The 72,089-nt window shown below is 42.5% G+C and overlaps 1 protein-coding gene, 1 long non-coding RNA gene and 1 pseudogene across 2 annotated transcripts; all 3 read right to left on the bottom strand.

The window, feature by feature from the left end:
* LOC139372276 (steryl-sulfatase-like) overlaps positions 1 to 4,842 on the bottom strand; it is a 6,752-nt pseudogene extending 1,910 nt beyond the window's left edge.
* Positions 4,843 to 37,262: 32,420 nt separating this feature from the next.
* On the bottom strand, positions 37,263 to 56,273 carry LOC139373232 (anosmin-1-like). Its single transcript, XM_071113509.1, has 14 exons — positions 55,996 to 56,273; positions 52,358 to 52,405; positions 47,316 to 47,375; positions 46,765 to 46,987; positions 46,264 to 46,448; positions 45,939 to 46,068; positions 45,175 to 45,386; positions 44,409 to 44,541; positions 40,907 to 41,032; positions 40,195 to 40,283; positions 39,886 to 40,057; positions 39,404 to 39,630; positions 38,819 to 38,960; positions 37,263 to 37,942 (listed from the first exon to the last, which is right to left on the bottom strand). Exons 1-14 carry the CDS (start codon positions 56,191 to 56,193, stop codon positions 37,890 to 37,892), a joined length of 1,998 nt encoding a protein of 665 aa, XP_070969610.1. The 5' UTR covers positions 56,194 to 56,273; the 3' UTR covers positions 37,263 to 37,889.
* Positions 56,274 to 70,842: 14,569 nt separating this feature from the next.
* Positions 70,843 to 71,742, bottom strand: LOC139372535 (uncharacterized). The gene is made up of 3 exons (XR_011627463.1): positions 71,526 to 71,742; positions 71,207 to 71,317; positions 70,843 to 70,963 (listed from the first exon to the last, which is right to left on the bottom strand). It is a non-coding gene; the product is annotated as an uncharacterized lncRNA (long non-coding RNA).
* Between the last annotated feature and the right edge of the window lie 347 nt (positions 71,743 to 72,089).

Below are 72,089 nucleotides of genomic sequence, written 5' to 3'. Positions count from 1 at the left end.
CTCTTTGGCTGGAAAAATGGCTGTGTTTTTCTGTGGCTTGGTGGTGACCGAACATAATCATTTGTGGTGCTTTCGCTGTAAATCCCTTTTGAAATCAGACACTGTGGCTGGATTAACGAGAATTTTATCTTTAAAATGGTGTAAAATACTTGTATGCTTGAGGAATTTTAATTATGAGATTTTTGTTGTTTTGAATTTGGCGCCCTGCACTTTCACTGGCTGTTGCGGGGGGGTTCCGCTAACCCTAACCCCAGTCCTAGACAGGTTAACTTGCTTACAAAAAAACCTTGGAATTCTTAATCATAATTAGCAGCACTGTTACAGTAATTAAATTGCATTCTTAAAACTATTACATTGGAAATGTGGACTTACTGTTGGGAGGCTGCCACCTGACAATGTTGAGGTAGGCGTTACAGTAATGGAAGAGAAACTCGTGCTTTGATCTCTCAACTTTCCCCTGCAGCAGGGGTATGAGGTCATGACCGTATAGCACTCTAGGAAGAGAAGACACACACAAACACACACCCAATAAATTATCTCTGAGACACAGAAATGGAGCATGCTGTAGGAATGATCCTTTGCGTAGGCAGAGACCTCAAAGGCCCTTGAAAACCTTTGATCAAAGGTTTAGATCAGCCTGATCCGTTTTTTCATTAGCTGAGATTTTTTCTAGCAGGTCCCTTTTGACACCTATTGTGAATATAATGTCTCTAGTTAGGGGGTGATTCAGAGCACTGAGAGTGCATATAATATCTATGGTGACCTAGATTCCAAACGCTGTAGTTTTGACTGACAGACGGGGCTGCTAGAAAACCCTTCTAGTGCTTTGGACTTAACCATAGGAATAGATAGAAGTACTTGAACAAACAATGCCCCTCAGACCTCAGCAATTTCACAGCACTCACCTGTCCCCCAGTGCCGTCCCTCCGGCTAGCTTCACCACAGTAGGGAAGATGTCCATGTTGCTGGTGGGTTCATCAATGTCTTTCCCTGCAGGTAACATCCCAGTCCAATGGAGCAGTCCTGGAACTTGGATCCCTCCCCTCCCAGTTGGTGGATTTCCCTACTGCTCAGAGACAGATCGAAGCACTTTCTGAGGACTGAGAATATGGGAAGTCCTTTATCACTCGACTGAAATATAAGGCTTACCAGAACCTTTCATGGAAACGCCTCGTCTCTTATGCATGAGGACATTTAGATAACCTGAGCAATTTATCTAGTAATCTACTATTCTATTCTATACGTTGACTGGTTCTGACTTCCCATTTACATTCCTATAAATATACCCTACTAAACCACCGCAGATGCAAACAAAAGCCTCTCTGCACCTGCACTTTTTAGGTTGAGTATTTTTACTCCTATAAAAAAAAAAGTAACCTATTAACAAAAAATATTGTTTTAACCGAAAATGTGACATCTGGCTGTTCGGCCTCTGTTGACCTGTTCTTTTGAAGCTGTTACAGACTGTACCTTTCTATATGCCATTCCAGCCTCTGTGCACCTCCCCCCGGACTGTGATCTCCTCAAGGTGCGCCAACTGGTCTGAGGTCAGGTAAACCAGTGTGTTCTCCCTCAGGTTCAACCGGTCCAGAGTCTGCATGAGCTGACCTACGAACAGATGTTATGAAACAGGACATAATAGGTCAAATCCAATCAAATCGTCCAACTTTTAAATATAATTAGTGTGGACATTTCAAATCTTGCAACCTTATAACTTATTGGACATAAAAAAAGAAAGCCATACAGCAATATAGAGTAAATATCAAGTCTTACCTACACTCCAGTCTACTTCCTGGATTGCGTTTCCATAGATACCGTGCTGACTGGTCCCCTGAAAGGCTGGCGATGCAAACATGGCCGTGTGCACTTGGATGAAGGAGAAGAACAACAGGAAGGGTAGTGCAGAGTTCCTGTCAAAATAGTAAACACACACGGTGTAAATGGAAGAAAATAATTGTATGACAACAATGGAAACTCCCGTGTACAGTATGCTTTCATTTTACAGACAGTCACCTAGGTCACCAACCCTTTACACACACTTTCCTTACATGCCCTTTAGAGTTTCTTCCCACACACAAGACATAAATAAACAATAATCAAACACACTCACGAACACACAAACACTTGATTTGGCTTCTATTCTGTCTCAATCTATCATGTAGTAGGGGAAATATAAATTTAAACACCTTTCTCAAAAGTTCTGTGCTTCATCTGTCATTCTCTGGGTCAGGTTCTCTGAGACATACGGCTGCTCGTCCACCTCCCGGTTCCTCATCACAAAAGCAGCTGAAGTCGGGGAAGTTGGCAACGAACGTACCATAGATGGCCGCCACGGCGCCCACCAACGCCACCACCTTCAGCACCAGCTTCCTCCACACGGTGACCACGCCCCGCGCATGCAGGAAGGTCACGGTAGCCACACCCACTCCCAGGGTCTTGTAGGGTAGAGTTGAGAATGTGTGCTATCCTATATCCCTGAGGGACAACTTTCTTTGTTAGCTAAAAGGTCAAACAAACTACATACAACAAACAACATTAAAACTAGTCTGGCTACCAGTCTGTTTATGCCATCATGCCAACTCCTTATCACTTTGTTTGGCTTGACAATGACAGCAATGGAGTTGGCAAGAGCAGAAACAGATCCGTGACCGCATGCTACACCAGGACACATAAATAAAAGTTCAAATACTCAACGCAACACTGTAGTCAAAAGCATGAGCTGAAGCACACCCCAAAACGGCCGTAGAGGTGCTGACTAATGGAGAGTAAACTGCAGACAAATCTAATGTATTTAGAAATACCTTTTTATATCAGCAGATGTCACAAAGTGCTATTACAGAAACCCAGCCTGTAACCCCAAACAGCAAGCAATGCAGATGGAGAAGACACTCTACACACGCTCCCAACCATTTTAAAAGGTTCAACCAAAACAGTGTACCTCCTCGACATGTATTGTACACTGCACATCACCTTGAAGGGTGTGTGTGCTTGGACATTGGTAAAGATGGAGCCGCGGCCGGGCTGACAGTCACGCAGGTTGGTCAGGGTTATACCGTAGAAGTGGTCGAAGCCGTGAGCACCGGGGTGGTGACAGTAGTCGTCGTTCCTCTCACAGTTAAGACCACAGTGCCATTTTCCTACAGTGGAGAGAAGGGGCAGGTGATGGACCATATAAACCGGCAACTTTTAAGGCATCTTCAAAGAACAACGACCTTGAAAGACAACACATAACGTGTTTTCAGTTGTGGAGGAAAAAGGCTGATGATGAAAAGGATTACATTTAATAATATGTCAAGACGGGTTACTGAAAAGCCTGTGAGGCATGTTGCACATCAAAGACGTTGAATGTCAACTCACATGTAAATGTACTTTGTCTGTACAACCATTGAGAAGCCAATAACGAGTACGAAAGCTATTATTCAGTTCAAATCAATCATGTAGCTGATACAGACAGAATTGAAAAAAAACCTTCAAACCTACAAAACAGACACATCGCTGCAACCAATCAAATTAACTGCCACTGCTTCTGCGTGTTCCCTATTCCCAAAGTGTATTGATACATACTCATGACGATAATAAATGGGTTATATTGTAGAGTTTTTCATGGACCTAAAGACGCTTGAATAGTAACAATGGAGAGAACTTTGGCTCACCTATGAGAGCAGTCTCGTAGCCCTGCCGTTTGGCGACCTTGGCAAAGGTGACTTCTTCTTTGGGAAGACTGCCAGATGCAGCAGAGATGATATACACCCCCTAACTGTCCAAGACAAAAATAGGATCAAAAACTGATGTGAAATCACAAAGTGGGGAGAGTAACAAAGTATAAAATTATACAGTGGAATGATGATGTACTTTTCATCCTGCTGCATTGTGGTCAACGTGCTAGTTATCCTGTCCTATGAACTGCTCTCTCCACATAGCCTAACTAATGCATCCCTAACACCACATAATACTAGTTAGGCCTATCAATACTAGCTAGTGATCTGTTAAGTGATCCAATTATAGTACTAGGCAAAGCTTTGTGTCAAACCCCAGGAGGATAGGCTACACATTGAGCTCTTGTTGTTGTGTATATTGTATTGCTATTGTGTTACTATTTTACAGTAAAGTCTACGCCCGTTCGGCGCATGTGACTTATAACATTTGATTTGTTGTTTATGACTCGCCTCACCGGATCGTATCGGGTATCGGCCCGTCAGGAAGGCTGCCCTGCTGGGCGTACAGAGGGGGGGGGGCGCAGCGATGTGCTGCGTCAGCCTCACCCCCTCCTGAGGCAGCATGTCGATGTTGGGGGTCCTGCAGGCACAACAACACAACACCACCCAGCTGGGCTCATCATCTGGAAAGATACGTTTTAGTCGTGTTTTAAAAAGGTGAGCACAGAGCACAGCAAGAATTGGAAGTCAGAATAAAAAAAGAATAGAATCGAATGTTGTCTTCCGAGAATGTACATTTTTGTTTGGAATTACAACTACAAATGAGAAGTATATATGTAATGCAGGAAAGCCATGCTTAGAAACATGGGAAAGAACATAAAAAAGCCTGTTGCAGTTTATATCACTGTAACTTACCGCAAGGTTGTGTTCCCACTGTCTACAATCGCCAAGTCATCGAACATAATCAGGACAAAATGCGGCCTTTTGTCATCATTCAAGGCATAGCACACGTCAAACAACAACAGTAGATCTAGACAGCATGGGATCCATGGGGACCTCAATTTTCAAGGTAACACTGGAGAAGCAAAGACAGAGGCAACACGAGAAGATTGGATAGGGTCAAACGCTTTAAGTTCCTTGGCATGTACATCACTGAGGACCTGAAATGGTCTCGGCACACCGACATCGTGGTGGCTGAAGAAATTCTGCAGGGCCCCTAAGACCCTCACAAACTTCTACAGATGCACCATTGTGAGCATTCTGTTGGTCTGCATCACCACCTGGTAGGGTAACTGCTCTGCCCTCAACTGCATTATGGCTCTCCAGAAGGTAGTGCGGGCAGTCCAACGCATTACCAGGGGCACGCTGCTTGCCCTCCAGGACATCTAAGGCACCCGGTGTCAAAGTAAAGGCCAATAAGATCATTAAGGACCTTAGCCATCCGAGCCACGAACTGTTCTGTCGGCTCCCGTCCGACAGTACAGGGGCATCAAAGCTAAGACAGAGACTCTAAAAAACTGCTTCTATTACTAGGCTGTTACTAGACTGTTGAACAGCCATCACTAGCCGTCTACCAGGTGATGCACACACACACACACACACACAGAACCACTGGTCACTTCCCATTTCACACTGTCTATTTAAATACTTTATCACCGACGTAGCACATCATAATATTACATTTCTCCTACTGTACATTGTATTTCAGTGACACTGTTTATACACAAAGCATATTTATTTATACACTGGATTCTTGACAGAGCTTACTCATATTCCATTCGGAAAGTATCCAGACCCCTTATTCTAAAATTGTTTAAATATATTTTATTTCTGATCAATCTGCACACAATAATGCACATGTTTTTTTAATATATATATTTTTTTACAAATGTATAAAAAATAAAATACAAAAATATCACATAAGTATTCAGACCTTTTACTTAGTACTTTGTTGAAGCACCTTTGTCAGCGATTACAGCCTTGAGACTTATTGGGTATGACGCTACAAGCTTGGGACACCTGTATTTAGTGAGTTTCTCCCATTCTTCTCGGCAGATCCTCTCAACCTCTGTCAAGTTGGACGGGGAGCGTCACTGCTCAGCTATTTTCAGGTCTCTCCAGAGATGTTTGAACAGGTTCAAGTCCGGGCTCTGGCTGGGCCACTCAAGGACATTCAAGACTTGTCCCGAAGCCACTCCTGCATTGTCTTGGCTATGTGCTTAGGATTGCTGTCCTGTTGGAAGGTGAGGTCCTGAGAGCAGGTTTTCATCAAGGATCTCTCTGTACTTTGCTCCATAATCCCTCAATCCTAACTAAACTCTCAGTCCCTGCTGCTGAAAAACATCCCCACAGCATGATGCTGTCACCACCATGCTTCACCGTAGGGATGGTGCCAGGTTTCCTTGTTTCTCATGGTCTGATAGTCTTTAGGTGCCTTTTGGCAAACTCCAAGCTGGCTGTCATGTGCCTTTTACTGGGGAGTGGCTTCCATCTGGCCACTCTACCATAAAGACCTGATTGGTGGATTGCTGCAGAAATGGTTGTCCCTTTGGAAGATTCTCCCATCTCCACAGAGGAACTCCGGAGCTCTGTTAGAGTGACCATTGGGTTCTTGGTCACCTCCTTGACCAAGGCCCTTCTACCCCGATTGCTCAGTTTGGTCGGCGGCCAGCTTTAGGAAGAGTCTTGGTGGTTCCAAACTTCTTCCATTTAAGAATGATGGAGGCCACTGTGTTCTTGGGGACCTTCAATACTGCAGAAATGTTTTGGTACCTTTCCCCAGAATTGTGCCTCGACACAATCCTGTCTTGGAGCTCTACGGACAATTACTTTGCCCTCATGGCTTGTTTTTTTCTCTGACATGCACTGTCAACTGTGGGACCTTACAGGTGTGTACTTTTCCAAATCATGTCCAATCAATTGAATTTTCCAAAGGTGGATTCTAATCAAGTTGTAGAAACATCTCAAGGAAGATCAATGGAAACAGGATGCACCTGAGCTACATTTCGAGTCTCATAGCAAAGGGTTGACCTGTAAATCAGGTGTACATATGTATAGATTTCACGTGTTTGCTGCTACAGGACTATTTGGCTTGCTAATCAGATTTGCCTTGTCTTTTTTTGTCTCCTTACATTTTAATTGTTCGAAATTTTACTGCATTTTTAAGAGCTAGTACCATAAGCATTTCGCTGCACCCGCTAATCTGTGTACGCGACCAATAAACTTTGCTTTGAAGAGAGCTAGAGTAAATTGTACTAAGGTTTGAGACCCAAATGGCACCCTATACCCTATATAGTGTAGTACTTTTGAACAGGGCAAATAGCCATTTTAGAGTCCTACTGGAGTGTCTCTAGAGCGCCTGCGAAATCATAGACCGCTAACGTTACAGTTTAGGCCAGGGTTCTCCAAATAGCGGAACGCGGGTGATTTTATTTGGACATAAAATACTTTATAAAAAAAACGTTTTAATTTTGGAAATCTGCTCCGAAGTACAGTATTCCCACCCATAAGAGATATGCATGTGATTGTATACAATTGTAAGCAAGGTTTGAAAGTATTGTGTTTTAGACAAATGTTATATCTGTTTGGGCTTCTTGTTATCAATCTACAGTATACAAATTATCTAGCAAGCAAGTCGCAGCAATGAAGAACGCGAATGGGGAGGGAATTCTGACCAGGGGGAGATTTTCGACACAACACCGGCAACCTGACCATCCACTCAAGAAAAAAGAATCGTCTGAATCTAGTTGATGATCCCTGGTGTAAACTATATTGTTGCCAAGTCGTTCAAATCCTACCTTTGTGGATATGCATGACTCGAAATGTTTTCGCTAGAAACAAGAAGTACGTTTTTTTTGTCAACTGTCATGTGACTAAGAATGAAGCAGTCTCATTGGATTATGGTTTATCCAAATATTTTAGGTGACCTGTTTGCTGCCTAAATGTAGTGCAATCAAGACTAAAATTATGTAGATTTCAACCCTCTATAGTGCAATCCTACAAACCAATGTGCAGCCTTAATCCCTGCCAATCTTTATTTAACATGTTTAGATACCCCTTGTGTCAGGAACATAAGGAAGACCACACTAGTGGATCATATTAATAAGGTAAAAAAAATCTATAATTCTATTTCACTAGTTAAAATGACAAATTCACAGGCTGGTATATTACAGATTGCACCTTTACAAATGTTTTGTGTGTAAATGTACTCTGGCATAGGCCTACAGTAGAACACTGCAAAAAAAGAGGTTCCATCATAGCTCTATTAGTAGGCCTACAATTTGTCTATTTAACTAGGCAAGTCAGTTAAGAACAAATTCTTATTTACAATGACATCCTACCTCAGCTGACGCTGGGCCAATTGTGCACCACCGGATGGGACTCAATCCCAGCCAGATGTGATACAGCCTGGATTTGATCCAGGGATTGTAGTGATGGCACTTGCACAGAGGAGCAGTGCCTTAGACCACTGTCCCTGCCTTGAATGCAAAGTTCCCGGTCATATGTTCTTGATGCTCTTGACTTGACCCTCTCTACCCCTCTAGCAGAATAGGACATAACTGTTTCATACATCAATAGGAGGCACAGAATAGGAATGCCCTAGATATGCTGTAGAACCAGATGATGTTATGTGTCTGTGGTTGGATGTCTGTGGTTGGATGAACTGAACTGGTCTACAGGCATTGACCAGTTATCTTTTAGATACTGTCGAAAAAGGAAACTGTGATGGTACAGTCGGTCAAGTCTGGTTCACACACTGGTCAGAGGATTGACCATAGAATTAGAATGACTTCTAAATTCTATTACTTCTAGAATGACTTCCCATTCTAATTATATGTGGTTGACTCTCAGAACAGACTCTTTGATCACACTGTGATATGAGTAATGATGAATATTCACACTTGTGCTGTTTTTGTCTGTCAAATATACATTTTTCACACTGTAAATCCCTCAGAAAAGTGGTTAACTAGTATGCATGGTTGCAGATGAGTGTCCCTGAAGTCTAAATACTCATGACAAAATGTAGAGCTTTCGGGTGAGATTTTTGTATTGATGCTGGCAAGCTGATTAGTCTTTTGATGTTGAGCTGCATTTCCACAGGAGAAGCACATGACTGACTGAAAAGAAGAGAGAGGTGAAATCCTACAAACACATCAATTGCTTTTCATGGAAATATTCCAACCATGTGAAATAGGCAATTGAGGAAATGGTAATACAATATTTCCATTGGAATATATACCCTTATGAAAAGCTAGCTGAGATTCAGATGATGGGGATGGTGGGGGGTGTTTGTTTGTTACACGGCTTTTCATTTCTTACAGACGTTTGTAATACAAATCTGTTAAAGGGATTTTCCATTTATCCCTTAATTTTCTCTGTATTTCTGCAACCTATTCCTAGGAGAGAACCGTCTCGGTTTCGCCTCTCTCCCAGGTCTGGTCTCCTATGGATGAATACTGTCATCTGTTGTCTAAGCCATATATTGCAGAACAGGGGGCCCAGAGTCGGGTTCTATATGCGTGATAGGCATGTTTACACTAGATGAAGTTAGAATCTATCAACTGATCATTCAATAGGCCTGTCCTACCCACTACTCAGTAAAACCCTACAGTGTTGTGTCTCTTCTGAATGTGTGTCCATTGTATGTTGTTCACAGAATGTGCATCCCATAGAGATGAAACCAGTTCTATCTATGGTGTATCCATTGTACTATAATTCACAGAATCACAGGCCTGATGGTGACAAGACAGCACCACGGGGAATCGAGTTCCAGCTCAGAAAAAGTGTCTGTAATTAGGCTGATTATACACCAGCTGTCTGACAACACAGTAAATCAGGAGAGTGATGAACCTGAACAGTCATTCCACATTCAGTACAACATCACTTTGATGCTGTGCTAATTAGTGATTGGAGCATTTGTATTGGTTCTTATTGAGTTTGTGTGAACAACAGTAGTATCGATTATATTATTATTATTTTTTAAATTGGTGGTTATTAAAAAATGCACATTGTGCGCTTTGCACTGTAGTCTTTTATTTTGATATTCAACGTGGTATGGATATGTCTCCAGCAGGGAGCAGCATTGCACAGCGGATCTTCCAGTTCAAGACATCTTACAATGAGAGCAGTGTAAAAACAACTTCACCACAGTATGCAGTGATTTATTTAGTGTTTGCCATTGAGTCAGCTTATGTCTTCTAATGGAGCTCTGTCGGCTTCACCAGCCTCTTTCAAAGACAAACTCTCCTCGACGTGCTTCTACATCTGCATTGCTTGCTGTTTGGGGTTTTAGGCTGGGTTTCTGTATAGCACTTTGTGACATCTGCGGGAAAAGGGCTTTATAAATAAATGTGATTGATTGATACTCAAAGACAAACTCTTCATAATGTGGCTTGTAGACATTCCCCTCCCCCCAATATCCTCCCAATATGCAGCTCAATTTCTTTGGGTCTGGGACACATTCACTCATCACCCTGTGAGGTCCAGGGCTTCCCCCAGGCCTCCCCTATCAGCCTGGGCCAGATTTCGTTTGATCTGTGATATGTGAATGGTTCATGACTGGTTCTCAGTGACAACAGATGACCTGTAAGAGTGTCCATATCCCCTGAGGGCCCCTCCTCCTGGCTCTGGGGTCCTTCCTGCCCACCCAGAAGGATAACAGACCAAGGGGATGGTTAGGGTCGTGCATCTCTCGCTTGGTCTCTTTTTTTCTCTCTCTCTCTCTCTCTCTCTCTCTCCCCCATCGAGATCTTATCATACTGGTCATTGACAGCACACCTGGATAGGGACAGCTCAGGCATCCCTCACTCATGGTGGTGACAGACTGAGAGGTGAGGTAGAGTGTTTGTGGTCATCTCATACAGTACACCTCTATGACTAAGAAACATTTGCAGGAATCCTCATTGTTGGCATCCTCACATGTTGCCATATTGAAAACATACAATATTTTCATGCATGCTCTCTCTTTGATCACAAATAGAGAAAGCAGAAGCAATATGCAAGGATCTCTTTCAAATTGTCCCTCGTGTCAGGAGAGGAAAAAATAACTAATAGGGTGGAGTAATTTCTAAAAACTAAATTTAATGATTTATATCTGATTATATTTCTATAATGATCCTTCATTTATGTTGCCTGCAATTCCACTGACTATACTGTTCCACTGACCGTCATTTCCATACTTCTGTGGCATACTGGGGCATTCATACTGGAGCTATCAAAATAAATTGGGTATCCGATGCTCTTAAGTTTCTCTGCCTTTGGTTGACCCTGAAGCAATAACAAGACTATAATGTTTTTGAGGGTTTATCATACATTTTCCAAAGTGGATTGCAACTGAAAACAATTGTCTTTCTGTTTACATGTACATGACTATAAGAATAAAAGTCAGGGACAAACTGTTCAAGTGGTTTCACAGCGCAGTCAAAAGGGTCTGTTTCACTTGATGTTCAAGCCAGCGAAAAGCTTTTGACTTGATGCCTTCATTTGTCTGCAGCCCTCCGGTCATGCCGCAACCACAACAGATGGTTAGAGTGTTTGATTTAGTTCACAGTTATGCCGTATTTGAACTGGAATCAGACAGCCTCTATAAAAATCTAATTGGAATTATGAGTACTTACATCCCTATAAAGAACAAAAGCATTTTAAAAAATGTAAACGCATGATTGGGTGCGAGCAGATACAAAATGTAAAAGCATGATTGGGTACGAGCAGATACAAAATGCAAGATATGTGGACAGCAAACAACTATCGATGTGCCATTTGAAGTCATTTGCTGTGCTGTCAAGTCAAATATCTGAGAGTGTTTTGTGGTTTTCCCAGTGGGGTGGCTAAACCTCATCGCTCACAAGCAGGGTTTAGGTCGAAGTCGGGAAAGACACACAAGGCCTTAAGCTGTTTGTCAGAGCTGTGTGTGTGTGTGATAGACTGTCAACAAAATTAGCACTGAAGCACAGACCAGGCTTGTGCATGATGATCACAGCAGTACTACATACAATCACACACACACACACACACACACACACACACACACACACGCAATGCATGCACAACTGTTAAATATTGAACATTGTAACAGTTTGGTGGTTTAACATTAAGTACCTCAACAACAAAGTCAACAAAATACTCCCTCGATTGGCAGCAGTTAGAACGTTGGACCAGTAAACAAAAGGTTTTGATTTTGAATCTCTGAAATGACAAGTTGTAAAAACAAAAATCAGTCGATCTATCCTTAAGCAAGGCACTTAGCCCGAGGGTCGCAGTCAATAATGGCTGATCCCTGGCAATGACCCCACTCTCCGAGGGTGTCTCAGGGGAAGTTGGGATATGCAAAAATACACATTTCCATTTCACACCTCACACCCGTACAGGTTACCCACTTGCACATGCAGTGAAGCAGGACAAATATAAGCACACCCTATTTGACCTTTGGCACACAGAGCCTTAACTAACCACTGAACGCGAGGACTGATTTCACAGTTTTACTTCCATTTGAAAACAAGTAGTTTGATTTCCATCTCCAATACCTCAATAGCCTGCACACTGTAAAAAATATTTTTTAAATCCCACAAATCTACAGTGCCTTGCGAAAGTATTCGGCCCCCTTGAACTTTGCGACCTTTTGCCACATTTCAGGCTTCAAACATAAAGATATAAAACTGTATTTTTTTGTGAAGAATCAACAACAAGTGGGACACAATCATGAAGTTTTTGATTTGTTAAAAAAGTTTGAAATATCCAATAAATGTCGTTCCACTTCATGATTGTGTCCCACTTGTAGTTGATTCTTCACAAAAAAATACAGTTTTATATCTTTATGTTTGAAGCCTGAAATGTGTCAAAAGGTCGCAAAGTTCAAGGGGGCCAAATACTTTCGCAAGGCACTGTAATAGTTTCAACTAAGTATTATTAAGTAAATGGTTCCACAGCCTTTTTTTGGTTACCTGAAGAAAAACAAAGGTCGGCCCAAACTTATAGTGCCTTCAGAAAGTATTCAAATCCCCTTTTCCACATTTTGTTGTGCTACAGAGTGGGATTAAAATGGATTTAATTGTCATTTTTTTGGTCAACGATCTACATAAAACACTCTGTAATGTCAAAGTGGAAGAAAAAATATAATGTCTGTTGGAAAGCAGTTTGAACCAGGTTTTCCTCTAGGACATTGCCTGTGCTTAGCTCTATTTCATGTATTTTTATCCTAAAAAAACTCCCTAGTTCTTTCCGATGACAAGCATACCCATAACATGATGCAGCCACCACCATGCTTGAAAATATGAAGAGTGGTACTCAGTGATGTGTTGTCTTGGATTTTCTCCAAACATAATGCTTTGTATTGAGGATTTCTTTGCCAAATGCTTTGCAGTTTTACTTTAGTGCCTTGTTGCAATCAGGATGCATGTTTTGGAGTATTTTTGTTGTTTTGTACAGGTTTCCTATTTGTAATTTAGGTTAGTATTGTGAAGTAACTACAATGTTGTTGATCCATCCTCAGTTTTCTCCTATCACAGCCATTTAACTCTGTAACTGGTTTAAAATCACCAATGGCCTCATGCTGAAATCCCTGAGCGGTTTCCTTCCTCTCTGTCTACTGAGTTAGGAAGGACGCCTGTATCTTTGTAGTGACTGGGTGTATACCCCATCCAAAGTGTAATTAATTAGTAACTTAACCATGCTCTAAGGGATATTCAATGTATGCTTTAAAAATGTTTTAACCATCTACCAATAGGTGCCCTTATTTGCGAGGCGTTGGAAAATCTCCCTGTTCGTTGTTGTTGAATCTATACTTGAAATTCACTGCTTGACCGAGGAACCTGACAGATAATTGTATGTGTGGTGTACAGAGATGGGGTAGTCATTTAAAAATCATGTTAAACACCATTATTGCACACAGAGTGAGTCCATGCAACGTATTATCTGACTTGTTAAGCAAATCTTTACTCCTGAAGTTATTTAAGCTTACCATAACAACAGGGTTGAATACTTATTGACTAAAGACATTAAAGGAGGCTGCCTTAATCAACTTCATCAGCATCCAGGGAGCAGTTGTTGTTGAAGGTTAACAACCTTGCTCAAGGACATAATAGCAGGTTTTTCCCAACTTAGCAGCTCAGGGATTTGAACCAGCAATCTTTTGGTTAGTGGCCCAATGTTCTTAAGCACTAGGCTACCTGCTACCCATAAATGGGGTGTTGTGTGCAGATCACTGACACCAAATCTAAATGTTGTAACACATAAAAACTTGGAAATAGCCAAGAGGTGTGAATACTTTTTGAAAGCACTGTAGCTCTCCTTAATCACCATGATGAATAAAATAGTTTTTCTTGGGTGTACTTTTAACAGAACGGATATTTACTTTGAAGTGCAAAGTGTAGCAATACAGGTGAAATCAGTCATTGACACAGACATGGTGGCATAGCAGGACGCTTGGTGTGCTGTGAAACAAGAGGATGGGAATACAAATCCCAGCTGAGGACATGTTGAATATAAATGACTCTAAATGAATGTGCCCCAGGTAATCATGTGGTTAAAACATTTAAGTTGGAAACATTGTTATTACCACTGTTGTGTGTAACAAATTCCACAGCCTTTTTTCTGGTCAGATGCCCAAATAATAATTTCTAGTTGAATTAACATATGAGACAATTTGAGCAAACACATCATTTTAAGTTTTTGCCTATAGTTTTCTCATGTTGGAGCTAAGTTTGCGCCAACTAAAAATGTTACGTTCGGGTAACACTTTGACTGAAAAGTTGCGTAAACAAAAAAAGGCTGTGGAACCAAGTTACTTAATCATATTTCATTGAAACAACTAGATTTTTTTTACACTGTGGTCTGCAGTCCAAGTACTTAAATTTCACACAAATGCAGGACTTTACTAAAACTGCAGGCAGACACATTTCTGATCTTCCTCTCCACCTAGAACAATCTGTTTGACACAGCTCGTCACTCTGTGGAATCCTGAAACAGTGTTCTCATGTTATAGTATGTTCTCAAAATGCACCACCTTTGTCTGAAAGACCCTGTGGGCTGCCCACTTTCCTAGATTAACCAACATAAATGTTTATTAGACCACTGCATGCTGAACTAAAACTAACAGCAGCACTCTACTGTTAGTAGGTTAATAATTAATTATAACTGTGACTAACTATGACTTTGTCATCCATTCGTCATTTACTGAGCTGGCCAGGCTTCAGATCCCTGACAGCACATCATGTAGAAATCGATGAACACACACGCCTCCGGTGCTGACGTATAGCCAGTGGTGCTTGACATATCTGTCAATAACTCATAATTAACTGTATTTAGGACCGTCTAACAACAGTGATATTATTACTGTAAAACAAAGCTTTTGAGCAGTGACAAAGTGAACAATTATAAAAACATCTGTCAAATCTAGCTAACGTAGTTCTCGGCATGTATAGTAGGATGCATTTTATTTTTGGCAGTGAAACGAGGCTACTCAGGCGAGAAAAAAACTCACCCAAATGTATAGCCCAGTTGGAAAATATAAATTAACTGTTTGAAAACAATTCATAAAATAATGTAAAACACATTTATTAAATGTGAATCACATTTTTATTTGGCGTACCCCCGACGGCATTGGTATGAGTACACCAGTTTGGGAATACCTGATCTAGAGTAAAGTACAGGGGCTCGCGAAAGTATTCACCCCCCTTGGCATTTTTCCTATTTCATTGCCTTACAACCTGGAATTAAAATTGATTTGGGGGGGGGGGGGGTTGTATCATTTGATTTACACAACACTTTGAAGATGCACTTTTTTTTAAATTGTGAAATAAGACCAAAAAACTGAAAACTTGAGCATGCATAACTACAGTTGCTATAGTTACTATAGTTACGCATAGTTGCGCAAAGTAGCCTCGTTTCACTGCCAAAAATAAAATGCATCCTACAGTACATACTGTACATGCCGAGAACTACATGTTAGCTAGATTTCACAGATGTATTTATTTTTTGTCTATTTTTATAATTGTTCACTTTGTCACTGCTCAAAAGCTTTGTCCCTGACCTGTTTGGAGAGCTCCTTGGTCTTCATGGTGCCGCTTGCTTGGTGGTGCCCCTTGCTTCGTGGTGTTGCAGACTCTGGGGCCTTTCAGAACAGGTGTGAATATACTGAGATCATGTGACACTTAGATTGCACACAGGTGGACTTTATTTAACTAATAATGCGACTTCTGAAGCTATTTGGTTGCACCAGATATTATTTAGGGGCTTCATAGCAAAGGGGGTGAATATATATATGCACACACCACTTTTCAGTTTTTTATTGTTTTGAATTTTTTGAAACATGTTATTTCACTTCACCAATATGGACTATTTTGTGTATGTCCATTACATGAAATCCAAATAAAAATCTATTTAAATTACAGGTTGTAATGCAAAAAAATAGGAAAAACGCCAAGAGGGATGAATACTTTTGCAAGGCTCTGTAGCCTAGTGTTTAATAAGGTAACTGGCAGTGGATCACAAGCTTCGTCCAAATCCGATGTGTATGACCACATCATTAGCGTTATATGAAGGAGAGGGGAGAGAAACCAGGTACCCAGCTCTTTCATCATTCATCTCTACTGAGGACAGCACTGACTCTATTCCACTACGCTTACAAACAACTCCATTTGTTTCCTTATTGATGTGAATGCTCGTCATGGCACGTAAACAACGACCATTGAGGCCATGGCAGAGACTCAAGTTTGTCATTATATTGTCAATACCGTAACAGGTCCCGGTTTGTTTCTATGAAAGTAATGAATGATTCTCTGAAGATGCCATCAGATAGGAGGCAGAGGGAGTTGGATTCATAATTCATAACAATCAGCAACTAATTCAGTGATTATTACAGAGGGAGTTGGATTCATAATTCATAACAATCAGCAACTAATTCAGTGATTATTACACGTGTGAAGTGTCTCTGCCAATTTTGTTTCAATACCTACCATATTATAAGCACCTACACGTTGATCGGCGTAATGGAAATGCAGAGGAGAGGCCAGAGATCATGCAATACTATGTGATATTAAAGTCTATCAATATCTGTGGGTCAGGCTGCCTACTCTTCGGAAACCTACTCTGCTGAGGCTCCATCCCAAATGGCACCCTATTTCCTATAGAGTGCAGTACTTTTAACCAGGAGTGCCATTTGGGAGGCAGCTTGAATCCATCAGCGTTAGAAGCAGCTCTTCCAATGGGAATATCCTCTGCTAGGCCTCTTCCTGACTGTTGGAAGCGTCCAAGTAATAGATCCCTGAAGATCACATGCAGTAGATCTGCCATGAAGCACAAATCAGAATTATGAAACCGCCATATTCTCTTTTCAAAGAGACTGTGGATATTCTGAGGGGAGTTGGTGCGCGCAATCGTGTGTGTGTGTGTGTGTGTGTGAGTGTGGGTGAGAGCCTGTATGCGTGCAAGTGAGTCTGAACTTTGATATCACTTCAACACTCAAGCTGATGTTTTCTCAGTCCTACTGCTATAGCACTTTTAATAGTTCACTAATGAGGAAGGTGGAAAATACGGTATAGAATGTCATGCTCTTTGATTCATCTCCTCCTTGGTTAGGGTATAGTAACAGGGTCTGTGTTGATGGAAGCCCTAAGTCAGGTCATACTTTCATTCTCAAGTATTCATTTTCCACATCAAATACTCTTATCTTCTCAGAAATGCAGTCACAGGCTCACAGCCACAGAATTATTCACATTTCTATGGTCTATTCTCTAATTCTACAGTCACAGTGAGTACGCTTCACACATACTGTGCTGACACTTTCTCAAAGACATGTTAATCCCCATAAACATGACAATTGGAGCTCAGATACCCCTTATGTGCAACAGATCCTATCAATCAATATCCATGTTTATTTAATGAGTTGGTCAGTTAGAACATTGATGTGCAGCGTTGTTGGCTTGTTGCTAAGTGAATAGGAATGCGGATCAATGCGGCCAAGGTTGTGTGGTTGGACCCCGGCACTGTAGACTTCTGTAGTGGTGACCTAGCTCTCACTGTCACCGTCACAATGACATTTATGACTGGCTTAATACACATAGCAGACCAAAGAGAGTGAGGAAATTTGGTTTAATAAGCTAGTCTCGCGATGCCATCCTTCCAAGTCTCATTGTTGATGAAACCTGGGAATCAAGGCTAGGTTTAATCGTGCAGAGTATACATACTTCTACATACATATTTGTATTATTTAGTTGTTTGGCGTCTTGCATTGTAAGATGAACCATCCCTATGTGATATTGATGTATTGTTCCAATGTACTTTTCTCTATTTTTGCATACATTTTTCCCTTTGTTACACACCTGTGTTAAACCCTGCTTTTGGCATAGCAGCTCGGGAAGAATGTCCATTTGTAATGTATTACCTTGACTCCTCATCACTTCTAACTGCTGCTGCCAGCCCCTCTGGTTTAGATTAAGTGTCAATGCGTGCTTTATCAACCTATCAGAGCTGCCATCACCCCCCCCACACACACACACACTTGCACTCTCTCTCTCTCTCTCTCTCTCTCTCTCTCTCTCTCTCTGTCCCTCTCTCTCTCGCTTTCTATCCCTCTCTCTCTCAATCTGTCTTTCTCAAGCCATCTCTCTCTATTCCTCTCTCTTTCTCTCTCTCTCTCTCTATCCCTCTCTCTCAATCTTCTCTCTCTCTCTTTCTTTCTGAGGTAATTAATCTCTCTCATTCTCTCTCTTTTGGCTGATCGCAGTGCCCATTTGTTCGAAAAGAAGAAAACCCTGTCAGGATGGAAGATACAGCACAAGTGAGTTGAGTGAGTTGATGACCTTCAACACAGCGTTTTCGAAACAATGGGAGACAGAGAATGCCCTCGAGGTGAAGTCTGCTGTTTCATTGTCTTGCAGGTCCAATGAAGAATGAAGGTGACGTATTTTACTCCCAGCCCACTTAATCAACCCAGCCAGGGTTTACAGAAAGCACAGCATCTCCAACACCAACAACTGTTGTACAGGGTGTTGCCATTGCCCTGTAGTTCCTAACCGCATACATATTCCATAACAACACAGCACATAAACCTCTTCAAGCTACTATTCATTCTACAGGTAATAAATGCAGTTACCATGCTGAGCTTGTAAAAATGTGATCATAGAAAATGGTTTAAACCCTATACGTTATGCAGGAGTGCACACCAGTACTTTTAAAAAAAAGTGCTTCTCCTGCATGTACAATACATCATTGTTGCCCTATTGCTGAGTTTAAAAACAATTAGCTATAAACCATGCCATAAATTACACACAATGCATTTCTCATCCATTAACCACCTCCCTGACATAACCCACAGTATCATCTCTGCTTTTATTAGAGGGATATTCTGTCTGGACCTTGGACTGTCCCCCTTACTGACAGGCTGTGTCTCTAGATTAGAATTTCCAGCATCTCGATATTGTGCACACATCACGACAGATCATGCATGTCCTCTAAGAGAGAGGGAGAGAGCAAGAAAGAGGAGAGCGAGAGAGAAGGGGGGAGAGAAAGAGAGAAAGGGAGAGACAGACAGAGGGAGACAGAGAGAGGTCCCCCCTTTACAATCCAGAGCACATCATATTAGGTTACATTGGAAATCACACTTCCATTTCAATGACTTTTTATTAATTAGAATTAACAGGAACATTCCTAATTAAATCTGCTAGTCCTGCTTGACCTTGTACATTTTGCTGCTCACTACTCAACAAGCAAGGCACTCATTCACTCACTCACAAACCACTTGGATAGCATACTTGCTGTCTATATGTGTTGTGCGATCAATATTGCACACTATATGATTTGTAGTTACATGAAAGGTTCTAGTGTATAGTGTATTGGATCAAATATAACCAATATACACACTACAGCAAGTATACAAGCAAAAACAAAAACAGGAAGTACCAGTAACTCGCTCAATACGAAAGTGTTCAGATGATGCAGATGTTAAGCTACAGGACTGTTTTCCTATCACAGACTGGAATATGTTCCGGGATTCTTCCGATGGCATTGAGGAGTACACCACATCAGTCACTGGCTTCATCGATGACATTGTCCCCACAGTGACCGTACGTACATACCCCAACCAGAAGCCGCTTTCATTTCAAGGAGCGGGACTCTTATTTTTATTTAACCTTTATTTAACTAGGCAAGTCAGTTAAGAACATTAAGAACAAATTCTTATTTACAATGACGGCCTACCCTTGCCAAACCCTAACCAGGACAACGCCAAACCCTAACCAGGACAACGCTGGGCCAATTGTGCACCACCCTATGGGACTCACAATCACAGCCGTTTGTGATACAGCCTGGAATTGAACCAGGGTCTGTAGTGATGCCTTTAGCACTGAGATGCAGTGCCTTAAACCTCTGCGCCACTCACTCTAACCCGGATGCTTATAAGAAATCCTGCTGTGCCCTCCGACGAACCATCAAACAGGCAAAGCGTCAATACAGGACTAAGATTCAACCCTACTACACCAGCTCCGATGCTCGTCGGATGTGGCAGGGTTTGCAAACTATTACGGAAGCACAGTTGCAAGCTGTCCAGTGACACGAGCATAGCAGACAAGCTAAATAACTTCTATGCACGCTTTGAAGCAAGCAACACTGAAGCATGCATGAGAGCATCAGCTGTTTCAGATGACTGTGTGATCACGCTCTCCGTAGCCGATGTGAGTAAGATCTTTAAATAGGTCAACATTCACAAGGCCGCAGGGCCAGACGGATTACCAGGACGTGTACTCTGTGCATGCGCTGACCAATTGGCAAGTGTCTTCACTGACATTTTCAACCTCTCCCTGTCCGAGTCTTTAATACCAACATGTTTCAAGCAGACCGTCATAGTCCCTGTGCCCAAAAACACCAAGGTAACCTGCCTAAATGACTACCGACCCGTAGCACTCACGTCTGTAGCCATGCTGGCTCACATCAACACCATTATCCCAGAAACCCTAGACCCACTCCAATTTGTATACCGCCCCAACAGATCCACAGATGGCGCACTCCACACTGCCCTTACCCACCTGGACAAAAGGAACACCTACGTGAGAATATTATTGGTTGGGAGGTTCTGCCTGTCACTTGTTCTCAACAGGCAGTCTCGGAAGGGGGACTTGAAGAGGGAGACTGCGAAGTCCAAGCACTGCTGCTCTCTTTGCTCTCTTTGCAGTGCTAGTGGTTTTTAGTTCATCTGTGTATTTTACATATTATATGCCCAGTATGATACGGCTAGCAAACTTTATTAGCAGATAATGACAACATGACAATGACAGTAGCTTTAGACAATGTAATGAGATGAAGGAGGGGATGGGATGAGTGGTCAGATTGTTGGGCAATCAGAATTTCATCTGGAGGGAGAGGAGAGAAAGAGTTAAAGGATGAGGAGAGAGGAAAGAGGCAGAATCAAGAGATGTTCGATCAGGTGCTGTGGCTAGTTCTTCCTGTCACTTGTTCCCAACAGGCAGACAGTCTCAGTCAGGGGTTCAATAACATGGGCCTGGTTTAGTTGGAAGCCCTCTCACCACATCAAGGTACAGGCCAAGAGAAGGATTTTCTTTTTAATTAAGGCCTTTAACCCCCTACTCTATCTTTGTAGTATTTGACCTGATGGGGCTTGGATAGGTGTAGTAATATGGTGATGACTCAATCCTGCTGTGTAATGGACTCCGGGAGACTTCTACAAGATTACATACACAAATCTAGAGCCTCCGGATATGCAAACACTAACTAGAAACCCATGTACAATTCCATGCCAACCCTGGCCTAAAACTTGATTTGGAATTGGACACAAAAGATTAATAGTTAGGGAGAAGAGGTTAAGGACCAGTAAGGAACTAGGCAACTGAACTGTCAATTGTGAGAGAAACTCTGGGATGGTGTTATGACCACTGGAGTCATACACCTTAACAGCGCCTACCTCTCAGCGAAGGTTACTTACCGTGACCCAGTAGTTAGCCTTGAGATTGACTATCTGGACAAACCCCTGGGCCAGTGTTGGTACTGCTGACAGCATGGCGATGCCGCCCACCGCGAGGAGGCCTCCTACTTCTGAATGCTGCACCTGCAGAAGAGCTTGAGCATGATCAATTGTAAAATTGTCTAACTAGGAGTGTGACGGAATAGTTGGAAGTGTCCAACTGCTCCAACTGGAGAAGATTGTTGGCTTCCACCGAGGTAACCATTATGAAGACATATAGATAAAAATGTCACTGTTAGGAAAACTAAAACTAGCTTCAGGTTATTTTGTGTGCAAATAGTTATTATCTGAGATTTTGTTATATTTACATAACCCTAACGGATGATGACCCAGCTAGGAGCGAAAGAGGAGCGAGGTTTCCCAGGTCTCGCCTTCATCCTTCTTCCAAACCAAGTAATTCGCCCGTATGTCGAAGCACTTGGTCCCCTTCTTGATTTTCCTCTGGTAGCTCTCCTTCTGCTTATCCTGCACCTTGTTGATGTTCAGTCTCACCTTGATTGATAACAGAAATAAATGCAAATATATTTCATATTAAATGTCCAACATGCATCTCTGTCAGCACGTCCTCCTTCTCCTCCTTAGTGAAAATCACCCTCCTGTGTTGCTGGCCATCCTTCCCCAGTAGGTGCACATGCTTGCCTAACAAGTTGGAAGACAAGAGTTGTTGTAATACTAAAGTCAAAGTAAAATTGCACTGCTCTTTTTCTCTTTCTGTTTCTCTCACTCTCCATCTCTCTGTCTTTCACTCTCTTTCCACCACTTTCTCTCTCTTTCTTTCTCACTTTCTTCCTCCCTCTTTTTCTGTATGGGTCTCTCTCTGTCATCTAGTGACACCTAGTTAAGGGCAGTTGGAGTTACCATAATTGTTTACACCTATCCATTTGATTGATCAGGGTTAACTTATAGCTAGATACCTCAATGTGACAGACATACAGTATAACTAAATGTATGGCTAGCGACATGCAGATGACCAACTAACGTTAGCTAGATGAAAAATGGTTGTTAAATGGTTGTACATAAATCCTTCCAGTTATCTAACAGTAACAGTAATATAAATTAACAGCTTAATGTTAACGTTAACCTGAATTGTGAATTTCTCTGCCCCACTTTGAATGTTGCGCCTCTAGTCGAGATCAGTGCTGCCTTCATAGTACTTTGCCTGGTTGGAAAGATAAAAGAAAATCTCCTCGAGAGATGCCATTAAAGTGCAAACTACATACAAACAGAAAGCAGCTACAATAAGTTAGCTAGCTAGATAAACAGAAAGCAGCAATAACAGTTAGCAAGCTAACTTAGATAAAGTTAGCTACATAAAACTGTGTCGCTGAGGTAAATAAGTACCTAGCAATGTCAATATAAAATCAATCTAAAAACAGCTTAAATAATTTATTCCTATTTAACAATGTTTTCCTATTTAAAGACAAATATATGAGAAAGAAATAGTGTTTTCCTTCCAGTCTTTTGGGCCTCTGAAGCAGCAGGTAGTCAGAAGGTTGTCACTGTCAAAAACACAGTCTTTGGAGAGCAATTCTGAGGTAATAATTTTGCACGGATTGAGGGAGCACTTCTGAGGTGAAATACAACTAGAACTGCCAGTGTCCTCCTTCCTTCACGACCACTACAAGGTAACCAGGCAACCAGCATAGCATCGGACACTTTGGTTCATTACGTAATCCGGTCAGAATGTTGCAAGTTCTAGCAACAACCCTAGCAACAGAAGTTAGAACTCATCAAATCCCATTGTGACGTAGAGGGGGACATTATTTGTCATGACAGGCCCCTCAGGGGTGCATGCTCAGTCCCCTCCTGTACTCCCTGTTCACTCATGACTGCATGGCCAAGCATGACTGCAACACCATCATTAAGTTTGCCGATGACCCAACAGTGGTAGGCCTGATCACTGACAACGATGAGACAGCCTAAAGGGAGGAGGTCAGAGACTTGGCAGTGTGGTGCCAGGATAACAACACCTCTCTCAACGTGATCAAGACAAGGGAGATGATTGTGGACTACAGGAAAAGGAGGGCCAAGCACGCCCCCATTTGAGACCCCCAGAGTGTCAAATTGCCAAAGACTCCAGTCACCCTAGTCATAGACTGTTCTCTCCGCTACCACACGGCAAGCTGTACCGGAGTGCCAAGTCTAGGTCCAAAAGGCTACTTAATAGCTTCTACCCCCAAGCCATGAGACTTGAGGGTACTATTTAATGAAGCTGCCAGTTGAGGACTTGTGAGACATCTGTTTCTCAATGTAGACACTCTAATGTACTTGTTCTCTTGCTCAGTTGTGCACCGGGGTTTCCCACTCCTCTTTCTATTCTGGTTAGAGACAGTTTGTGCTGTTCTGTGAAGGGAGTAGTACACAGCGCTGTACCAGATCTTAAGTTTCTTGGCAATTTCTCGCATGGAATAGCCTTCATTTCTCAGAACAAGAATAGACTGACAAGTTTCAGAAGAAAGGTCTTTGTTTCTTGCCCATGTTGCCATGAGCCTGTAATCGAAACCACAAATGCTGATGCTCCAGATACTCAACTAGTCTAAAAAAAGCCAGTTATATTGCTTCTTTAATCAGGACAACAGTTTTCAGCTGTGCTAACATAATTGCAAAAGGGTTTTCTAATGATCAATTAGCCTTTTAAAATGATAAACTTGGAATAGCTAACACAACATGCCATTGGAACACAAGAGTGATGGCTGCTGAAAATGGGCCTCTGTACGCCTATGTAGATATTCCATTAAAAATCATCAGTTTCCAGCTACAATAGTCATTTACAACATTAACCATGTCTACACTGTATTTCTGATCAATTGTATGTTATTTTAATGGACAAAAATTGTGCTTTTCTTTAAAAAATAAGGACATTTCTAAGTGACCCCAAACTTTTGAACGGTAGTGTACATATTATCTACATTTCCTCAACTAACCGGTGCCCCCTCACATTGACTTTGTACCGGTAGCCCCTGTATATACTGTAGCCTCGTTACTGTTATTTTATTGTTGTTCTTTAATTAGTAGTTATTTTTCTATTTTCAAATTGTTTTTCTTTTCTTTTTTACATCAGTTTATTTAGACTTGTAAGTAAGCATTTCACTGTAAGGGCTACACCTCTTGTATTCGGCACTTGTGACAAATACAATTTGATTCAATTATTTGTATACTGTTGTCAACTGTATTGTGCCACAATCAATCTGCCTCAATGAGTTCATTTGTAAACCCTTATGTTATGCTATGTGGTGTTATGTTACCCCATAATATAATGTTATCCAAACCAGCCAACATATGCAATGGTAGAGGACCATGCTGATGCCCTGAACAAGGGAGGAGAGAGGCAGCATCCGTCCTCCTCCTCTCCTCTCACACTTCAGGCCTAGTGAGTCCCTAACAGATGTTGCGTTCTCTCAAAAGAGCCATTTTTTATAATGAAAGGAATGAATGACTCTCTCTGTAACAAACATAACGGGAACATAAAGCATTCCTCTCTGGGCACCATGCTGCTTTCAGCCAACGCTAATCCCACAGCTCAGTATGGTGTCAGATCATTAATTTATACATACATTTCACATGGGCCATTTAAAAAAAGACATACAAGAGCTGCTTTGAAGGTGACTCTGAGGAGTTGGTTTGAATAAATTCCTCTAAACCACACAAGATTTTGTGTTTGTGACAACAGCCTCCGTTAACACGGACATGTAACTGCCAAAATAAAGGAAACACCAACATAAAGTGTCTTAAAAGGGCATTGGGCCACCACAAGCCAGTCAGTATAGCTTCACTGCACCTTGGTATAGATTCTACAATTGTATGGCACTCTATGAGGGATGCGACATCATTCTTCCACGTGAAGTTCCATCATTTGGTGTTTTCTTGATGGGTTGTAAAACACTGTCTAAGGCGCCGCTCCAGAATCTCCCATAAGTTTTCAATTGGATGGAGATCTGGTGACTTAGACAGCCATGGCATTTGGTTTACGTTGCTTACATGCTCATCAAACCATTTAGTGACCACTCGTTCCCTGTGGATGGGGGCATAGCCATGGTACCCAAAATAATTGCAAACATAATGGCCTGCCCAGCATTTTTTTACATGACCCCAAGTATGATGGCATGTTAATTGCTTACTTAACTCAGGAACTACACCTGTGTGAAAGCACCTGCTTTCAATAGGCTTTGTAGCCCTCGTTTACTCACATGTTTCCATTATTTTGGCAGTTACCAGTATAACACTAATATATACAGTAACATAAGCTTGACATATCAACATTGGATATTTCCTCAGTCACAAAGATGACCTTGTAGAATGATTTAGAATGATTTTTCCCCAATGAGGATACAGGTTTGTGTCATGGTGGTAAAAACAGAGGACAAAGGTGGAGGTATCAGGTGAAGGATAAGGCCAATGTTAAAAATAAATATTTCGAAGTTAGTTTGTTGCTCGGTTATCATTTTGAAGTTAGTTGCTAGGTGCTAAAATAGTTAAAGAAATATGTGAAATATCTTTTAATATTTTTAATTTGCCGTCTAAACTTTCATATACAGTTGAAGTCGGAAGTTTACATACACTTAGGTTGGAGTCATTAAAACTCGATTTTCAACCACTCCACAAATTTCTTGTTAACAAACTATAGTTTTGACAAATCAGTTAGGACATCTACTAATTTTTCCTACAATTGTTTACAGACAGATTATTTCACTCATAATATACTGTATCACAATTCCATTGGGTCAGAAGTTGACTGTGCTGTACACTAAGTTGACTGAGCCTTTAAACAGCTTGGAAAATTCCAGAAAATTATGTCATGGCTTTAGAAGCTTCTGATAGGCTTATTGATATAATTGATGCACCTGTGGATGTATTTCAAGGCCTACCTTCAAACTCAGTGCCTCTTTACTTGACATCATGGGAAAATCAAAAGAAAAATTGTAGACCTCCACAAGTCTGGTTCATCCTTGGGATCAATTTCCAAATGCCTGAAGGTACCACGTTCATCTGTACAAACAATAGTACACAAGTATAAACACCATGGGACCATGCAGCCGTCATACTGCTCAGGAAGTTTACGCGTTCTGTCTCCTAGAGATGAACGTACTTTGCTGCAAAAAGTGAAAAATCAATCCCAGAACAACAGCAAATGACCTTGTGAAGATCCTGGAGGAAACAGGTACAATATTATCTATATCCATAGTAAAACGAGTCCTATATCGACATAACCTGAAAGGCCACTCAGACAGGAAGAAGCCACTGCTCCAAAACCACCATAAAAAAGCCAGACTACAGTTTGCAACTGCACATGGGGACAAGGATCGTACCTTTTGGAGAAATGTCCTTTGGTCTGATGAAACAAATATAGAACTGTTTGGCCATAATGACCATCGTTATGTTTGGAGGAAAAGGGGGGATGCTTGCAAGCCGAAGAACACCATCCCGACTGTGAAGCACAGGGCAGCATCATGGCAGCATCATGTTGTGGGGGTGCTTTGCTGCAGGAGGGACTAGTGCACTTCACAAAATAGATGGCATCATGAGAAAGAAAAATGATGTGGATATATTGAAGCAACATCTCAAGACATCATTCAGAAAGTTAAAGCTTGGTCGCAAATGGGTCTTCCAAATGGACAATGACCCCAAGCACACTTCCAAAGTTGTGGCAAAATGGCTTAAGGACAACAAATTCAAGCTATTGGAATGGCCATCACAAAGCCCTGACCTCAATCCTATAGAACATTTATGGGCAGAACTGAAAAAGTGTGTGTGAGCAACGAGGCCTACAAACCTGACTCAGTTACACCAGCTCTGTCAGGAGGAATGGGCCAAAATTGACCTAACTTATTGTGGGAAGCTTGTGGAAGGCTACCCGAAACGTTTGACCCAAGTTAAACAATTTAAAGGCAATGCTACCAAATACTAATTGAGTGTATGTAAGCTTCTGACCCACTGGGAATGTGATGAAATAAATAAAAGCTGAAATAAATAATTCTCTCTACTATTATTCTGACATTTCACATTCTTAAAATAAAGTGGTGATCCTAACTGACCTAAGACAGGGAATTTTTACGAGGATTAAATATCAAGAATTGTTAAACACTTTAGCCAAATACCTTTAAAATCAGTTTATGTAAACTTCTGACTTCAACTGTACATCCCATGTTTTCCCATTTTCCTTCCTTCCTTCCTTCCTTCCTTCCTTCCTTCCTTCCTTCCTTCCTTCCTTCCTTCCTTCCTTCCTTCCTTCCTTCCTCTCATTTGCCATCGCTCCCTCTATGTTTCTGCCTTAGCTCTCTTGCTCTCACTCTGTCTCTCTAGGGAAGGTCATAAATGTGTTTGGGGCATAGAGGGACCACAGTCTTAAAACACAGTCATTAATCCTGAACCAGGATGGAGCTGGATAGAGTTGGTTATGTTCACAGCAAGGCCATTCATTCCTTATACTAAATAGACTCCCAGTACAGTGTTTACCAGAGTGTTCAGCTGTTTACTGTTCATACAAGTGTTTTACACCGTTACATAACACAGACAGAAAATGATATCTGCATTAGCATAAAGAGCAGCAAGGATGGCTTTCTTCAATCTGTGAACCAACAACTCCCTCATAGGATAAAAAATTAAAAGGTAAAGGACCCCAAAGACATAAAATAGAGAGGGATAGCACGAGAGAGAGAGATACCATAGCAGTCATATTCAGATGCCTGTGCACACATACAGTAGTTAGACAGGCAGAAACATAGAGACCCAGTTAGTTGGGTTGAATGGGGATAAGTGTGACGCCGTTGCCGGGTGGTGTGTTTGTATTTCCACACATCCCCAGGAGACCTGTGTTTCACTAGCTAACCTTTTGTTTGCACACCAAACAAGCCATCATGTCAATAGAAACACAATGGTCGTTCATTTTCTCTGGTTTATAACTATGGACTTTTGAACCATACAGTATATAAGATACATTATGCACAGACAGGACGCTTCTTGACATGGAATTTATTTTCACTTAAAACATCTCTATACAGAGTATGTCAGTTTTCTAAAGGGTGAATTGGAAAGAACAAAGACAGTAATACATACAAATAAACCACTGTAGACACATTTTTGACAAAATGTATGTACAGCATTTACAGTACCTGAGAGTTGGGACACAATATCTTCAGCCTATTAAAACGTAAAATAATATCACTTTTTTAATATTTTTTTAAATGAATTAACACTTACAAGTCATTGTCTATTTGTCGGAGAGAGGGAGATAGTAATACAAATAATTTCATGCCAGAAACACTAAGATTTTACATGCAAAGCCAAGGTCTCTATGGAATCTTAATCTACTGTATAACGACTCATATCCACATGCAAAATTCAGAAGCATTCCCTCATTGAAGGGTTGGGTGAACTGTTTATCGGTGGGCTACTTGTTAGCAATTTCTGTAATTGGTAGAGTGTACATACAACAGTAGAGGCATGACTGAGTAGTGTTTGAAAGAGAACACTTCTCTCTTCTGTTGGTGGCTGTTCTCCAGTGTCCTGGGTCTGGGAGGTTAGTCCTGTGCAGTCTGGTCATCTCTGGTCAGTGCCTCTCTATGTTGGGCTGGTGCTGGTGATGGTTCCTGAGTCTTGGTCCTGAATGGTTACATTGAGATAGGCCAAACAAGTCAACAGTAAGGGCAAGGTTAGTATCGCAAACCTACTAGTAATTTACCAAAATTACGCCATTTTAGGTAATAATGGTAATTACCAGGTAATCTATGGCAATGTATGGTAACTTTGGTCATTTATACTTAAAAAAACAATATTCATATACAGTGGGGAGAACAAGTATTTGATACACTGACGATTTTGCAGGTTTTCCAACTTACAAAGCATGTAGAGAGAGGTCTGTCATTTTTATCATAGATTCACTTCAACTGTGAGAGACGGAATCTAAAACAAAAATCCAGAAAATCACATTGTATGATTTTTAAGTAATTCATTTGCATTTCATTTTTTTAAAGGGGGTGCGTGTTGGTGGCAGGGAAGTCAGGCGCAGGAGAACGAACTTGGTATAAACGGAGTCGTTTAATAAGTGCTCACAAACTCCAAAAACCTAAATATACAAAAATAATAAAAGTGGGTACTAAACCTGTCACGCACCAACACATAACTAGCACAAACATACAATCACTGACAAGGACATGAGGGGAAACAGAGGGTTAAATACACAATATGTAATTGATGGGATTGGAACCAGGTGTGATGGAAGACCAGACAAAACCAATGGAAAATTAAAAATGGATCAGTGATGGCTAGAAGATCGGTGACGTCAACCGCCGAACACCGCTCGACAGAGGGACCGACTTCGGCGGAAGTCGTGACAATCATTCAATTTGGTACTGTCCATATGTAGCTTGTTTTTGGTCACAGGGCCAGGAATGGCTGAAGAATTGCAACATTTACCTAGAGCTAATGCTGCAGATAGCAAAACTGGGTGGCTTGAAAAGTCATAGTCAATCGACTTTTATATAATAATACTTTTAGAAAAAAACTCATATTTTAATTTACAATCTGTAGAAACTATGAGAATAAAAAGGTTCAAAACTATTGTGAAGCATCACAGCACAGAACATTTTTTTGGGGGGGGGGGGTGGAAATCCAATATGGACAGTGCTTAGAGATTGGAGGGGTTGAGGGTAGCGGAAGGACAGGCCTAAAAACAAACTAAATGTAACTATTGTAAAATAGATTGTGTCCGTAAAACGTACAGTACCAGTCAAAAGTTTGGACACAATGTAAGGCGGTGTAGCTGGTGCAGGACAGCAGAGATGAGTAATAAAAGTAATTTTACTCAAATATACAACATATATGAAGTAAATACTAAGCCCACACAAAGAACCGAAATACATCAAACAACTACTCACAAACAAACATGGGGGAACAGAGGGTTAAATAATGAACATGTAATTGGGGAATTGAAACCAGGTGTGTAAGACAAGGACAAAACAAATGGAAAATGAAAAGTGGATCTGCGATGGCTAGCAGGCCGGTGACGTCGACCGCCGAACGCCGCCCGAACAAGCAGAGGGACCGACTTCGGGTGATGTCGTGACACACACCTACTCATTCCAGGGTTTTTCTTTAGTTTGACTATTTTCTACATTGTAGAAAGTAGTGAAGACATCAAAACTATGAAATAACACACATGGAATCGTGTAGTAACCAAAAAAAGTGTTAAACATCAAAATATATTTTATTTTTGAGATTCATCAAAGTAGCTACTCTTTGCCTTGATGACAGCTTTGCACACTCTTGGCATTCTCTCAACCAGCTTCTTGAGGTAGTCACCTGGAATGCATTTCAATTAACAGGTGTGCCTTGTTAAAAGTTCGTTTGTGGAATATCTTTCCTTCTTAATGCGTTTGAGCCAATCAGTTGTGTTGTGACAAGGTAGGATTGGTATACAGAAGATAACACTATTTGGTAAAAGACCAAGTCCATATTATGGCAAGAACAGCTCAAATAAGCAAAAAGAAACGACAGTCCATCAATACTTTAAAGACATGAAGGTCTGTCAATGCTTAAAATTTGAAGAACTTTGAAAGTTAATTCAAGTGCAGTCTCAAAACCCAACAAGCGCTATGATGAACCTGGCTCTCATGAGGACGGCCACAGGAAAGGAAGTTACCTCTGCTGTAGAGGATGCATTCATTAGAGTTACCAGCCTCAGAAATTGCAGCCCAAATAAATGCTTCCCAGAGTTCATGTAACAGACACATCTTAACATCAGCTGTTCAGAGGAGACTGCGTGTATCAGGCCTTCTTGATTGAATTGCTTCAAAGAAACCCCTACTAAAGTACACCAATAAGAAGAAAATACTTTCTTGGGCCACCAAACATGAGCAACAGACATTAGACTGGTGGAAATCTGTCCTTTGGTCTGATGAGTCCAAATTTGAGATGTTTGGTTTCAACCGCCGTGTCTTTGTGAAATGCAGAGTAGGTGAACGGATGATCTTCGCATGTGTGGTTTCCAACATGAAGCATGGAGGAGGTGGTGTGATGGTGCTCTGCTGGTGACACTGTCTTTGATTGATTTAGAATTCAAGGCACACTTACACAGCATTCTGCAGCGATACGCCATCCCATCTGGTTTGTGCTTAGTTTTTCAACAGGACAATGACCCAAAACACACCTCCAGGCTGTGTAAGGGCTATTTGACCAAGACGGAGAATGATGGAGTGCTACATCAGATGACCTGGCCTCCACAATCACCTGACCTCAACCCAATTGAGATGGTTTGGGATGAGTTGGACCGCAGAGTGAAAGCCAACAAGTGCTCAGCATATGTGGGAATTCCTTCTTGACTATTAGAAAAGCATTCCTCATGAAGCTGGTTGAGAGAAAGCTTTGCACACTCTTGGCGGTCTTCAAGGAAATGGTTGGCTACTTTGAAGAATCTAAAATCTCTTTTGAATTGTTTAACACGTTTTTGGTTATTACATGATTCCATATGCATTGTTTTGTAGTTTTGATGTCTTCACTACTATTCTACGCTGTAGAAAATAGTAAAAAAAATAAAAAAAATAAAAAAACTTGAATGAGTAGGTGTACACAAACCTTTGACTGGTTGTAATGATCTGGGTGTAGTGGGTACGAAGTCAGGCGCAGGAAGCAGATAGTTCAGGGTAGTGCTATTTAATGCACAAACGGCGAACATAAGCCACCCCACGAAAACACAGGGCGCACGAACATAAGCCACCCCACGAAAACACAGGGCGCACACAAAAACAAATGCCCCAAACACGGGGACTAAAACAGTCCAGCAAAAAACCCATGAACAGGAAAATACATTAACCTCTAACGTGCACACTAGTCACACAAATAATTCCGCACAAAGAGCAGGCGGGCCGGCTGGCTAATCACCAAATAAACAGCAGGTGTAACCAATAAACAGACAAGGAGAGGGAGGAAAGAATCAGTGGCAGCTAGTAGGCCGAGAAGGGGAGCCACCTTCGGTAGGAGTCATGACACTGGTACTGTATATTTTGAAGTTAATTAGTTGCTAGGATATTGACATTTGCTGCTAGGTGCTAAAACAGTCAAACAAATATGGGAAATATATTTATATACTTGAACCATGCCTTCTAAACTGTTTTGATATATATCCTGTGTTCTCACTTTTTCCTCCATCCTCCATCTCTCCCTCTATGTTTCTACCTCCTTTCTCTCTCTCTTCCCCTCTCCCTAGGGAAGGTCATAAACATGAGGGACCATGCTCTTGAAACAGTCATAAATCCCGAACAAGGATGGAACTGGATAGATGTGGTTATGTTTGCAGCAAGGCCTTTCAGGACTCCGAGTACAGTGTATACTAGAGCATTCAACCGTTTACTGTTCAAGTGTTTTACAGCATTACCTGCCATCAGTGGCGGTCAGTGTCGCTTACGATGATGGAGGCCTTGTTTCTATTACAGCATATTGGATGACTGTCATTCATATTCTATTCACCCAGTTCAATGTAACATCAATAGGTTTAGGCTACTACATGATACTAAAATTTTCCCTATACCCATCATTAGGTTGCTATAACCTAGCCTATGAATGAAAGTTTACGTAGGTGCGCAAAGGTTGAGTGAAAAGGTGACAGACAGTGACACGTTCAATACCGCCTTGCACACTCTTGCCTGCATCTAGCTTATCAAGGGTGTAATCATCAGTCCAACAGTTGCAAACGAGAGTTTCTATTGGACAAATTCAGATATTTTTAGCCCTGTTTCATTTGCTTCTGTTTAAGAAACGTTTTTCAACATAATCAGTGGAATGAATACAACCCTGATCACACGTAAACACAGGTCACTTTCATAGCAGCCACGTTGCATTCCTTCTCGCATCTATGCACTCTCCTCCTCTCACCTTTTCCCTTTGTTTGTGGACTTCAATGCAGAACACATCAGCTGTATGTGACCATGCGAAAAAAACATTTCCAACCAAATCATATCAAAACCGCTGCACACAGCCTACATTTTTGTCCCCATATTAGCTAAAGGAACATCCTAGTCAACATAGCTAACAGAACTAATGTGTTAGTAAACCCGCTACAATCATGCAGTGTACAGTCAGTAAGCAGTTTAGCAGTTACATCAGCGGGCCCCGTGGCAATAAATTAATAAAACCAAAGCTTACATTGACTTGGTAGAGTTCCTGTGTTGTGTTGAATAGTCATAGCCAGCTAGCTAACATAGTATCCCTCTGTTTGAGCCGGGTGTTTGAGTAAGCTTAACTAGCCATGTGCATTTGCTAGCTAAGTGAAACTGAAAGTGAAAAAACAAATATTAAATGTCTCTTCCACACTCTCTCTCTCGCTTCTCCTTTATTGAATTTGTTGAAAACTGTTAAACTATTGTCTTTCTCTCTTTGAGTCAACTAATCACCAAATGTTATGCACTGCAGTGCTAGCTAGCTGTAGCTTATGCTTTCACTACTATATTCATTCTCTGATCCTTTGATAGGGTGGACAACATGTCAGTTCATGCTCAAATAGCTTTGATGGGTTGGAGGACATCCCCCTGAAGTTGTCATAATTACTGTGTAAATCTATGGAAGGGGGTGAGGACCAAGAGCCTCCTAGGTTTTGTATTGAAGTCAATGTACCAAGAGGAGGACGGAAGCTAGCTTTCCTCCGACTACACAATGGTGCTACCCCACAGAGTGATGTTTAACTACAGTAGACCTTCATTGCAAAACAGTATGTTTTAATCAATTATTTGGGGACGTGAATGTATTTAGTAGAGTTTTATCTAAAAATGTATTCACTGAGGATGGTCCTCCCCTTCCTCTGAGGAGCCTCCCACTGCCTGCCATAAACTAGGTTTACATCCAATTGGAATGTAACCTCATATGTAAACCTCATATGAATATTCTCAAATCTGCATAAAGAAAGTATGCGCATTTTTCCATCCAGATGTTTCCATCAAACTGACTTGTTGCAGATTTTAAAAAACAGTGTGTGATGACATAGTGCACACAAAATGTACTTTTTAGCTGAAGTTTTCATGTACCGAATATAAATCTAGTGTTCAATGTATTTCCATGGCATTTCAGCTCTATGGATAGTTTTGTGACTGACGTTGTTAAATAGCAAATGTGCCTACTCTGGTTTTAGCACATGCGATGTAGCCAACAGCTCGCAGATACAGTGCGGGTAGGCGCTGCAGGTAGGCTAGTCTACATGAAGAGATTATGGATGTTTTTATTTGTCTAAACGGTTGTCAAGCGTCAATCATCATGTCACCAGAATAAGACCCTCGACATTTATTGGAAAGGAGCATCAAGCTCATACAATGCATTTTCACCACCCTGTGAAGTTCATTATTTATTTCATTTTTAGCCCAATTGAAACTGCCAGGTTTCCTGAATTGTAGTGGCAGGACCACAAGTTTACTTCCATATGATGGCTATTATATCAATAATTGCGTATTAAAGGCATTTCCACCACCATTTGTCGTATAATACATTTGACCGAAACAAAAACATGCCACCATGTCGAACGAATAAATGATTTGTTTGCATCTCTACAATTTTACAGAAAATTCCTGTTTCCATCACAGCTGTCATGACTTTACTCGCATAAAAACTGGATGATAGCAAATTAAAGACAGCAAATTAAATCAGCATTAAACATATAGAGCAGTAAGGAAGGCTTCAACGCTTGAACCAACAACTCTCATAGGCTAAAAATAAAAAGTTAAGGACCCCGAAGATGTAAAATACACTGCTCAAAAAAATAAAGGGAACACTAAAATAACACATCCTAGATCTGAATGAATGAAATATTCTTATTAAATACTTTTTTCTTTACATAGTTGAATGTGCTGACAACAAAATCACACAAAAATTATCAATGGAAATCAAATGTATCAACCCATGGAGGTCTGGATTTGGAGTCACACTCAAAATTAAAGTGGAAAACCACACTACAGGCTGATCCAACTTTGATGTAAGGTCCTTAAAACAAGTCAAAATGAGGCTCAGTAGTGTGTGTGGCCTCCACGTGCCTGTATGACCTCCCTACAACGCCTGGGCATGCTCCTGATGAGGTGGCGGATGGTCTCCTGAGGGATCTCCTCCCAGACCTGGACTAAAGCATCCGCCAACTCCTGGACAGTCTGTGGTGCAACGTGGCGTTGGTGGATGGAGCGAGACATGATGTCCCAGATGTGCTCAATTGGATTCAAGTCTGGGGAACGGGCGGGCCAGTCCATAGCATCCATAGCATCAATGCCTTCCTCTTGCAGGAACTGCTGACACACTCCAGCCACATGAGATCTAGCATGGTCTTGCATTAGGAGGAACCCAGGGCCAACCGCACCAGCATATGGTCTCACAAGGGGTCTGAGGATCTCATCTCGGTACCTAATGGCAGTCAGGCTACCTCTGGCGAGCACATGCGGCCCCCCAAAGAAATGCCACCCCACACCATGACTGACCCACCGCCAAACCTGTCATGCTGGAGGATGTTGCAGGCAGCAGAACGTTCTCCACGGCGTCTCCAGGCTCTGTCACATCTGTATCGTGCTCAGTGTGACCCTGCTTTCATCTGTGAAGAGCACAGGGTGCCAGTGGCAAATTTGCCAATCATGGTGTTCTCTGGCAAATGCCAAACGTCCTGCACGGTGTTGGGCTGTAAGCACAACCCCTACCTGTGGACGTCGGGCCCTCATACCACCCTCATGGAGTCTGTTTCTGACCGTTTGAGCAGACACATGCACATTTGTGGCCTGCTGGAGGTCATTTTTCAGGTCTCTGGTAGTGCTCCTTCTGCTCCTCCTTGCACAAAGGCGGAGGTAGCAGTCCTGCTGCTGGGTTGTTGCCCTCCTACGGCCTCCTCCACGTCTCCTGGTGTACTGGCCTGTCTCCTGGTAGTGCCTCCATGCTCTGGACACTACTCTGACAGACACAGCAAGCCTTCTTGCCACAGCTCGCATTGATGTGCCATCCTGGATGAGCTGCACTACCTGAGCCACGGTTGTAGACTCCGTCTCATGCTACCACTAAAGTGAAAGCACCGCCAGCATTCAAAAGTGACCAAAACATCAGCCAGGAAGCATAGGAACTGAGAAGTGGTCTGTGGTTACCACCTGCAGAACCACTCCTTTATTGGGGGTGTCTTGCTAATTGCCTATAATTTCCACCTGTTGTCTATTCCATTTGCACAACAGCATGTGAAATGTATTGTCAACCAGTGTTGCTTCCCAAGTGGACAGTTTGATTTCACAGAAGTGTGATTGACTTGGAGTTACATTGTGTTGCTTAAGTGTTCCCTTTATTTTTTTGAGCAGTGTATATATAAATGAGAGCTAGATACCATAGCAGAGACATATTCAGACGCATGTGCACACATACAGTAGTTAGACAGGCAGAAACACAGAGACCCAGTTGGTTGGGTTGAATGGGGATAAGTGTGACGCCATGCACCATGGGTATAGAACGCTGACAGACTGCGTTGCCGGGTGGTGTGTTTGTGTTTCCACACGTCCCCAGGAGACCTGTGTTTCACTAGCTAACCTTTTGTTTGCACACCAAACAAGCCATCATGTCAATAGAAACACAATGGTCGTTCATTTTCTCTGGTTTATAACTATGGACTTTTGAACCATACAGTATAAAATATGCACAGACGACAACACTTTTTGACATGGAATTTACTTATACATCTCTATACAGGGTATGTCAGTTTACAAAAGGGTGAACTGGAAAGAACATACACAGTCAAAAGTAACACAAAGACAACTGTGTACAGTAATACATACAAATAAACCACTGTAGACATAAATAAATTATAGACAAACTGTATGTACACCATTTACAGTACATGAGTTGGGGCACAAAATGACATCTTCACCCTATTAAAACGTTAAAAAAAACATCGCTTTTATATTTAATAAATGTATTAATTAACAGTGACAAGTCATTGTCTATTTGTCGGAGACAGGGAGATTGTAATACAAATAATTTAACGCCAGAAACACTAGGATTTCACATGCAAAGCCAAGGTCTCTAAGGAATCTTAATCTACTGTATAACGACTCATATCCACATGCAAAATTCAGAAGCATTCCCTCATTGAAGGGTTGGGTGAACTGTTTATCGGTGGGCTACTTGTTAGCAATTTATGTAATTGGTAGAGTGTACATACAACAGTAGAGGCATGACTGAGTAGTGTCTGAAAGAGAACACTTCTCTCTTCTGTTGGTGGCTGTTCTCCAGTGTCCTGAGTCTGGGAGGTTAGTCCTGTGCAGTCTGGTCATCTCTGGTCAGTGCCTCTCTATGTTGGGCTGGTGCTGGTGATGGTTCCTGAGTCTAGGTCCTGAGATAGGCCAAACAAGTCAACGATACGGTCAGAGTTAGGGTTGCAAAGCTACCGGTAATTTACGAAAGTTACCAGATTCTTCAGTAATAACAGGTAATAGGTTAACAGGTAATCTATGGCATCTTTGGTGATTTATACTTGAATAACAAAAACATATTTTTATTCATATATAAAGTATACATTTATTATATCTGTGTCCATATTGTCCATGAGTTTCTAGTGGATAGACCACATGGTTCAAGAGAAAATAGCGTCATTAATGAAAAAAAGCATCTAAATCAACAATGGCATTATTTTCAATTAACTCAGCAACTCTTCCAACTATTGTCTTTTTTCACAACTACAACCAGTTTGTACCCCAAACATTTACAACATAAACATATTGATATCGTCAAATAAATAAGTGTGTAAAAAATATAAAGGATATTTCATGCTAAAATCCTCATATTAAACACATACATTTACTAAGTTGGTTTATATTTAGAATAATGTTTTATAGCTTTGTCTTTATATTTTTTTATTTTAAAATCCTCTTGTTGGATTTTTTGTAATATATTTGACATGAGGCCACACAGAGCGCCAGAGATAATTACAGACACCTGTGATAGTCGGCGGCACCCAAAAAGATGTCATCTTGTAAAATTCCATACATTCCTTGAAAGTTACCAAAATTATGATAGTTTAATGGTAGACTTTTAAAGTGTCCAGTAATATGCTCCTCCTTTTTTTTTTTACATGACATTTTCTAACACCTATCAAACTGGCCATATTTAAGAGAACGTCAGTTATCAGTGGTTATGCATGTGCGTATTCTCATTGTAATTCTCTTTTAGCATCTGGAAAACAGCAAGATAATCCAATCAATGATCTTACTGTGCTGCTGGACTGGTGAGGTGGTGGGAGTGCAAAACGTCTTGGTGGTGGCAGGACCCTCTCCTCCAGCTCCAATCAGCTGGATCTCCAACCTGTAGACGGTGGCTAGCTGCAGACCTGACACTACCAGGACATTACGCTCCTGAGAGAAGAGGGAAGACAGCAATACAGGGGCTCATTAACCGTGAAACGGGGGAGCTGGTTCTTTTTCCTAAATGGGTGTTTTGGTCACCTTACTCTACTACACATCCACCCTTTGCCGCGACGCTACGTATTTAAACCGCAACAAATCATGGGAATTTGTGAAAATGAAGATGGATTACTTTGACATTTGTTGGTTATTGCAGGGATTTTGATTTCCTGAGACAAATGGTCAGATTTGTTGCATAAAGGTGGGCTAATTCATTGAGTTGATATGGGTTTCTGGTTATGGTGGCACCCCACTGGGGAGACACTGGTTGAATCGACGTTGTTTCCACGTCATTTCAATGAAATTATGTTGAACCAACATGGCAAAGACGCTGAATTTACGTCTGTGCCCAGTGGGGCAGCACTATTTGGGTTTATACTGATGGACTCACTTACTGGTGGTAGTATCTGGGACTGTGAGATTAGGCTGTTGGGAAGGTTGTTATGGCGACTGGCTGAGGTCACTTCTGCCCATGTGACCTGGAACCCGTGGAGCTGTTGGGGTGGGAGTGGCGTAGATACCTCCCATGTAAACACAGCTGTGACGTTACCCTTGTGGGCCATGAAGGAGGCGGTCAGGTTCTCTGCCTTGGACAGCACCTTGGGAGGAGGAAGAGGAGCTCCTATGGGACAAACGTACAGAGTGTTTGAGGGGATCAGTTTGAGCAAAGCGACGTGCAGAATTGCAAATCTTGATCACATACTGACTAGTTATTTAGGATGCAAGGTGATATGTAGATCAGTGATTCTGCACAGTCCGACTTCAATGTAGTTTATCTCAAACATAGAGAGGTACACCAATGGACATGTGAATTGAAGGGTCACTAGGGTTAATGACAAATTGACTAAAGTCGTCTTTAGGTGGTCAGTGGTCTCACCTTCCTGGCCGGGACAGGATATGTGTTTGGGGCTCTTGGCCCTGATGGTGGCACAGGAGGGGGTGTAGAAGAAGGTGGTTTCTGCCTGGGCACGTCCCTTAGTACCCAGTGGCTGGAGGTTCACTCTGTACTTACAGGAGAAGAGCAGGCCGGGGAGGCTGGCAAAGCCCTCCTATAAGAGGTTAAAGACAGCGGACACAGATATGATGAGAGCAGCCTACACTGTAACTCCAATAGAGATAGATACCCTTTGTCTTAATTGAAGATGCACCATAAAAATTGGTTGTATGGCTGAATGAAACTGGTTACCCGTGTGATGATCTTGTCCACTCCTTTGGTCTGGTTGTGTCCACAGTACTCTGGTACCCACTGGACACAATACCGAGCTACAGTGGGATCTGAGAGAGATGGAAAGTAGAATAAATCAATAATCATTCATCCTCAACCAACTGCCGATTTGTCGCATAACATTGGTGACAAAGCACACATTGGCCTTTCATAATAAGAATCAATAGTTCACTTCTATAAAGCTCAACTTGTTCAGACAGAACAGATTATTTGACGCAAAATGTAAGAGAAGCCGTTCCTCAGTTGTCTCTTTGGGTAGCCCAGTGTGTGTGTTCTGGGTAGCCCAGTGTGTGTGCCGTGGGTAGCCAGGGCACATGCAATGCTAGCTTACTCTGCTCATGTTCCTGCATGAACAGGATTCCGGATGTACTTCTGTGCATCTTATCAGCTTGTAAGAAAGCAGTCTTTTGTTTTGTGTTTAATTACCCACAAGCAGCCTGTACATTTACGATAATCTCTCTGTTTACATAACGATAGGGAGGTGGTGGTTAGAGGATTATTTCCTCAGCAACACTGCTGTTCTTGTCGAAGGCCAAATCAAATGTGTGTGTGTGTGGATGTGTGTGACTGTGTGTGTGTGCGTCCGTGCATGCATGCATACATGCGTGCCTTTGTGTGTGTGTGTGTATGCAAGCATGTGTGTGTAGCTGTGTCTGGGTTTCCCCCTGCATACCTGTGCTCCTCTGCCAGTAGACTCGGACCTGCAGCTGGCCGTCCTGGTAGAAAGGGGTGCCCACATCCAACACATCAGGGATAAGGCCCTCAGGGACCGGGCGGGCGCCAGACCTCTGCTCCTGCCCTGATTGTGGAACAATGAAAATGGGAACAAAGCAATGTTAGATCCGATGCAAACATACACTATATGGCCAAAATACTATATATTTCCTTTTTTACCCTTACTTACACAGATCAGCCCCGTATACACATCAATATACACTATACACCAATATACACATCAATACTCACATCAATACACAAAAAGCAAAACACAATTACAGGAAACAAACACATTATTCAGTAAAAAGATCCTCAATCAGCCTTTTCTGTCAATCCAGATACCCAGATAATTATAAGCAGGGACATGATCAACGTCGGCACAATAACTATTAGTCGGGAGCTTCGTGAAATGGGTTTCCATGGCTGAGCAGCCGCACACAAGCCTAAGATCACCATGCACAATGACAAGCTGGAGTGGTGTAAAGCTCACCAGCATTGGACTCTGGAGCAGGGGAAATACGTTTTATGGAGTGATAAATCACCATCTGGCAGTCCGACTGACGAATCTGGGTCTGGCGGATGCCGGGAGAATGCTACCTGGACCAATGCATAGTGCCAACTGTAAGGTTGGTGGACAAGGAATAATGGTCTGTGGCTGTTTTTCATGGTTCAGGCTAGGCCTCTTAGTTCCAGTGAAGGGAAATCCTAACGCTACAGCATACAATGACATTCTAGACGATTATGTGCGTCCAACTTTGTGGCAACAGTTTGGGGAAGACCTTTTCCTGTTTCAGCATGACAATTCCCCCTTGCACAAAGCGAGGTCCATACAGAAATGGTTTGTTGGCCCCCCGAGTGGCGCAGTGGTCTAAGGCACTGCACACATTGCAGTGCTAGCTGTGCCACTAGAGATTCTGGATTTGAGTACAGGCTGCCGCGACCGGGAGACCCATGGGGTGGCACACATTTGGCCCAGCGTTGTCCTGGTTAGGGAAGGGTTTGGCCGGCAGTGCACGCTGACACGGTCGCAAGGTGTACGGTGTTTCCACCAACACTTTGGTGTGGCTGGCTTACGGGTTAAGTGGGCATTGTGTCAAGACACAGTGCGGCTTGGTTGGGTTGTGTTTCACACATGGCTTTCGAAATTCGCCTCTCCCGAGTCTGTATGGGAGTTGCAGCGATGAGACAAGACAGACTACCAACTGGATACCACGAAATTGGGGAGAAAAAGGGGGGGAAAGGAAAAAAATGATTTGTCAAGATTGGTGTGGAAGAACTTGACTGGCCTGCACAGAGCCCTGACCTCAACTCCATCAAACACTTTTGGGATTAATTGGAACCCCGACTGTGAACCAGGCCTGATCGCCCAACATCAGTGCCTGACCTCACTAATGCGCTTGCGGCTGAATGGAAGCAAGTCCCCGCAGCAATTTTCCAACATCTAGTGGAAAGCCTTCCCAGAAGAGTGGAGGCTGTTATAGCAACAAAGGGGGGACCAAATACTTATTTCTCAACTGTGGCAATCATGAAATTTTGTCAGACGGTGATTGTCAAGCAAATAACTGCTGGTCTCACAGTAATTGACCGCTAATTAACATAAACACATTTAGCATCTCCTGGCTTCCACACAACCTAAAAGCCACTGATTCAGACCTTTGGAACATCTACATTTTAAAAAGTCCACTAAATCCATGTAATATAGTCTACACCATCACAATAAAGCCATTATTTATTTTATACGGGTCTAAAGAAACTGTAGTCTATTTCAGAAGAACAGAATAGCATACTCTGAGTTGTCCTTATGTTAGGCCATGATCTGGCTATGCCATATTTGTATTTATTATGGATCCCCAATAGCTGCCAAAGCAGCAGCTACTCTTCCTGGGGTCCTGCAAAATGTAGGCAGTTTATACAATTTTAAAACGTTACAATACATTCACAGATTTCACAACGCACTGTGTTCCCCCAGGCCCCTACTCCACCACCACCACATATCTACAGTACTAAATCCATGTGTATGTATAGTGCGCGTGCGTGCATGTGTCTGTGCCATATGGCTGTGGGCTAGAGTACACTAGTTCATTTAGCAGACATGATTTGCTTAGAATTCCGTGGCATTATTTTATATTATTTAACAGTATGAAGAACACAATTGAACATAGCTGAATAAAATAGAAAGCATATTTTCTCCAAACGATTTGGGGGAGTGCGCACATGCGGCTATTCTGTGCTGAGTGGTTAACGAAACAGGTCCTCCCTCCTATGCTTCATTTAGAGTTATTTTAGTTATGATACAGACGTTGGGCTATAAGTTTAGATTTTTAATACATTCTAAGGCTGCATAATGAAACTCTAATGATGATTATTATTTTTTTAAAGTTGTGTGAAAGGCTTGAGCTCTGCTTAGTTTTTTTTTTGCGCAGGCTGTACATACAGTCTCTGATTCAGGATTTGATGAGCTCTTAAAAATGCCTCAAATTTCCTGGCGACATCCCCTTCGTGTGGCCGTAATGCCCCCTAAATGAATGAACGATTATGCATGTAATGCCTAAACTATAAAGGTGACTTTTTATGGTGAAAATTATCTTTCCCCAAACTTGAAAGTCACACGCTGCTTATGTACAGTATGCCAGTTAGGCTCTACACCCCTTGTAAAGCAGATTAATGTGCTTAATTTTAAGAAGTTATTTACCCACTTTAGTTATGATACAAACCTTATCAAAACTGGCCTCTGGGCTAGGCTACATGAGGTGTGCGACTATGATTAGGAAAAGTCGCAAAAAAAAGGCATTGTTTCTTGTGCTGGGCATCATTGTATAATTCACAAGTGATAGGCTAATATTGTCACCCATCAGACTATTCTTGATTTAATCTTTACAAATACTAAATAATATATATATATATTAGGAAAGTTGAGAAATAAATATAGTAGGCCTAGCCTATAAAAAGCTGATGGGATCCACCTCTTTTTAGTAGAAGCCATCACTGTTTTCTCACGCAATTGCATGGCCTATTGAAATGTTGCGCAAAATGAGCTCATTGGCTCTCATGAAGTGTTTGTTTAGATTTTCGATTTCAATTGCATTGATGCTGAGTACCAGGCAGTTAGCAAGTTTGGTAGGCTATTAATGACCATCAGCAGCATCAGAGCTTGGAGAAGCCTAATTACCATGATAAACGGTCTTGTGGAATTTGACTGCCGTCATGACTCGAGACCAGCGGAGTCGCGGTAATACGGTCACCATAACAGCCCTAGCAACTTTGGAATAAGATGTCCGACAAGTAGACTTTTGGTCATGTATTGTATCACGCTTCCAACCTCCATATACTGGGTAAATATTTAATAGGAGTTGCTCAATTCTGTAAACCCTCCAACTGGGATTTCTGTAAAAACCTGGGAACTTTGAGAATGTTCCCAGAATTTGGGAGCTGATAAGCATTGACTGTTGTTGACATACCGTGTCGTGTGTTGAAGTGCAGGCTGGATTTGGGACTTTTCAGTGGGGTCTGTCCCCAATAGGACACAGCCTGTAGCTCCACACTGTAACTCCTGTTAGCTCGCAGACTCTCCAGCTCCACATAGCTCTGCCCCTGGATACACACACAGGACAGAGGGGTTATGGGGTCAGGAAGACCGTTCTGTGTCCTCTGTATCCACACAACAAAGGTACAATGTAGGTCCCGTAACCACAGCATAACTTGTCGGAAATGTTCATTTTCTAAAACAGACATGAGCTAATGCTATTTAATAGCATCGATTTGCGATTCATTTGCCAGAGGCGACAACTATACAATTGCTTGGTTTGGTGTGTACGCACTAAGCACCATCCGATTGGAGAGTTTATGGCATCAAAGCCACACACACTGCCATTGTTTATCCTTCCATTACATTTGTTGTGGCTTGAGGAAAGAAAGAACAGGCTTCCACTGTACATTGTCTCAGGGAATGTCCCATGTTAATGAGTGCCTACATGTCAGGGTAGAAAAAGGGTTCCAAAAGGCTTCTACGGCTGTCCCCATAGGAGAATCCTTTTTGGTTCCAGGTACCAGGTTTTAGTTTCTAGATAGCACCTTTTTTTCTAGGAGTGTAGAGGCTATGACCTTAGAAGTAGAATGACTAGACCGCCAAAGCACCTCAGAGCACGTCATTCCATTTCTATTGACATGACTGACCTACCCCATGGGCTCAAAATGTCAGGGTAGGGGACTTACTCTATGACTTACCCCATTGACCAGCTTCCTCCTCTTGGTCTTAGGTGGTGCTATGGACCCAGTGCTGCCTGCGGCCCAGCTCCAGGACACCCTGTAGTGGTGTACAGGGACATCCAGATCTGAGGGGATGGACCAGCGCAGCCGGACCGACACCGCCCTGCCGCCGGGGCCAAAGGTCATGTTGGACATCCTCAGCTCAGATGGGGCAGGGGGTCTGGAGGGGTCTGGGGAAGACATCGTTAATCAATCAGGTGCCATTGGTCTGAAGTAGACATCAGTAGTGTTTCCGGTGTTTCTATGTCAAAGCGTTTTGTTATATTTCAGTCTTCTGTAATGTTTTTAAGGTGTAATATTGGGATACAAACTCAAAATGTAATACAGTTCATCTCCATATCTGACATGGTACAGTTGATTCTTTTTTTGAGCCCACAACCATGTGTGTGAGGTGTACACTTTTGTAGGTTTGTTTAAGACTACTAAGAATCTGTGTGACCCTGATTTAGCCCACTGCAGTAAAAAGGTTAATGACATTATAGATGCCAAATACATGAAGCTTTAGTAACTGTCTATTAAAGATATTCATATATTGACTGGAAGGTATTACAGCTCTACGGAGCTAAAGCACAATACAGCACTTCAGAAATGGCCAAAAGCCAATGTAATTAGTCTGTATTCATCTTCATTACAGTCAGTGCAATATCACCCCAGGGTGATTAAGCCAGCCTCACATACACACGCAAGCAGACACACACACACTCAAACACACTCTGCCTGACCTTTCTTGGTGTGGATGTGGCGACTGGGAGTGGTGAACCCTCTGGTCCCGTGGACGTTCACTGCTGCCACTCTGAACTGGTACCACCGGCCTGCCCGGATGTCAGCCAGCCGCGCTTTCACCTCCGTGGTCTAGAGAGAGAGAGAGAGCAAAAGAGCGTGAGAGAGAGAGAGAGAGCGTAAAACAGAGACAGAGCGTTGTTTAACTTCATGCACAATCAATACATTACCAGACTTTGAATTCTAAGTAGATTACATTAATTTGTCCCTTTATAATCAACTAAATACAGTATCAATAAGTAAGCATCCCCAAAAAGGCTGACTAACCTGAGCTACCCCCTCCCACTGTGTAGCAGCGTCCTCGCTGGGTTGGATCCCGTAGTTCCACCTCCTCTGGAGCACGTAGACGACCGGCTCGGCTGACACGTTGAATCGGGTGGACCAGCTCACCTCCATCTGACCAGACCTCAGCTCCTTAAAACTCAGCTCCTTTCTGGGCTTCAGAGGGGCTCCTGGAAGGGTGAGGTGGGTCATTTCAACGTCACATGTGATCATTCAATTTTAGTCATTTAGCAGACGTTCTTATCCAGAGCAATTAGGGTTAAGTGCCTTGCTCAAGGGCACATCGACAGATTTTTCACATAGTTAGATTCAAACCTTACATGACATCAGTGAATTATCTAAGCAAAAGTTTGATTTTTTAAAGTTTTTTTAATCTCATCTTTGAATTGGCCCACAAATTTGTTGCAGATAATATATTGGTTGTAACCAACCAACAAAAAATGTACATACTGTAGTTTCTACTGTGTGTACTGGAGGTTGCTGTACCTTTGTAAAGGTTCTTGGGAGGTTGGCAGGTGTGCCCACAGCCGTTGGAACAGCACTTCTTCTGGGCAGAGCACTCTCTGTCCTCCTCGCATCCCTCCACGCACGCCGCCGCGAATCCGCTGGCCTTTTCAGGTGCAGGGCAGTCACCCTGCTTCACTGCCACCACCGAGCGCAGGAACTCACAACTCGTCACACACTCCCAGTGCTTCTTGGGAAATGAGCGCTGGGGTGGAGGATTGAGAGAGAGAGAAGAGTGTTAGAAAGCACAGATGCTTTACTACTAAAATAACATTGCCCAAAAAAACTGTAGGAAAAACTGTGCAGAAACTGTAGGAAAAAGATCCGTTTCTGATTACTTATGACTGAGTAATGAAATTGAGGAAGCACGGAGGTAAAAGATGTCTGTGCCTGATTACATTTGCCGAAAAAAATCCTATGGAGGAGAATCTGAACTGAACTCTATTAATTTAGCCTCTCGACATGAAGCCTCTCCTCAGCGCGTTCCTCCCCCCTAACTTAACGAAATGGGAGGCTGTCAAAGGTCATCATACCTCACAAAGCTCCCGGCATTGGCTCTTCAGGTCCCAGGAGGCCTTGCAGGGTTCCAGGCACTTTGAAGGTGAGAGAAACAGAGATGGAGGTAAGGGCTTGTTACACCATCCCTGCCACCACAGGGGATTTCTGAAGCAGCTCATTACTGTAAAAACGTGTCACCACAGTTGCCACAAACTTTAGCCGTTTGAGGATTATTGGGATGAATCTTTGTATGTATCTGACATCTGTGGCCTTGTCGGTGTTCCTGCCTCTCTTGAGGAGAGAACAGCTAAAAGAACTTGACCGCCGGTTGCTGGACCTACATTTAATTTGGGGAACATCATTATAAGCAAGAAATAAATAGGATGTTTGAAAATCAAAAGAACACCACTCTTCCACAGTGTGTTTGTTAACTATGTGCTTCCTGTAGCGGCTTGTAGATTTGTACTAATGTCCTTGTCCCCTGAGAGACACTCTTCCTGCATGAGTAACCCAGGTTAGACTGCCCATAGGAATATTAATATTTTCAATTTCATGCTGCAATGAAACACAGTGGCTGGTAGCTATGGAGGAAAGGCAGTTGGGAATGTTGCATCTAGGGGTAATTTGAAAGTTACCATATTACAGTAACAATATCCATTTGATATGTGATGTCACTCTTTATCTAGGTGTAACTATGCTGAACCAAAATATAAATGCAACATGCAACAATTTCAATGATTTTACTGAGTTACAGTTCATATAAGGGAATCAGTCAATTTAAAATAAATTAATTAGGCCCTAATCTAATCTATAGACTTCACATGACTTGGCAGGGGCACAGCCATGTGTGGGCCTGGCAGAGCATAGGCCCACCCACTTGGGAGCCAGGCCTAGCCAATCAGAACGAGTTTTTCCTCGACAAAAAGGGCTTTATCACAGACAGAAATACTCCTCAGTTTCATCAACTGTCCGGGGGGGCTGGTCTCAGACGATCCCGCAGGTGAAGAAGCCGGATGTGGAGGTTCTGGGCTGGCGTGGTTACAAGTGGTCTGCGGTTGTGAGGCCGGTTGGACATACTGCCAAATTCTCTAAAAAGACGTTGGAGTCGGCTTATGGTAGAGAAATGAACATTCAGTTCTCTGGCAACAGCGCTGGTGGACATTCCTGCAGTCAGCATTCCAATTGCATGCTCCCTCAATTTCAGACATGTGTGGCATTGTGTTGTGTGACAAAACTGCACATTTTAGAGTGGCCTTTTATTGTCCCCAGCACAAGGTGTACTTTTGTAATTATCATGCTGTTTAATCAGTTTATTGATATGCCACGTCTGGTGGATGGATTGTCTTGGTAATCTCTGGGATCTTTTATTTCAGCTCATGAAACACGGGACCAACACTTTTGCGTTTATATTTGTGTTCAGTCTATAAACTCGGTATGCTTATGGTTATTATTTTTTACTTACTTATGCCTTGATACAAGTACAACAGCATGTCCAATACACTCCTACAACCTTCTAGAGAAAACCTCAGCCATGTAATGCGTTGTTGAAAGTTTTCAAGGCGTGAAGATCGGAGTTGTCCTGGGGCAACGTTTTGGTCGGAATGAGAGTGGGAAACACATTTATCTTCAGTTGCTGTGAAAACATGAGCAAGTGTGTGTGTGTGTGTGTGTGTGTGTGAGAGCGTGTGTGTGAGAGTAAGTGTGTGAGGGGTGGAAAGTGTTGGTAGTTGTCGGAAACTCTGAATAATGTGAAGGAAGGGGGCACACGTTTAAATGCAGCTGAGGTGCCCACTTTATGGAGGGGGAAATGCGGAGACCCTGCCGAGCTAGCCCCAGGCTCCACTGCTACTTCCATGGAAGGAACATCCTGAAACTGCTAAAGCCTGACGTTGTACCCTTTCCAATTCAGTAACACATGCTCATACATTGCTCATACTATGACTGTCCCTGTCCTGTCATCTCTTATCTCCCTTCTCTGGTCTCCAACGGGAGGTTCACCCTCTAATCCCAACTGACGCTCAGACTCTCTCGTCTCCTCGTTCTTATTGTGCCTCTCGGCTACGCTTCGTTTTCCGCCCCATTTCAAACTCAAACCAGGCATTCCTTTCCACTAGCGACAGACCGCAAATAAAGCAGAGTTCTAGGACTCTGATAGAATGTCTAGGAATTTACAGAACACCTAAGGACTCGCTTCCACTGATGGCAAAAGACAAAGGAGTGTTACCCCTTGATGGCATAAATTTGAAAAAGACATTTGAAAGTCAATAATGCTTACTCTCCATTTTGAACACAGGAAAACCTGCTCTGTTTAACAAAGGAACCAGGGAAAACAGGAAATGCACCAGCAGAGTGCACATGGCCATTTCAGGATGTAGTAGGACAAGAGTGAACCGTTTCCTTTGTGAACGACGGTAAATAATAGCCCCAGTGACTTCTCTGCTGACCGTGCATAACGCTGCTGTTCTGTTGGGGGAGACTGAGCCTGCTTCCCAAATGGTACCCTGTTCTCTATACGGCGCACTCCTTTTGACCAGCGCCATATGGGCCCTGGTCAAAATAAATACACTAAAGAGGGGAACGGGTGCCATTTGGGAGGCGCCCTGGCTGTACTGTAGCACACAACAGTGTTTGATACAGTGTCCAGATGACACCCTCCCCGGAGGAAAGTAACCTTGCATTTGTCGCTCCCTTCGTGTTTCTACAACTTGAACAGGCTTTGAGGGGGTTCCAGAGTCTTTCTCAAGAGGACAAGCCCGTGCCACCTCTCTGTAGTGCCAACACTGCTCATTATTTCACATGGTCATGTCTGTGGTGGAAGATGCATTCATGTGGTGTGCATTCAAAAGTAGTGCACTATATATATGGAGTAGGGTGCCATTTCAGCCTTATTTTTAGTCCTTAGGGCCACATCATCCCAACTGCTAGACCAGTAAGTGTTAGTTAGTACACTAATGACTCCCAAGTGCTGCCTAAATGCCAATCTGAAAGAGCCGTGGCTTGTCGTGAGGTGATAAAAAAATAATAATGACTTCAACTAAGCATTCATATCTGCAGAGCTGAGAGGCTGACGGGCAGCCCGGTGTAATGGCATGGCAATTATGACCGTCCACGGTTCTTCTAAATGAGGCACTGAAGCGATCCTGTCATCCCCTGCTAAGCCTTTAAATGAAGATGTGACCGGACTCTATTTTGTCAGGCTATGGTAATCGTCTATAGTAGCCTTAATTGACTGCCTGCCTCGAAGAGATAGTGACAGGCGGATTAACAGTCACTCATCGTTACCAGGGAGGTCCATGGAGACAACGTGATGCTGAGTGTGCATGGGCAAAGTACAGGATGATCGGACTATTGTGACCAAACATTATCATAGCTCTACTGGATGTAATCATTGAGGGCTTAAAAAAAATGGCAGCATTGTTGTGGTCTCCGATACGTTGTGGGTGGACTGTCAGTGTAGCCGTAAACACTGCTGCAAGCAATCACCAAATGCAGACATCCGATGGCTTACGCAGCGAAAACAAATCGTCTCCTGTAATCAAATACTGCAAAACATGAGGGTCTGACTTCCAATGTTGTGGTTGAGCTGGATCTACAGTACAGCTTACATAGTAGGCAGTGACATTTCAGGAACACCTTAAACTTCAGACTGGAATCCTTGGGCAGCCTATCAAATCTAATGTTGAGTTTTAGTGATATACAGAACCATTGGCGACACGTAACGGAACTGAAAGCAAAGCAAGTTTACTTTTAAAGTGAGACCGCAGAGACATTAAGATCTCCTTAGTGAGAATAAATGGATTCTTCATCTCTACTTCAGAGCCTCTAATTTGGCCTCTAATTTGGCAATTAGCTGCCGTGTATTGAACATTCTACGAGGAAGAGAATTATAATTGGCTGTGTTCTTTCTTAACGAGAATAGAATATCATTATTACTTTCTTCGTGTGAATAAAATAGCATTGTCACTCTTCAAGAAAACAAGGAGAGCACTGACATTTTATTATCTGTAGCCTGGTATCCAAACTAATATGCTCAGTTTCACCATTAAAAACAGAGCATATTGGTTTCAGTTCCAGGCTATATTACATGGACATAGTGTGGAGGATGCTTTCACGCTACAGGGACTGACCTGGTTTAAAGTTTGAGTGAAAACTATCTCCGGAGTTCTGGAGAAATCTGCTGAGCAGTTGGCCAAATGTTTTCATGGACCCACCAAGAGAGGTCAGTGGCTGGCTGACTATGTTTCTGCTGCGAGCCAACCCAGGGGTGTGTCTGTCTGTCTGTCCCAGAGAGAGACGTGTGTTGTTGTGCTTTTCTCCCATATGGTGACACAAACACACAACTAGCCAGAGTGTTATACTGTAGTAAACAAAGCAATCACAAAGACATTTCAAAACTAATTAGGAATGTGGCTTCAGAATAAATAGCTACGAGTGTGAACGTGTTATTGAAAAGAAAAAACATTCAATTAATCAAAAACATGAGATAATACTTTTCATAATGGTATTTGACTGCTGTTTTCATGATGAGATATGACAACTGTGCAACCATTCTATTTTCGTATACTACAGTATACTGAAGCCTGTGGAATAAGCACAAAAGCTACATGTCAGCTTCACTTCTGTACACTGTGGGGATAGTATACCGAAGGGCTGTTAGAGAACGTTACTGTCCTCATTACCAAAAATGAGTGGACCTCTGTACCCAAGGACAATTATGACTTCCAGAAAGGGATATACAGAAATGTATTTGATGAAAATACAAAGTGGAGAGACTAAGAGCTTAACAGCCAAGCATCCATCTAAAGCACCTGTCGCTATACGCTGCAATCATATATTATGTCGGCTCTGTGACCTACAGATGAACAGTACATAGCTAGCTGCAGTATATTGGCTGACACAGTGATGTATGGTATTGCATGGTAAATAGAGTACTGTGTAAGAACCACTATGACAATGATGTAACATGCTATTTGTTCAGCTGCTGACGTTCCCTGAGAGTTTTTCCTCTGAAAATAGATCAGTTTGTGTGATTTCTGTCATGTTAGGTAAGGTGCGGATGTAAACATCTGTACGTTACCTTGGCACACTGTTTATGATTTTGACACCAGCCCAGGGATCCATTGTTCTGTAGGGAGAGAAGAGAGTAGAGGGCAGTCAGTAGTGTAATTACTAGGGAGAGAAGAGAGTAGAGGGCAGTCAATAGTGTAATTACTAGGGAGGGAAGAGAGTAGAGGGCAGTCAGTAGTGTAATTACTAGGGAGAGAAGAGAGTAGAGGGCAGTCAGTAGCGTAATTACTAGGGAGAGAAGAGAGTAGAGGGCAGTCAGTAGCGTAATTACTAGGGAGAGAAGAGAGTAGAGGGCAGTCAGTAGCGTAATTACTAGGGAGAGAAGAGAGTAGAGGGCAGTCAGTAGCGTAATTACTAGGGAGAGAAGAGAGTAGAGGGCAGTCAGTAGCGTAATTACTAGGGAGAGAAGAGAGTAGAGGGCAGTCAGTAGTGTAATTACTAGGGAGAGAAGAGAGTAGAGGGCAGTCAGTAGTGTAATTACTAGGGAGAGAAGAGAGTAGAGGGCAGTCAGTAGTGTAATTACTAGGGAGAGAAGAGAGTAGAGGGCAGTCAGTAGTGTAATTACTAGGGAGAGAAGAGAGTAGAGGGCAGTCAGTAGTGTAATTACTAGGGAGAGAAGAGAGTAGAGGGCAGTCAGTAGCGTAATTACTAGGGAGAGAAGAGAGTAGAGGGCAGTCAGTAGTGTAATTACTAGGGAGAGAAGAGAGTAGAGGGCAGTCAGTAGTGTAATTACTAGGGAGAGGAGAGTAGAGGGCAGTCAGTAGTGTAATTACTAGGGAGAGAAGAGAGAAGAGGGCAGTCAGTAGTGTAATTACTAGGGAGAGAAGAGAGTAGAGGGCAGTCAGTAGTGTAATTACTAGGGAGAGAAGAGAGTAGAGGGCAGTCAGTAGTGTAATTACTAGGGAGAGAAGAGAGTAGAGGGCAGTCAGTAGTGTAATTACTAGGGAGAGAAGAGAGTAGAGGGCAGTCAGTAGCGTAATTACTAGGGAGAGAAGAGAGTAGAGGGCAGTCAGTAGCGTAATTACTAGGGAGAGAAGAGAGTAGAGGGCAGTCAGTAGTGTAATTACTAGGGAGAGAAGAGAGTAGAGGGCAGTCAGTAGTGTAATTACTAGGGAGAGAAGAGAGTAGAGGGCAGTCAGTAGCGTAATTACTAGGGAGAGAAGAGAGTAGAGGGCAGTCAGTAGTGTAATTACTAGGGAGAGAAGAGAGTAGAGGGCAGTCAGTAGTGTAATTACTAGGGAGAGAAGAGAGTAGAGGGCAGTCAGTAGTGTAATTACTAGGGAGAGAAGAGAGAAGAGGGCAGTCAGTAGTGTAATTACTAGGGAGAGAAGAGAGTAGAGGGCAGTCAGTAGTGTAATTACTAGGGAGAGAAGAGAGTAGAGGGCAGTCAGTAGTGTAATTACTAGGGAGAGAAGAGAGTAGAGGGCAGTCAGTAGTGTAATTACTAGGGAGAGAAGAGAGTAGAGGGCAGTCAGTAGCGTAATTACTAGGGAGAGAAGAGAGTAGAGGGCAGTCAGTAGCGTAATTACTAGGGAGAGAAGAGAGTAGAGGGCAGTCAGTAGTGTAATTACTAGGGAGAGAAGAGAGTAGAGGGCAGTCAGTAGTGTAATTACTAGGGAGAGAAGAGAGGGCAGTAGAGGGCAGTCAGTAGTGTAATTACTAGGGAGAGAAGAGAGTAGAGGGCAGTCAGTAGTGTAATTACTAGGGAGAGAAGAGAGTAGAGGGCAGTCAGTAGTGTAATTACTAGGGAGAGAAGAGAGTAGAGGGCAGTCAGTAGCGTAATTACTAGGGAGAGAAGAGAGTAGAGGGCAGTCAGTAGCGTAATTACTAGGGAGAGAAGAGAGTAGAGGGCAGTCAGTAGCGTAATTACTAGGGAGAGAAGAGAGTAGAGGGCAGTCAGTAGTGTAATTACTAGGGAGAGAAGAGAGTAGAGGGCAGTCAGTAGCGTAATTACTAGGGAGAGAAGAGAGTAGAGGGCAGTCAGTAGTGTAATTACTAGGGAGAGAAGAGAGTAGAGGGCAGTCAGTAGTGTAATTACTAGGGAGAGAAGAGAGTAGAGGGCAGTCAGTAGTGTAATTACTAGGGAGAGAAGAGAGTAGACGGCAGTCAGTAGCGTAATTACTAGGGAGAGAAGAGAGTAGAGGACAGTCAGTAGCGTAATTACTAGGGAGAGAAGAGAGTAGAGGGCAGTCAGTAGTGTAATTACTAGGGAGAGAGTAGAGGACAGTCAGTACTGTAAAAGTTAGTCTTAACTACTGTCATAACTACCATGTAACAAAAGGCTACATCCCAAATGGCACCCTATTCCTTATATAGTGCACTACTAATCCTGATTGATGGTGGCATTAACATGATTTGAAGTCACCGTCCGGGGTAGATTATGTCATGTTAAAAAGTCTCCATCAAATCTCAGAAAGGGACTTTTCAATATGGAAAGTTACGATAGATTCAACAATCTGTACCAATATGTATTTCCATGGCTGCTTTCAACAGAGACCTTTCAAACAATATGCTTAATTTTAGTCATGTTCATCTGTCCATTACAATGTGTTGAATTGATGAAAACGTATAGCTGAAGCGTACTGTAGCTATACCCAAGTCTGGCAATAAGAATTAGCCATTTTATAGGCTGACATGACATAGTATCCTATCCACTCCTACAATGGGTAGATTTGATCTTTGATCTATGACAGGAATTCCATCACAAAGGGAATAGATGGACTGCCCTTGCAATCTAACATTGACCCTGCTACATGATCCGTGGGGAAGTAGTGATTAAACAGGTTAAAGGTCATATCCTGACCCTTCGAGAGGTCACGAGTGCTTGACCGTGTGGCTAATGATCTGATGTCAGTGCAGTTCCAGTCCTATGATAATAAACCATAGCTAATCTCACTAGTTCCCCATTCCATATTCTCTATGGATCAATTCATTCAGGCAACTATATAGGCCTACTATGTGGGAGTATACTAGTGGATATTCTCCCGGGGCCATCCTTCCAAATCCTGAGGCTGAATAGTGAGTAACTGGGCATGTTCACTGCTAAGGCTAAGTTATCTCCATGTACTGTATGTTATCCAAGGAGGAGGAGGACATGAACTTGATCATGTGACATGGGTGGCTCAGTCACAGTGTGGTAGGCTTGGGACTGGATGGGGAGTGACGGGCTTGGTATGGTCATAATTAGGATAACAAGCCTCCATCTCTTTCCATCAGCCAGTAGGTTGCTCCACTTCTCAAGGCAGAGTCAGATTTAAAAATGGGACATGTTAAAGAGAGCTTTCTAATGAGGAGTACAGTGTATAGTCCGTTTCCTGTCAGAACATTGGTACTGAATTGTCTCCATATATTGTGTCTAGTTTGCTTGCAAACTTACCAAATCTAAAGCAGTTATGAGGCCAAAAACAAAACTTCAGTTATCGGTTAATAATCAACTAAATAAACAAATAAAAGAAAAACAAGAAAAACACGTTCATTAAAGGGGTGGTCTATTTCAAGCACATTCTTGTTTATTAAAACATTTACGCATGTAAAGTCAATGGAATATTATAGAATGCAGTAGAAAAATTCGGTTTGCCTGCTTTTGATCCAACTTGGACTTTATTCCATGAAGACAGCAGCATGCTCGCCCGCTTGTTTTGGCCTTACCTCCACCTGAGATTGTTTGGAGAGCGTCGCTATGCGCGTGCTGTGCAAGCTGAGGCACCTGGACGCACATCTCCCTCCGTAGATGTCGTTCATCGACTGGGTCTCGTCTTTCTTCCGCGTCTTCGCATTGACACTCAAGAACAAGATACTCCACCAACAAAGACTCGCTAACACACCTCGACTTTCGAATAATGACATCGTCGAGGACTTTTCTCTTGCGTGTTTCCCCTCGTCGCGACGGGACGGGTTTATGACAGTTTGTGGATGCAGCACGGGAAACTGATGAAACTTCTACGTCGAAGGGAGGAGTCAGGATCTGAGCTCAAGCCTGACATTGGAAAACATCTCCCATAAACGGCAAATGATCTCAGGTATAATGTGTGTGATGAGTTTGGACTGATGCCATCTAATTGTTTAATTGCTGACATATTTTAAATGATGATTGCCAAATAGCCTCCAAAATTACAATCTAAATGTAAGGCTCATTTACCTCACATTATAAAACTAGGTCTAGTATTATCTTTAATGATAATGTCCTGCTTCTAATGAAGAATGCATTTTGATAAATGGTAATTATACATTAACAAAATCGACAGAAGCCACCCCTCAGAGCTCCTGTTCACCTGCAACTCACTACACCTGTTTATGGTCTTGCCCAATGCATTTTCTGGAGCCCCAAAAAAACAGAACTGCAACAATCACTTCATAATGTCTTAAATGTTATCCTTGACTGTACTGAAGAAAAAAAAAATTCTACATATTCATTGTCTTATTTGGGATTCATCCCTTCATTTTCATTAATTTATTAATTAAGTAATTAATCCATTCATTCGTTCATTCATTGAAACTTTCCTAACTAACAAGTTTGTTGCCTCATGGAAACCTATCTGGGGGGTGGGAAGTTACACAGCTTCCAGGGATCCCCATAATTTTCACCGGTAGCAGAGAACAACATTTTTATGGGCAAAACTATAAAAACTAACCACTACCATATCTCACAAAGTATCTCTCCACGTTTTGGCACTGTTTTCTGGCCCACGGAAAGGAGAGAATATGACGTGTAGGAAATATTGAAGGAATCCTCCCGTAGTTGGTATTATTTGCTCATGCTCGTTGAAAAAATAGTCTCTGTTTGGTGCGTTAGCCTCCTGGGGTGATAATGGCTGGCCCATACCTCTTCTATGTAAGGTTTTATAGAGTGCTGAGCTGTGTGGAATCACAGCAGCTGTGCTGTCTACTAATTACAGTGTCATAATTAGTCTACAGGTGAGGAGCGTTTCTGACACTGGCTGCAGTTCAGAACCAGAGTCAGGTTCAATCTGTCCATTCACAGTAGCTTTAGTTTACACAGAGTGAGATTGCGTGAAATGTGAAGAGTTTGGTAACTCAGTCTCTGTCTTCTGTCATTTGGACCGCAATTGCATGTTTAAATGAAATCATGTATTTAGTAGAAATGGCATGGGGCCCCTCTCAAATCCTTGGTCATGCAACGCTGAGTGACAGTGTGTGACTGTATCTTAAAGGGGCAATCCACAGATGCTACATCCATTTTGGGCTCATAAAATAAGAAGAACATAACTTATAAATGCCTCATTTAAAAATATTAGCTTGTTTTACTTCAATGTGTGCAAACATTGTACATGTAAACAAACTCTATATAGCCTCAAAATAAACTTCAAACTATATTTTTTCAGTCCTTGCATCAAGAGCTCTGTATTTTTTTACCAAAACAGAGGCAGAGTAGACACTTTGTTATTGTTTCAACTACAGGTGACCCTTTTAAACTCCAAGGCTATATATCATGCAATGCCAGAGTTACTCAATAAATTACGCATGCACATTTTATTCACCTGGTGGTCCAACCACACTGCAACTTTCAAGAGGAGGAATACCCCCTGCTCCTTTAAAAACTTTTTTAAAGAATATGTACTTATATGCATGCGTGTGTGCAGAGTAGCTAGTTGGTGTGGGGTCCTGTAGTCTCCTGCAGGCTGCTGAATGGTATTTTCCACAACCCTGGTGGTTTCCTTTCCTGACTGGGGGAAGCCTCTGCCAATGGGGTGTTCCCTACAATATGGGTCATAAAACCAGGGTCAGGGAACCCCTGTGTCTATGTGGGAAGGGAGGAATGGACATGATATGAGTTGCCTACTTCAGCCATCAACGTTTGTATGTGTGTGTGTGTGTGTGTGTGTGTGCGAGTGTGTGCGAATGGGGGGATTTTCGTTGGCAACCTCTGTTTACAAATACAAATATTCCCCCGACTGTGTTAGTATTTAGAAAACAACAATCACATTTGGAGCGCGATCATACAATTCCCTAGGAGGTGTAATGATCGGTTATTGGAGTGTAATGAAATAAATCAATAACTATTGACACAGACAAAGCTTGTCTCTCAGCATGGGTGTTTTAGTCAATACACCACTACACAGAGTCTCTTGACACTAGGGCTGAGTCCCAAATGGCATATTCCCTACATAGTGCACTACGTTTCACCTTATGGGCCCTGGTCAGAGTAGTGCACGAGCCCTATGGGCCCTGGTCAAAATGAATGCTCTATATAGGGAAATGGTGCCATCCAAATAATCATTATCTGTATCGAGTTTGAATTATTAATACATTTTGGTTTTATTCATCTCAAATGCATGATCAAAATGTATTGTAGGAAACTGATAAATGTAGTTTAATTCAGCGTATTAATAATGCATGTCTGTCACTATGGAGTGATCTTTCTGCTGTGCCCAGCTAAACCATAAGCTCTTTTTATTGGACTTATGCTGTAAATCGGAGCTCTGTTGACATCTAGTGGATGAATTATGTACCAGTTTCTTTTCACTGTTGACAAATCGGCCCTGAAATCATGTTGTAATTATGTGGTAATATTTCCTGAGTTGAAGTGTGAAACTGCAACCTAAAAAACATCTGCAACATAAGACTATAATCCCAGAAAAAGATCCACGAACTGTGTAAACATGCAGATATGTATTCATTTTATTTTTAGTCTGCGTGTGATATAACAAACGGATGAGGAGAGGAGACATTTTAAATGCACTCTCTTTAGTGGTTACAGAGGTCATATTTGCAGCAGTGGGTGTGGAGGAGTCCTCCCTCGATGCCCTGGAGATGTTCACACTCTTGGCTGCTGCTGAATCCTCAGAAACATGACACCGTTACAAGGAGAGAGAGGTGGACCATGGGACACAAAACAGATGCAATCCCAACATCAACAAACATACACAAACGATATAAAAACAAGATTTCACTGATCGTAATGTTGTAGATGATTTTCCCCAATAGAGATATTGGGGGAGAGGAGGAATTAGAGTGAGTGGAACCTTGATTTGTGGCTTTCTCACATTTGATCTGAAATAATTCAATCCAATAACCAAGTGATAAATGAGACGTCTCCACACACATCGTCATTGGGAGTGTCTGGGCGACACCGGACCACAAACTCAGTTGACATTTTTTTTTGTGTAAACTTTAATATTGTGTTCTTATTTGTCAGTATATTGTATATTCACTGAATCAATTAGGTTGTTAATACAGTTCACAAACACTATACAGCATGTTATTATCATGAACACAGAGTGGAAGAGTTTCAGTGTTCTTTTGAAGTTATTTCCGGAACATTCTATTCACTCACATACCACAAATAGAACTCATCAGAAGAAGGAAAGATATAGCCAAGACTCTCATCTTCACTGCATAACCAAACACAAGATAGCCCGAGATAATTTCTTTACCAGGTATTATAGAATGGTTATGTAAATGTCACCGGAAGAATGTAATAATCTCATCTGAGTTCTTGTGCTTCACAGGTGTCTGTGAAACTCTAGTGTAAACACAGTGCTGTCCTCATATAAACGGTCTTTTCACTGTTACGTAAATACAACTTTATATGTGAAGTACCTGAAGAAGATGGTGTAGTGATCTGGGAATTGTGACACGGCAGGCTGCCATGGGAAGTGTTCTCGAAATGCCACCTGGATCTTTCCCACTTGGTCACTATAGTAACGGCAGAGCAGCTCAAGACTTGGGTGGTGGCAAATAGTCCTGCTCAGTGCTCATATTTTATGCCATCAACTTACCTGACCAATCACATGCTAAAGAGTCAGATGATATCTGTATAGGCCCATCTATTTTATCAAACTGAATCATGCATTCAAGTTAAAGCTGACATCAATAAACAAATGCAAATTGTTGGGGAACGAAGCAACTTTCATTTTGTAACTGCTTCACAACAACAGTAATAGATGGTAAATGGACTACATATGTGGTACTCTTGCGGTGCCAGACATCACACCAAATTACAGAATCAACTATGGTAGTCAACGGTTGTCTCAGTTGCGTAGGTTGGAGGGACAGCGCCAGCCATGAATGCTCTCACTCTCGTCTCCAAACATCTGGCATTCTGACATCTGCATGCATCTCTTAAATGTTTAGGGAGCTGTGGAGAGAGGATTGAAAATACCAGATACCTAAGAGACATAACCTGGGCCTGTATTTATAAAGCATTTCAGAGTTCTGATCCAGGAATAGGTCTTCCGTGTCCATATAATCTTATTCATTATGATCTAAAAGGCTAAACTGATCCAGGATCAGCACTCCTACTCCAAAATGTGTGTGTTTTACTGATCATTTAACCTTGGTAGGTTGCACAGATGAAGCACAAGGTAAAGTGGCCAAGTGAAGGAGGGAGCTAAATACGAAGTGAGTGTTTGAATGATTCTCGGCAGACCTTTTTTTTCCGCTTTGGCAGGTCTCCACTGTGTCTCGGCTGTGGTCTCCACTGTCAAGACATTTGTTGCACCTTAGGCCCTCTCCTGGACATACAGTAGACCAGCATTATGTAGCTTGGTTAAACCTGATTGAACGCTCCATGTTAAACAATAGTGAAAACATTTGCTTAGTAGCTTGGTTAAAACTGACTGAACGCTCCACTTTAAACAATGGTGAAAACAATTGTTCAGTAGCTTGGTTAAACCTGACTGAACGCTCCATGTTAAACAATGCTGAAAAAAATTATTTCACAATGGTTCAGTCTGGTTAATAAGCAAGAAAGTATTCAGTGAGACAGTTTATCATACCTAGTAAAACACAAGAGTACTCTTTTTGGGCAGACTCATCGTAGCTTTAAGACCGCAGCAGGAGAAGGAGACAAACACACACCACTTTCATATTTCCTTCTCTTCAGGTGTCTTTTGAGCTGTCGTTTTAACGATAGAACATATGTCATCAAAGAGCGCGTAGTGTGACTGATGTATACAGTTGGTCCTGTCCCACTGCTTCACATGTGTATAACGATAGACATGGTGAAACCCAAGTAGAACAATTTAATTGAGACAAATATTTGTGACACCTGACAACTTTTTAAGCATTTTAGTGTTTGTGTTTGTTCTCGTGGCGATTTCGAAGCTCTGTTATAGTGCGTCGTTGTTATGAGCAGTAAATAGGGAAGTAGTTGCAGGTAGGTTACAACTCAAACAGAATCTCTGACCTGGTTAAGTTTCCTTTCGATGTGTGCGGAGCTGTCCTTCCTTAGCACAGCATTTCCTAGATGTCCTCTGGTCTGGATCTGAATATCAGACTGGGAATTCCTGGATTTTCAGAAGAGACAAGACAAGAAAGTTTACAGCGATCAGTGTCACATAACAGTGACTCGTCCAGACCTGGGCCGAAAATCATTATATTTTGTGGTTTATTTGAAAATACAAATAGTTTTAAAAAGTAGTCATTCTTGGGATCTGTATTCAAATAGTTGTAGGCACCTCCAAAGTAACTATTTGCTCCACCGGATAAATAGTGACTTTCCACAATGCAGAGTTATCCAAGGTCTGCTTTGTTCCCCATCGGGACATTCAACATCGGGACAGAGTGTGTAATGACAATTTTAAGATATCAAACCCTCAACAGAACAGCTGGATGGAGTCTATATTTTACGTTGTGTTACTGGGTAATACATCATATAGCCTATAAACTAGTCCTGTATGTATCAGCTATAAACTAAACTTGCTCAGTGCAGTGCTCATGTTCCAGGCCATCACCTGGCTAATCACAGGTTAATTATGTCAAACATAAATAATAATTAAATGCAAACTGTTTGGAACAAACTTCTTGACAGATTCAATCATGTGCATTGATTAGTGATATTCAGCTTAGTACAATAAATGGACTGTATAGTATACAGTATGTTAGACAGAGTATGTGTCTCTCAGTTGCATTGGTTGGTGGTGCAGCAATAGGCATCAATGTCCTTGTTGCTTCCCAGCAACATGCATGCTGACATCTTCATGCATCTCTTGAAGTACGAGATAGCTGTGGAGAGAGAGAAGCGAGACAGGGTAAGACACCAGATATAGAAGACACAAACTAGCACATTTTCTTGATTGGATAAAGCAAATGTTTTCCTTAGATGTCAATCAAAAGGATCAGGTATTTAGTGTTTTACCGATTGGTTACTGATCCTCGGGTTACACACATAGTAAAGTGCCTAGTGAAGGGATATACACAGATGAAACTCAGGGTATACTGCCTGCCTAGTGAATGGGGATAATAGATACAGTACGTACGAAGTGGGTACTTGAATATGACCGTGGCGCAGGTGTCATGGTCAATACGGCAGGTTTCCACTGTGTTTCTGCAGCCATTGCCAATACAAAGGTTGCATCTCAGGCCCTCTCCTGGAAAAACCGAAGAACTGCATCATCTCTGTTTTATTGTGGTGAATCTGGTTATTTATGGTGTAAAATGAGAGAATGGAGATGAGAATAAGCAATCTAGCTTTAATCTGGTCCATGTGTTTAATTGGCATGGTCCCTGTCAAATACATAAATAAAAGTAGATGGTAATTGTACATGAAGTTTAATTGGTTGGAGTCCAGTGAATGTAACACAACAATCAACAGTGAAAAGAAGGAAGCCTGTACAGAATACAAATACTCCAAATCATGCATCCTGTTAGCAATAAGGCACTAAATTAAAACTGCAAAAAATGTGGCAAAGAAATTAACTTTATGTCCTGAATACAAAGTGTTATGTTTGGGGCAAATCCAACACAACACATCACTGAATAACACTCATATTTTCAAGCATGGTGGTGGCTGTACCAGGCTATAGGTATGCTTGTCTTCGGCAAGGACTAGGGAGTTTTTAAGTGTAAAAATAAACGGAATAGAGCTAAGCACAGGAAAAGTCCTAGAGGAAAACCGGGTTCAGTTTTCTTTCCAACAGACCCTGGGAGACAAATTCACCTTTCAGTAGAACAATAACCTAAAACACAAGGCCAAATATACACTGGAGCTGTTTACCAAGACAACATTGAATGTTTCTGAGTGGCCTAGTTACATTCTTAACTGAAATTGGCTTCAAAATCTATGGCAAGACTTGAAAATGGCTGTCTAGCAATGATCAACAACCAACCTGACAAAGCTTGTAATGTTTTGTAAAGAATAGTGTGCAAATATTGTACATTACATGCTGGAGAATGTTGCAGGCAACAGAACGTTCTCCACGGCGTCTCCAGACTCTGTCACGTCTGTCACATGTGCTCAGTGTGAACCTATTTTCATTTGTGAAGAGCACAGGGCGCCAGTGGCGAATTTGCCAATCTTGGTGTTCTCTGGCAAATGAAAAACATCCTGCACGGTATTGGGCTGTAAGCACAACCCCCACCTGTGGACGTTGGGCCCTCATACCACCCTCATGGAGTCTGTTTCTGACCGTTTGAGCAGACACATGCACATTTGTGGCCTGCTGGAGGTCATTTTGCAGGGCTCTGGCAGTGCTCCTCCTGCTCCTCCTTGCACAAAGGCGGAGGTAGCGGTCCTGCTGCTGGGTTGTTGCCCTCCTACGGCCTCCTCCACGTCTCCTGATGTACTGGCCTGTCTCCTGGTAGCGCCTCCATGCTCTGGACACTACGCTGACAGACACAGAAAACCTTCTTGCCACAGCTCGCATTGATGTGCCATCCTGGAAGAGCTGCACTACCTGAGCCACTTGTGTGGGTTGTAGACTCTAGAGTCTAATGCTACCACTAGAGTGAAAGCACCGCCAGCATTCAAAAGTGACCAAAACATCATCCAGGAAGCATAGGAACTGAGAAGTGGTCTGTAGTCCCCACCTGCAGAACCACTCCTTTATTGGGGGTGTCTTGCTAATTGCCTATAATTTCCACCTGTTGTCTATTCCATTTGCACAACAGCATGTGACATTTATTGTCAATCAGTGTTGCTTCCTAAGTGGACAGTTTGATTTCACAGAAGTGTGATTGACTTGGAGTTACATTGTGTTGTTTAAGTGTTCCCTTTATTTTTTTGAGCAGTGTACATTGTGTGCAAAAGGCATGAGGAGGTAGGCGAATAATTACAATTTAGCAGATTAACACTGGAGTGATAAATAATCAGATGGTCATGTGCAGGTAGAGATACTGGTGTGGAAAAGAGCAGAAAAGTAAATAAATAAAAACAGTATGGGGATGAGGTAGGTAAATTGGGTGGTCTATTTAACGATGGACTATGTACAGCTGCAGCGATCGGTTAGCTGCTCAGATAGCAGATGTTTAAAGTTGGTGAGGGAGATAAAAGTCTCCAACTTCAATGATTTTTGCAATTCGTTCCAGTCACAGGCAGCAGAGAACTGGAAGGAAAGACGGCCAAATTAGGTGTTGGCTTTAGGGATGATCAGTGAGATACACCTACTGGAGCACGTGCTATGGGTGGGTGTTGCTATCGTGACCAGTGAACTAAGATAAGATAAGATAAGATAAGGCGGAGCTTTACCTAGTATGAACTTGTAGATGACCTGGAGCCAGTGGGTCTGGATTGGAGATGTTTGATATGAGTCTGGAAGGAGAGTTTACAGTCTAGCCAGACACTTAGGTACTTATAGATGTCCACATATTCTAGGTCGGAACCATCCAGGGTGGTGATGCTAGTCGGGCGTGCGGGTGCAGGCAGCGAGCAGTTGAAAAGCATGCATTTGGTTTTACTAGCGTTTAAGAGCAGTTGGAGGCCACGGAAGGAGTGTTGTATGGCATTGAAGCTCGTTTGGAGGTTAGATAGCACAGTGTCCAAGGAAGGGCCAGAAGTATACAGAATGGTGTCGTCTGCGTAGAGGTGGATCAGGGAATCGCCCACAGCAAGAGCAACATCATTGATATATACAGAGAAAAGAGTCGGCCCGAGAATTGAACCCTGTGGCCGGATTTGACACACTGAACTCTGTCTGCAAAGTAGTTGGTGAACCAGGCAAGGCAGTCATTAGAAAAACCGAGGCTACTGAGTCTGCCGATAAGAATATGGTGATTAACAGAGTCAAAAGCCTTGGCCAGGTCGATGAAGACGGCTGAACAGTACTGTCTTTTATCGATGGCGGTTATGATATTGTTTAGTACCTTGAGCGTGGCTGAGGTGCACCCGTGACCGGCTCGGAAACCAGATTGCACAGCGGAGAAGGTACGGTGGGATTCGAGATGGTCAGTGATCTGTTTATTGACTTGGCTTTCGAAGACTTTAGATAGGCATGGCAGGATGGATATAGGCATGTAACAGTTTGGGTCCAGGGTGTCTCCCCCTTTGAAGAGGGGGATGACCGCAGCAGCTTTCCAGTCCTTGGGGATCTCAGACGATATGAAAGAGAGGTTGAACAGGCTGGTAATAGGGGTTGCGACAATGGCGGCGGATACAGTGCATTGCGAAAGTATTCGGCCCCCTTGAACTTTGCGACCTTTTGCCACATTTCAGGCTTCAAACATAAAGATATAAAACTGTATTTTTTTGTGAAGAATCAACAACAAGTGGGACACAATCATGAAGTGGAACGACATTTATTGGATATTTCAAACTTTTTTAACAAATCAAAAACTGAAAAATTGGGCGTGCAAAATTATTCAGCCCCCTTAAGTTAATACTTTGTAGCGCCACCTTTTGCTGCGATTACAGCTGTAAGTCGCTTGGGGTATGTCTCTATCAGTTTTGCACATCGAGAGACTGACATTTTTTCCCATTCCTCCTTGCAAAACAGCTCGAGCTCAGTGAGGTTGGATGGAGAGCATTTGTGAACAGCAGTTTTCAGTTCTTTCCACAGATTCTCGATTGGATTCAGGTCTGGACTTTGACTTGGCCATTCTAACACCTGGATATGTTTATTTTTGAACCATTCCATTGTAGATTTTGCAGTATGTTTTGGATCATTGTCTTGTTGGAAGACAAATCTCCGTCCCAGTCTCAGGTCTTTTGCAGACTACATCAGGTTTTCTTCCAGAATGGTCCTGTATTTGGCTCCATCCATCTTCCCATCAATTTTAACCATCTTCCCTGTCCCTGCTGAAGAAAAGCAGGCCCAAACCATGATGCTGCCACCACCATGTTTGACAGTGGGGATGGTGTGTTCAGGGTGATGAGCTGTGTTGCTTTTACGCCAAACATAACGTCTTGCATTGTTGCCAAAAAGTTCAATTTTGGTTTCATCTGACCAGAGCACCTTCTTCCACATGTTTGGTGTGTCTCCCAGGTGGCTTGTGGCAAACTTTAAATTACACTTTTTATGGATATCTTTAAGAAATGGCTTTCTTCTTGCCACTCTTCCATAAAGGCCAGATTTGTGCAATATACGACTGATTGTTGTCCTATGGACAGAGTCTCCCACCTCAGCTGTAGATCTCTGCAGTTCATCCAGAGTGATCATGGGCCTCTTGGCTGCATCTCTGATCAGTCTTCTCCTTGTATGAGCTGAAAGTTTAGAGGGACGGCCAGGTCTTGGTAGATTTGCAGTGGTCTGATACTCCTTCCATTTCAATATTATCGCTTGCACAGTGCTCCTTGGGATGTTTAAAGCTTGGGAAATCTTTTTGTATCCAAATCCGGCTTTAAACTTCTTCACAACAGTATCTCGGACCTGCCTGGTGTGTTCCTTGTTCTTCATGATGCTCTCTGCGCTTTTAACGGACCTCTGAGACTATCACAGTGCAGGTGCATTTATACGGAGACTTGATTACACACAGGTGGATTGTATTTATCATCATTAGTCATTTAGGTCAACATTGGATCATTCAGAGATCCTCACTGAACTTCTGGAGAGAGTTTGCAGCACTGAAAGTAAAGGGGCTGAATAATTTTGCACTCCAATTTTTCAGTTTTTGATTTGTTAAAAAAGTTTGAAATATCCAATAAATGTCGTTCCACTTCATGATTGTGTCCCACTTGTTGTTGATTCTTCACAAAAAAATACAGTTTTATATCTTTATGTTTGAAGCCTGAAATGTGGCAAAAGGTCGCAAAGTTCAAGGGGGCCGAATACTTTCGCAATGCACTGTAGTTTCAGAAATAGAGGGTCCAGATTGTCAAGCCCAGCTGATTTGTACGGGTCAAGGTTTTTCAGCTCTTTCAGAACATCTGCTATCTGGATTTGGGTAAAGGAGAAGCTGGGGAGGCTTGGGCGAGTAGCTGCGGGCGGGGCGGAGCTGTTGGCCGAGGTTGGAGTAGCCAGGAGGAAGGCATGGTCAGCCGTTGAGAAATGCTTGTTGAAGTTTTCGATTATCATGGATTTATCGGTGGTGACCGTGTTACCTAGCCTCAGTCCAGTGGGCAGCTGGGAGGAGGCGCTCTTGTTCTCCATGGACTTTACAGTGTCCCAGAACTTTTTTAAGTTAGAGCTACAGGATGCAAATTTCTGCTTGAAAAAGCTGGTGTTTGCTTTCCTGACTGACTGCGTGTATTGGTTCCTGACTTCCCTGAACAGTTGCATATCGTGGGGACTATTCGATGCTATTGCAGTCCACCACAGGATGTTTTTGTGCTGGTCGAGGGCAGTCAGGTCTGGAGTGAACCAGGGGCTATATCTGTTCTTAGTTCTGCATTTTTTTAACGGAGCATGCTTATCTAAGATGGTGAGGAAGTTACTTTTAAAGAATGACCAGGCATCCTCAACTGACGGGATGAGGTCAATATCCTTCCAGGATACCCGGGCCAGGTCGATTAGAAAGGCCTGCTCGCAGAAGTGTTTTAGGGAGCGTTTGATAGTGATTAGGGGTGGTCGTTTGACTGCGGACCCGTAGCGGATACAGGCAATGAGGCCGTGATCGCTGAGATCCTGATTGAAGACAGCAGAGTTGTATTTCGAGGGCCAGTTGGTCAGGATAACGTCTTTGAGGGTGCCCTTGTTTACAGATTTAGGGTTGTACCTGGTGGGTTCCTTGATGATTTGTGTGAGATTGAGGTTATCTAGCTTAGATTGTAGGACTGCCGGGGTGTTAAGCATATCCCAGTTTAGGTCACCTAACAAAACAAACTCTGAAGCTATCAATTCACAAATGGTGTCCAGGGCACAGCTGGGAGCTGAGGGGGTTTAAAGTTAGTAGCCCTGGGCTAGTAGGAGCGTCTGCTCCGACAGAGGCCGGATGAAGGCACAGCGGATGGAGTATTCGTCGGCAGACCAGTCGTGGTGGTGCGGCGGGGCGCTGCGTCGACAGAGAATCCAAGCCAGATAGCGAAAGAGGTATTGCGGAATTTAGTTTGCTAGCTGGTTCACGGCTAACTGGTGCTAGCTTCGTGGCAGTGGCGTTAGCCACTATATCCAATCGGTAGCAGAGCCAAGGTCCAGAGTTTACAGCAAGGATCCGGTGGAGTATTGGGCTCTAGCCGTGTATGAGTGGGGTTCGGGTGAACAGTTGAGTAGGCCGGGAGGTGGGCCTCAGGGATAGCTTCCGTACTGGGTACCACGGTGAGTGCAAGCTAGCTGTAAGCTGTGAGCTAGCTAGCTGCAAGCTAGCTGTGAAGATCAGAAGTAGTGGTCCAGGGATTACGGCAGGAATCCGGCGTTGTTGTGGAGAGACAGTCCGATACTGGTAGACTAGCAAGTATTATCCAGGATAAAAACAGGGCTGGTGTCTGTGCAGAAGGTAAAAGCCGCTAGCAGTGGCTAACAATGACTAAATAGCTTGTAGCTAATTAGCTGGTTAGCTGCTGGAGGTTCTTGAATGTGTTCTAAAATTAAAAAATAATAGCGATTCCGTATCACAATGGGTGAGTTATCAGGTTATTGGAAGGTATAATCAAATTAAAAATCAAAAAGAGATTGAAAATAAATTGAAATATATATACAAAAAATACAAAAATACGAAAAATACGAAAAATACGAAAAATACAAAAGTACATGAGAGGACAAACAAACACGCACGTCTTCACTGCTACGCCATCTTAGTTGTGCCCAAAGGGAAGCATCAGGGATTTTTTTTTTTTTCGTGTTGGAGGTGATGTCGGGTCCTGGTGTCAGAACTGGAGCTAAGGCCTCAGCCGTTTTGTTTGATTCCCACGCCTTGGCTGGTTCGACCGGCTACCACGCCTCAGCGGGCTCGACCGGCTAACACGCCTCAGCGGGCTCGACGGGCTCCCACGCCTCAACGGGCTCGACGGGCTCCCACGCCTCAGCGGGGGTGACCAGTCCACTCCTGATCCCCGGGATCGTCCCTTTGGTTGGCGTCCTGCAGCTGGAGCCGAACGCGCCAGGGAGGGGGTACCGTCACGTATGCTCTCTCCAGCACTCTAGGTTGCCATGCTCCCGCGTCTCATCCGGACTGACAGGTTTCCCGTGCCTCAGCAGAGGTGAGGTGACTGGTCCGCTCCTGATCCCTAGGATCGTGATTTTGGATGACATCCTGCGGCTGAAGCCACGCGTCGGGGAGGGGGTACTGTCACGTGTGCTCCCTCTCCGGCCTATAGGTCACCAGGCTGCTCATCATGGCTCACACCTGTCACCATCGTTACGTGCACCTGCGCGTCATTACTCACCTGGACTCCATCACTTCCCTGATTACCTTCCCTATATATGTCACTCCCTTTGGTTCCTTCCCGAGGCGTCGTTGTTTCAGTTTCATGCCTGTGCGCTGTTCGTGTTTTGTATTATGTTTTCATTTATTAAATTATTCACTCCCTGAACTTGCTTCCAGACTCCCAGCGCACACGTTACATCTGTAGCAATAATAATGTTTGTTTCTAAATCAATTAAAATTCCAGGTTTTCCCGAGAGATTGCGCAAGACACAAACGTTTGCAGAAACAGGGCGTGCCACAAAACAGCAATTGTGTTCCACATTGGGACAGGGTGTAAAGAGACTTTTGAAATATCAAACCTCAACAAAACAACTGACTGGTGTGCGTAGTTTATGTAAGAGTTGGTGTTGGATGATGAATCATTCATATCACATGTAAACAACTTATGAAATTACGACATGTTGAAATCAGGAACCAAAGTTCCAAATACAGCCCTACCATTAGTTGAAGGCAGCCAATCAAATAGTTTGAGAAAAGTAGTCACTTCCTGTGATCTGTATTCAAATACTTTTTGAAGGAGTTGCTTTCTCAGATCTGTATTCAAATAGTTTTAAAAAGTGGTCAATTTCTGAGAGCTGTAGTCATTTTTTGGAATCTATATTTAAAAAGTGAATTTCCCGAGAAAACTTACATTCTGCAAAGCATAGTTAAAACTATAGTTATCCACGGTCTGCTCTGTTCCGTATGTGGACATTCCACATCGGGACAGTGTGTAATGCTAACTAAATGGAGTTTATATTTTCTGTGGTATTGGGTAATACATAATATAGACTATAAACAAGTTCTGTATATGACTTGTATATGACTTATCATATATAAACTGAACTTGCTTAGTGCAGTGCTCATGTTCCAGGCCATCACCTGGCTAATCACAGGTGAATTATGTCAAACAGAAATAATAATTAAATGCAAACTGTTTGGAAAAAAGTTAAACTTTATGTTACTTCTTAACAGTTTCAATCATGTGCATTATTTAGTGATATTCAGCTTAGTACAACAAATTGACTGTATTGTATGTTAGACAGAGTATGTGTCTCTCAGTTGCATTGGTTGGTGGTGCAGCAAAAGGCATCAATGTCCTTGTTGCTTCCCAGCAACAAGCATTCTGACATCTTCATGCATCTCTTGAAGTACAAGATAGCTGTGGAGAGAGCGAAGCGAGACAGGGTAAAACACCAGATATAGAAGACACAAACCAGCACATTTTATTGATTGGAAATAGCAAACGTTTCCTTAGATGTCAATCAAAAGGATCAGCTTTTTGTGTTTTACCGATTGGTTACTGATCCTCGGGTTACACACATAGTAAAGTGCCTAGTGAAGGGATATATACAGATGAAACTCAGGGAATACTGCCTAGTGAATGGGGATAATAGATACGTACGGAGTGGGGGCTTGAATAAGACCGTGCCGCAGGTGTCATGGTCAACACGGCAGGTCTCCACTGTGTTCCTGCAGCCTTTGCCAACACAACGGTTGCATTTCAGGCCCTCTCCTGGAGAAAACAGAATAACAACATTACCTCTGTTGTATTAGAGGGAGTCTGGTTATCCATTGTGTAAACTGGGAGACTGGAGATTAAAGAATGGAGATAAGAATAAGCAAGCAAGCTTTAATCTGGTACAGATGAATGTGTTTATTTGGCATTGTCCCTGTCAAATAAAGACGTGAAATAAGATGAAGACCTTGATGGGCAGACTCACCAAAGCTACTTGCCAGCAGCAAGAGAAGGAGAGAAAAACATATAGTTTTAATCTTTCCTTTGTCTTTCTTCAGGAGTCTGTTGAACTGTCGTTCCGACAATAGGTGGGATGTTCAACAATAAGTCTGGTTTATTTGAAATGTGCAGAAACATTCTGCAACCAACCATTTCACAACCCCAGTAGCACAGTATCATGAGACAAAGTTATTAGGTGCTGAGGATAGTAGAGTAGTTGCTCACCTGATTGTATTTCCTTTAGGTGTAGCTTCCTTTTCTCTCATCTCCTTCTTCTTCTCCTTTTATACAGCATAGTATGCTAATAAAGCTGTTATCTATGAGTCACTTGTGTGAGATATTGTGCAATCTATTTATTCAGGTTTAGCACAAGTAGTCTCTCTGTAAAGGAATGGAAATTCCCGGATTTCACAAGACAAAGGTTTGAAGTGTCATGTTCCACACTGGGACATTCCACATTGGGAAAGGGTGTAAAGAACCTTTAGAAATATCAAAGCTCAACAAAACAACTGACTGGTGTGCGTAGTTTATGTAAGAGGTGGTGTTGGAT

This window comes from Oncorhynchus clarkii, chromosome 18, assembly GCF_045791955.1.
Source record: "Oncorhynchus clarkii lewisi isolate Uvic-CL-2024 chromosome 18, UVic_Ocla_1.0, whole genome shotgun sequence".
NCBI lineage: Eukaryota > Metazoa > Chordata > Actinopteri > Salmoniformes > Salmonidae > Oncorhynchus > Oncorhynchus clarkii.
The sequence above is the reverse complement of the archived record's forward strand: the minus strand, read 5'-3'. Positions and strand labels throughout refer to the sequence as shown.

Bases quoted from the DNA above. Each gene is read 5' to 3' on its own strand.
- LOC139373232 (XM_071113509.1), bottom strand. From the start codon at position 56,193: ATGTCATTATTCGAAAGTCGAGGTGTGTTAGCGAGTCTTTGTTGGTGG. The intron at 44,542-45,174 runs GTAAGTCATAGA...GTGTGTATCCAG, and splicing joins GGAGGAAGCTGGTCAATGGG to GGGCAGAGCTATGTGGAGCT. The intron at 40,058-40,194 runs GTAACCAGTTTC...AACCTCTTATAG, and splicing joins TGGACAAGATCATCACACGG to GAGGGCTTTGCCAGCCTCCC.